This window comes from Lolium perenne, chromosome 4, assembly GCF_019359855.2.
Source record: "Lolium perenne isolate Kyuss_39 chromosome 4, Kyuss_2.0, whole genome shotgun sequence".
Classification (NCBI taxonomy): domain Eukaryota; kingdom Viridiplantae; phylum Streptophyta; class Magnoliopsida; order Poales; family Poaceae; genus Lolium; species Lolium perenne.
In genome coordinates, this window is record NC_067247.2 from 310,517,881 (window position 1) to 310,589,969 (window position 72,089).

The following is a 72,089-nucleotide window of genomic DNA, read 5'->3' on the forward strand; positions in this document are numbered from 1 at the left end:
CGCCCACATCCTGCCGCCGTGATCGTTACCCCGACCCCCGGTGCCCAGCACGCCTCCGACATGGAGATGCCGAGCAGCCATATCCGCAAGGCCGATTCGTCGGCGTGCAGAAGATCAGCCTGCCGCTGCCATCGTTGCCCCGATCCCCGGTGCCCAGCACGCCTCCGGCATGGAGACGTCAAGCAGCCATATCCGCAAGGCTGATTCGTCGGCATGCAGAAGATTAACCTGTCGCGCAACAACCTCTCCTCTTCCGTCCACGCTGGCCGGTGGCGGCGTCGCGTTGCAACTCTGTCAAGATCCACCCGCTTCATTGTTTTGCGACCCCACGCAACGAAAACATATAGTAACACGGCGTGCGGTTAGGATTCGATTTTGTATTGTTGTTGGACAAATAATCGATCCGCTCTCTCAATGCGACGAGCTGATCAGGGACGTGCCGGCCATGCGCACGTGGATGTACTGGATCTCGTGGACGGTGTTCGGCCGCCGTCATCGCGGTCGAGTGCAAGGCAAGATGGCGTCGAGGAAAACAATGTAGCGCGGGGGTGGTGGCACTCGGCGTCAAGTTATACTACAGAGCGGCAGCGGCACAAACGACCGGCAGCGGCACAAACGGCCGGCACCGGTGTGGTGGTGCAGGCACCATCGACCTAGTCCATCGGTCACGTTCCCACGCGCGCCTTGAGGCGGTCGATAAAGTCCGGGCTGGCCGGAGACGCTACTTGTACCAGCAAACTCCGGCCTTCCTGTGTTGAGCCATCGATCTTCCGCTTCCCTTTGTCATGCAGGCACCCGCCGCGGCTTGTCGTCGGCCGCCGGCGAGCTCGACCTTAACGCGGCCGCCTGATTTTCCATCGCTGACACGGCTGAAGATGAATTAATCGATCGTCTGTGTGGCGGACGTCCTGGTATTTATAGGTACATAATGCAGGCCAACCCTGCCTAGCTGGGTTGTTTCTATTCAGATCCAACTCTGCTTTCACGGTACACGGGCTAGCTTGGCTGTTTTGATTTGGATCGAACTCTATTTTGATCTTTCCTTAGTCCTTTGACGTACTTACTTAAGATGGATTGCTAGCTAGCTGTTTTGATTTGATCAAACTCTGTTTTATGAGACGTACATAAGGTGGGCAGTGTGCATGTAGACGGATGAAAGCGCACTTTAAAACGGACGAAAACGCATTTAGACGGACCAAACCAAGGAAACGTTAGCTCCTTTATTATTAGGTATATAGATAGGACAATGCCCGCGCGTTGCTGCGGCGTAGTACATAATATTAAAGATCTTTTCGGTCCAGATGGCTCTTGACACATATTGGGTTTTCTACTGCCCAATCCATGTGATATGCAATATAATGTGGATATTTCTTTGTGGTGCATATACGGCAGTTGGTAAAATATCAGACAATTATGTGCAAAGTGCGGCTTGATAGAAATCAGTGAACACCAATTCTTTTCTCTATACATGTTGGGTTTCATCACATTTTGTGATTGGTATAGATGAGCAGTTGTCAAGGTAAAGATAGTGCATAATTTCCTTCCCTACATCATTTAAAGGTAAATGATACCATATGAAGTGCTAAGTAATGACTGATACATAAGATACACCTGTGTGATATCTGGTGATCTTTAATTTAAGTTTCTAAAATATTTCTTTATATTGAATTGTGAACCTCCAAATAATTTAGAAGATTTGAAACAGAAAAAATAGGTATATAAAGACTGTTTTTTTTTTGCGGGGAAGAGACTCATTGTTACATGTAGGCCCAAAAAGTAGTCGGCGACCTAAATCCATAAAAATCAGGGTAACATTGACACCCGACATGGAGCGCAAGTGCCGCCAGGTTTGAGATCGGTCAATGGCGCCACCACTCGTTATCTCTGTTGTCGCTGTTGTGCTCCTCGTTACCATGTCCGCGTCACCCTCGTACGACCAGCTCGACCTAAGCATGCCCACCGGCATTCGATGAGCTCCGCTTAGGTGTAATAACACCCGAAATTATTATGAAAATACATGAACTGCCATCATATTCAGTGACCGTACGTGCGGGGTGCTTATCAAAAATTCCTACCTGAAACACATAAAAATATGTCTATGAAATATTTTACTACTTTTTTTATTTCTTTAGATAAATGAATATGATGTATTGGCTAAAAGTAATAAAAAAATTGTGGCACTCGGGCGGTATTGTCTTCTTCCGAGCCCTCATCCAATCAATGGTCGGCCAGCCAGATCGAGCACATCAAGAAGAAGTAGTTCTAGCCACAACTATGTCCTTCCCTCCCTCAAGAAGGAGAAGAGCACCGGCCGATCTGCCTGATTTTTACCTACGCAAGTGGCGCATCGGTGGAGCTTGGAGCCTTGGACGCAGACAGGCGTCGGAGGACATCGGCCACGTCTATACCCAATGCTGCAGTTTTGTAGTACGTGACTGAAACTCGATCGAATAATCGAGTCCTTGACCTGGAATTCCTGAAACGACGCGGTGTCGTTGCCGGCCGGCGCGATGAGCACCGGGATGCCGTGCTTGCCGAAGGCGGCGATTGTCATTGTGGCATATAAATTGGATCCGCATGCTCGTAGTGTGGTCTGTGGGAGTAGGGACACCAGACCATCAAACGGGACGATATGGGTGAAAGGCAGAGGCTAGAGGAGAAGCGACGAACAGAGAAGCCAAGATTGGCCACGCCGGAAGCCGGGAACGGTGAGTCGACAGCTTTTTTTTTTTTAAAATAAACATCAATATATTAAGCAAGTAAGCCGCCTCATTAAAAATCTTTCAATCCCCTTCGGTTCCTCCACCTCGCTGCGCGTCGCTCTATCCGTGCACCACGTCGCTCGCGCCGGAGCTCCGCCTCCACGCCGACGAGATGCCGCCCCACTGCCGCTCGAGCTCCGGCTAGCGCGGCGTCCGCGCGCGGCCGAACTGCACGTTCTACGCCGAGATCCGCAGCGGCGACGAGCGCATCGGGCTCGAGACCTTCGAGACGGCGCACGAGGCGGCGCGCGCTTACGACGCGGTCGCTTGGCGCCTCAGCCGCTCCCGGCGGTCGATGAATTTCGACGATGTCTGGACGCGATGGAAAAGCCCACAATGACGGACCAAACAACCGAAACGCTTCTCCCTTCATTATCGAAAACAAATGAGTACGAAAGTTGAGTAGAAAAACATATCCAACTTATGAGATGGAAGCTGTCAAACCAAGAATTTCCATGAAGGTTCTGAATATTAGTGTTGCGGTCTTAAGGATACCATTTTCTTTGTTGTGGTATATTCATAGGTAAATAAAATGATCTATTAGGGTGGCAAGTGGCGCCCGTGTTTGATCCCGCAAATCAGAAAATAGTGTGAATAAATGTTTTGGCAACGAAACATCAATGTAATTCCTAGAATAGGCAAGCCAGATTATTGGAGGACAAAACATGAAGTTAAATCTCAGTTGGTTGAATGACATAAAATCTGCAATTGATCCTGAGATGTACACAACTATCTACGGAGGAACATGCGATGTCCAAAGCTGGTTGGCTTGCTAATCGGCCTAAATCAAGAAACCTGTGGCAGATCCTAGATCATACCGTACCCCAGCCTCCAGTCGGTATGGCTAGCAACTTCCACTCGTGGGTGTTCAATTCCGCCTGCTGCATCTCCTAACTCGATCATACATTCATACCTCAGCCTCCAGTCGTCACCATAGAACTATGGCCAGCTGGACCACGTCTGTTTTCAGCACCATGGGATGAGCGCATCGGCCTCATCTGAATCACGCTTGGAAAAACACACGGTTGTCGAATCTGGAAAATTAATCATTCATGAAGCCATATAATCAGGGCTAACCGGCTAGCGTTCTTTTGCACCAAAAAAAAATCTTGAGCCGCCAGCAAGGTCAGCCCAGAAGGCCCTGCCCCTGATTGTGAATAGAACGTCGCTGTCAAGCCCCTGCCCCTGATTGTGAATAGCACGTTGGTCTCAAGCCCCGATGGCATCTTTGGCGAGGGCCGCTCCTACCCCCAGGTTCCCGACGTCGCGTCAGCGTCGGGAGGCAGAGTACGTCTCGCCATGAGGATGACGGAGTACCCGTGGCCGTTTTCGCCATGGCGCACCAGCAGAGGCTGCCTGCTGTAGAAGCCCCAGCATCACCGGTAAGGTATCATGGCGGCTGGTAGATTTTTTTTTTTTTTTTTTGAGCAAAGTGTACGTGTTCAGACCTGAAGAAGATTACAACACACGCACACACACTGAAGCAAACTGGAGAACCACCACACAGCCTGAGGTCTACGAACAGCAGCGCCGCCCAAACGGCGCCAAAGATGAAGACGACAAGCGTACCACTGATCCAGAGCCAACCGGAGCCCGTCCGCAGCAAAGCTGCCTTGAAGAACCGCAGTAACCATCCGGCGCGACTGCCGGAAACGAGGACGATGAAGGAACATCGGCGGGGAAATACCCCGAGCCACCGTAGGCTCGCCGACGCCAACTCCCGCCGCAGCAGGAGCAGACATCGACGGTGACCACCAACTCCCGCAGCCCCACTCCAGAAGCTTCAGAGAAAGCCACCTCCTACACACTAACCTTGACCACCCCACGCCGGCGTTGGAGGAGACGACGACGCGTCGACAAAGGGCGCAAGGACAGGATCCCCACCGAGCACGGACGGCCTTGTCGCCACACCATCCGCACGGAGGAACTTCCACAGATTCGCCGTCCCTGCACAGAGCAGCGACGAGGAGGAGCTCGAATCGGGAAGACCAAACCGCCGTATGCAGCTCCGCCGCTCCAACCGAAGCATCGCCGCCGGCAACACACGCCCACACCCTATTTACACCCGAAACGCACAGATCCGGGGTTCCCCCACCCTTCCGCCGCCGCAGCGGACGGAGAAGGAGAGGGGAACCCGCGGCGGCGCCGGGGAAACGGTGGAGCAACTGCGACGCCCTCCTCTCTCTTTCTCGATTTACTGTAGCAGAGGATAAGGAACGGGAGCCTGTCTGGACATTCATTATGGCGGCTGGTAGATGGAAAAGACGGCGTCGCGTTTATGTGTATCGATCTAATCTGATCCTCAATCCCTGCGTTTATATGGCTATTTTTTTTGTGTGGTTCTCGTAGACGTCTCTTTCCTGTTTTAGCACCGATCCTTTCCCTTGTGAACGGGTTATCGTAGACGTTTTTTTTCCCTTTTCTAGCACCGGATGGTTTCGTTTACAAACACAAACCGATCGATAGCAAACGGGCGCGGCAAGGACGAAAGCGCCTTATGCGACGGACGAAAGTGCACTTAAACGGATCAAACCAAGGAAACCTTATTTTCTTTATTATTAGGTATAGATTAGGTATAGATATTAGAGGTTTCGGTCCTACATGATTTGGTTCCGGTCCCACACCTTTGGTTCCGTTAGTTTGGTTCCGTCTAATTACTACCGTTGGATGGGGATGGATGAACGGGTATTAAAAATGTCAATCACTGTAAAACTTGTATATGTCTATTTATAGACAAAGATAGTGCTCCGTATCGGTTTAATATGCACACACGTAGTTCAAGAAAATATTTTGACCATTAATTTGGTCAATAAAATATGGAAAATATGACATAAAAATTATATTATTGGAAACCTTATTTAAATATGAATCTAATGGTATAAATTTTATAGACATATAATTTATATTTTGTTAACAAAATCAATGGTCAAACTTTGTCTTAAACGCGCTCCTGTTAAACCGATACGGAGGAAGTAGTATATTTGTATAGCTATTGCAAAGTTTGGATAAGTGTTTGCACGGACGCCACCCCTTTGCACCCAACGGCGGTTCCCAAATTTCGTTCGCACGCTGATTTTTTGGTCTTTTTGTCTACTTTTGCCTATTTCTTGTCCATTTCTCATCAAAACACACACATTTAAATTTCATAAAAACAAACTTTCAACATTAACGTATTTGATGATATAGGTCACACACTAAAATTTAAATTACAAATTAAATATCCAATAATTTAAATATGTAGTACACACAATCAACGACTATGATGACTAGCACAAGGCCCGTGCTTTGCTACGGTGACATATCAAATTTAATTGGGAAAAATAGCGTGAACTTTCTGAGATATGTGTATTAGTGAAAATCACGACATCAATTTAAAAAATGTAATCCCTACATTCATAAAAGGATATCTTAGATTTATCTAAGATTTAAACATATCTAGATATTGTTTAGATATTGTTTAGTACTAGGAAGCATAGGCGGGGCGCCGTGGTGTTAATCTTTTAACATATATACGTAGCAAGTTCTAACTACTTTGGAGCGTACATTTGATAGTCTGCATGGCTTGAGAAGTGTGGACTGTTTTCGAAACTGCTTTGTTAAAAATTTAGTTTAGACAGCATGGTGGACAATAGAGAGATTGCTGCAGCGCTAGAATACTTAGTACAGTAGATTATACATAGTGGACCCGTGGAGACCAACCTGTGGCGATACACGTTTCTACTGGTCAGAGAACCAACATTGATGCCAACGAAAAAGAGTACAAAAGTACCATGCTGAAAACCAGAAAAATGAATAGGTTGAAAAGGAACTAAAGGTTCCGGCCGATGGAAGCGCGATAAAATCTCCATTCATCAGAGACCAAATAACCGACGAACGGAAACGGCCACTTGCCCAGCCAGATCTCTCGCCTTCAAGCATCCACATCTGACAAAACAGAGATAGCCAAACGGGATAGAGTAATGATATAGGGAAAAGGGCTGTTAGAAGTGTAAATAGAACTCTGAAAATCTGTAAGCTACCTAGAAAATTAATTAAAAGGAGCCATGCATTTAACCCCTTTACATCTCTGTTTATCAAGTTCTTAGCTCGTTTTAAATGATTTTTTAATCATTATTCTTACCAAAGCCATTGTGCATTCAACATTTAACTTCACTCTCTGGAAAAGAACAATTGGAAATATAAGGTTGCTGGTGTAATTATTCGAATATGCAAACTGTACATATTGATTAAAATTTAAAGCTTAAACATGAATGGAATAGGATATCTGAAAATTAGCACTCAGAAAAAAAAGTAGCATGCATAGCCTTTTGATTACCATGTCATACTGTAGGACAAAAAAATGGAAGAAGCTTGTTTTCTTGGCATTATCGATTTTTTTATCCTTTTAGCATATATATAGTATCAGTTAAAAGCCGATAAACTTTATCAATGTACACAGAAGAATTTAAAATGCACAATATTATCAAAAGGGGCACAAATCTAAGGATACCTTGCATAATCTGTAGTTACATTAATGTATGGTAACTCGGAAGTCCTTGAAAATCATCTGATCATCAATAATTTTGCAAGGTCTTGTATTTAATAATTATGGCCTTTTGGTCTACCATTGACCCCAACTTTTTCCACATAGCATCCATAATACCGTCCTAAACCACAATATTGCCCCAGATGGATATTAGCACTTTTTATGATTATCATACACTTCATAAATTAAGCCATCAAGAATCAACTCTTGACCTCCAAAAGATGGGACATACACAAATAAAAGAAATGCATGTGGCATTGTAAGTCTCTGTAGCAATTTGTAACATGAAGTGAAATGATAAGAGATAAAGCAAGCAGGCCTTAGGGCATCTCCAACCGGGCGACCCAAACCGCGCCCGCACGTCCGAATGGGTCAAGCCGGACAAAAACGCGGCCCAGCGCGCGGACCCATCCCTAAAACGGATGGCCGCGGCATCCGGGACGACCCAAACCCGGCCCAAATCTGAGACGAGTTTGCGTGGCCGCGGACGCCGAGTGCTGGTCCCTCGCGTCCACCCTTTGTCCGCCCCTGGCCCGCCTGTCTGTGTCCCAAAACAGAAACACTCCACTCCAGTCCCAATACCTAGAGATGGCCGACCTGCCGACTGCCGCCGCCACCGCCAGCACCACCACCATCGGAGACGAGGCACAGCTCGCGGATGTTGCCGCTCCTCTCGTGTCGGCGGCTCCTGAACTGGATGCTCCGGTGGTCGTGGAGCCCGGGCTGGCGACGAAGAAGGCGAAGCTCGACCTCACCGCGGAGTAGAGGAAGATCGAGAGCAAGAAGCGGGGCGACCGCCGCAGGGCGCTCGAGCAACGGAAGAGGGATGTCGCTGCCGCGGAGGAGCGGCAGCGGGCGGCGGAGCAGCTCCTCCAACTCAAGACGGAGGCGAAGGCGAACGTCATGCAAGAGCATGCCATGCTCTTCTACAGCCACGCAGCGCTCTCTCAGCACTTGATCCTCCCGGGCGCCGACACGGCCTCGGGGGGGAGCTCGGCGTCGTCCGTGACCCGGCCCCTTCCTCCAAGGTCGACACCCCTGCCGACTGCCCCGTTTGGGTACACGCCCGGCCCGCAGGAATTGGGGGCGCAGTCGGCGCGGTACGCGTACCCGTCACGGGATGGTTCACCGGAGGTGGGCGAGTCCTTCACGGGGCCGTCTCCTTCGTCCATTGACCTGAACCGTGCACCGGCGAACTCCAAAGGCCCCAAGCACATGGAATCAGCAGCGATGGCCGGAGCACGCAACCTGCTCGACGATTTGTCGTCCGAGCGCGCGCTGCCTCCGATGCAGGCCCCTTCGTCCTACACGCAGGCAATGCCGACCACCATGCCCTATGCTTCAACCGAGCAGGCTCCCCAGCCACCTCCCATTGACACACAGCAGGACCGCACTGCCTGTCCCGGCAGCATTAACATCGACGACGAGCCGTTGTTCGGTCAGGAGCTCACGCAAGCCGCAGTTGCACAAGCTGGAGGTCGCCGCGTAAGCAAAAGAACTAGCAACTACACGGAGAAGGAGGACAAGGTGCTCGTCGATGGATGGTTGACCATCGGGCAAGATGCATTAACGGGTGCCGAGCAGAAGGGGACCGCATTCTGGCGCCGGATCCATGATTACTTCCATGAACATCGCAAATACGGACATGAGCCATTTGAGAGCGACCGCAGCGAGCTATCGCTCCAAAAGAGGTGGGGAGCAATTCAAACGGAATGCAACAAGTTTCAAGCGGCGTATGAACACGTGAAGCGGATCCCCGTTAGTAGCATGGGTGTGAAGGACTTGATATGATTCTTAAACCTCAACTTAGTCATCCAATGTTTGCACATATGTTTATCATTGTTGTCTTGCTTTGCTCTAGGTGTGGCAAGCTTTGGAATGGTACAAAGGCAACAATGGAGACAAGACCTTTGCCTTCCCTCATTGTTGGAAGCAACTCCATGGCACCCCCAAGTTCCAGGAGGGGTTCGAGGGGTACATGGCGACCTTGACTATTTATAAGGATGCGTGGCCAGATGGCCTATTTCTCAAAGAAATATGCCAAATGGCCAAATGGGTGGCCGCTGCGTTGGGCGCAGGGCGCGACCAAACGGACGCGCGGACGCGGGGCTCCGTCCGCGCGTCCGCGCGGCCACCCAAACGGCCCAAAACGGACGGCCCAGCGCGTCCGTTTTGGTCGCCCGGTTGGAGATGCCCTTAGCAACGTACTATAAAATATTTTCACTGCTGGCTGAAAACGGACAACAAATTTATAACTTCCACTTTGAAATTCCAAAGACTTCTTAAAATAAAAAAGTATTTATTTTGCTTGAATTTTACATGATGCTTGAAACATAGCAAACTAATTGGCTCTGCAGTTTTGTGCATCTGGTGATATTAATAGAATTCTAAATTACCACTTAATAAAAATCATAGTAGGCCAACCTCATTAAAATATTGTACAGATGTGCACCAACCAATTCAGGGTTAATATTGTTAGGGCAATATACTTGTTGTATTACCAGGGGGCCAAAGGCCACAATATATAGTACATGTACAGGTGCAAATATACAGGAAGCCCCTTAACATATGGGGAAACTACAATATACAGATATATACATCTAACACCTCCCTCAAACTCATGGTGGATCCACACCACTGAGTTTGGAGAGTAAAAAGTCATGTTGCGCTCGAGTCTGTGCCTTTGTAAAGAAATCCGCCAACTACAAATCTGAAGGCACATAATGAACCGCAACAACCTCATCCTGCATCTGAGCACGTGTATAAAAAGCATCAACACCAATATGCTTGGTCAGCTCATGCTTGATTGGATCACGTGCAATACTGATAGCACCTGTACTGTCAGATAAAAGTGGAGTGGGTGTCGTAATAGAGACCCGAAAATCTGCAAGCAACCATCGTAACCAGGTCACCTCAGCAATCAACAAAGCCATAGCCCGCAACTCAGCCTCAACACTCGAACGGGAAACTGCTACCTGTTTCTTCGTCTTCCAAGCAACAAGCGAACCACCAAGAAACACACAGTAAGCAGAAAGTGAACGACGATCCGTAGGATCACTCGCCCAGGTAGCATCCGAGTAGCACTGGAACTGGAGAGAGCTAGAACGGGGAAAGAAAAGGCGACGAGTGATCGTGCCACGAAGGTAACGAAGAACACGGAGGAGATGACTGTAGTGAACAGTGCTAGGAGCTGAGACAAACTGACTCGGAATATGAACAGGATAAGAAATATCAGGACGAGTGACAGTAAGATAAACAAGACTCCCAACAAGATGGCGATAACGGGTGGGATCAGGAAGAGGATCACCATCAGTAGGACGAAGCTTAACATTAAGCTCCATAGGAGTATCAACAGTGCGCTCATCCCCAAGAGCAGCACGAGCAAGAAGATCATGAATGTACTTTTCCTGAGATATAGAAAAACCCTCAGAAGTGAAGGAAACCTCAATGCCAAGAAAATAGCGAAGAGGACCAAGATCGGTCATAAGAAACAGATCTCGAAGACGAGCCTTGACAAAGGCAATATACTCAGGATCATCACCAGTAATTATCATATCATCAACATAGAGAAGAAGAAGAGTGCGTCCACGAGGAGAAGAGTGAACGAAAAGTGCTGGATCATGAAAACTAGGAGAGAAGCCAGCAGCAATCACCACAGAGGCAAAGCGCTCAAACCAGGCACGAGGGGCCTGTTTCAGACCATAGAGAGAACATCGAAGACAACAAACCATCCCATCGGGAACAAAATACCCAGGAGGAGTGTCAACACCCGGATTTTTAAGTCCATATGCCTATTATGCCATACATCGCAATCCCAGGAATATTGTTGTTGCGAGACATAACAGTCGAATATCATAAGTCATCATTCATTACAAACCATACTTGTCTTACAGATTCAGATCACATGATCCATATTACATAAATAGTTGATCTAATGATCAACGAACACAGTTCATAGTGGAAGCGTAATAAAAGGGGACTATCTAGTCCACAGGCCAACGCTTGACGTCAGAAGATTCCTAGTTGTCGTAGGCGTCCTGCTGGTCATCACCTTGGTAGTTCTGCTCCTCTTCATAGTCTGGCCATTTGAATAGCCAGGGACACAGCCATGAGTACTTTAAGTACTCGCAAACTAATACTAATGTAAGTACTATCAAGTCTAGTAAGGGGGTGCTAAGCTCTAGTTTATTTTGCATAAAGCCAATTTTAGTTCACAAGTATTTGGTAAAAGACTCTTTCATGTGCTAACTAACTCAAGTGGGAACATTAGTGTCATTCCCACAACTCAGTTGTGATTCAAGTCAAGTCACCATTCACTTCATCAACACTTTCAAGAATTATCTGACACCGGTAACAGTATGGCCTTTCCAACCGTCTGTAACCGTGGACACGGCTATTCGAATAGGTTTACACTCTGCAGAGGTTGCACACTTGTGCAACAACATTTGATTACATCCGTCAGGGATAGCCCTGAATCATCGTAACTCAGTACGCGGATCATCAACCATAACCTTTCACTTACATACCCTAGTATAGGTACCTCTCCCCATGAGCTTGGCCTCCCAGTGAAGACCAACTGTCAACCTGAGAACTGCACAGGGCTTGGCCGTACATTCACCTCATTTCACATCATTTCACATTCTACGGAGGCAGCCTCGGCATAACCCCTATGATGCTTGTTCAGAGGGAACCCATACTAAGATGTATAAACTTCCACTTAAGCCCTACCCATAATCAGGTATTGTGGGGGTGCTCAAAAATTGGAAAGGTATCGCATCCAAACCAATATCAGTTTTAGTCAAAATCGACCATATCATTCAAGTCATATTCACTTTTAAAGATCTTTCAATGGAATGACTCATCATTCCAAAGTTTTCAAATTCATTTCAAATCACAAATTCCCATCTAGAGTAGTCAATTTTAGTTGTTAGCACTAGCACTTATCATGAGGGGTGCTATCTTGCTTGACCATCTTTGAGGCTAACTTTGCTACTATAGTACACTCTAAACTTAGACCAAAGTTAACTGTAAAAGTAACTTCTTAATAAACCAAGTAAAAACTTGTAGGGTAAAAACTTGGGATGGGATTGTTGCACATAAGGTAAAAGTAATGTTGCCTTGCTCAAATAAAGCTTTGCACTTGCAAGAATATCAGCTTGCCTTGGTGGGGGTAGTGATCACAGTTCTCTTCTTCCTCTTCTTGGCAGAAGCCTTCCTCCTCTTGGTATTCTCCGGTACTAGCGTCTAAAAACGAATACGAGATACAATCACCCAACAAGGTTCAAGAGCTACTCTAAGCACACCATGGCTTCACACAAACTATTCTAATCTCATGACACACATAACATATTATTTGAGTTTGGTTTCTTTCTTTAAGAAAAATAATTTCCTCTCATTACATATGTAGATTAAAGTTTCTATTTAGTTCTTGGAGAAAATAATTTCCTCTCATTGAATCTTTTTAAGATTTAATCTCCTCCAATAATCATGCATGAATCCATGTTGACCAAAGTCAACCATTCATCATCATTATTTGGGAAAATAATTTAAATGAGGTAGAATACCTCATACCATTTAACAATACCACTTATCATTTAATATCACCAAGTAATTCCATGTGAGAGTAATAAGACCAGGGTCACAACTTCATATGAAAGTACTTGGGACAAGATTTAAATGAGAGCAAGCCTCTCATACAATTTACATAATAGTTTTGGACAATATCATTTGACTAAAATAGCCATATAGTCCGTTATTTACTTTAGGCCATGATCACTCAAAGTAACCCTGCCATATTTTTACATATTCAATTAGATTATGTGAAATGTGATCCATGAGAGTTGAAATCAACTCAATAGCATTTTTGGTTGATTTTTAATAATTGTTTGAATGTGCAAAAGTCCCTGACTTGTTCTTTTTGTCACATTAATTCCACAATGAATCTCAAGATGAGACCAGTGTAGTTGTGTAGATAATTTTACTACATTTCCAACGGTATGTAATTCATTAAATTTGGTCGAGCCAATTTGAATCTATTCAAATTTGAAAACAGGGCCAGTATTGAAATTTGAATTAAACTGGAATTTCGAATTTTAACTAAAAGGGCCGGCGGGAAACTAAATGGGCCCATTTCATTTAAACGGCGCAAGGCCAGCCCACCACGCATCCACGCACGCGTGGGCTGCCTGACGGGTGGGCTCCACCCGTCAGCGTCTATTCTAACGCGAATCGGTACGGGGGATTCTGAGACGCAGGATTAGATCCAGATCCAACGGTGCAGGGTCGTCGTCGTCGCCAGTGCGAAGAACTCACTGGCGCGGCGGAGCTAGGGGGTCGGAGGTCTCACCGTGGCTCCAGCGGTGGTTGGCAGTGTGCTCGACGAAGGAGTAGACGATGGCGAAGCTCCAGGTACCGGCGGCAGCTCCGGGGAAGGCTCCAATCGACGGCGAGCTTCCGCGGCGGTGCACGGCAGTGATGATGAAATTGCGTGGCTCCAGTGGCTAATCGAGGCAGTGAGGTGGTCGAGGAGATCGAGGGAAGAGAGGTGAGTGCTGCGGTGTGAAGAAAACATCGAGGGGAGGCCTCCTTTTATAGGCGCGGAGGTGGCCGTGGGTGCTGCGGCAATGTCGACCGCGGCGCGTGTTCTCCAGCGATCTATCGAGCTAGGCGAGGGCCGCGTCCTGTTCCACGTATCCAGGCGATCCTCTGGGCGGCGCTAGCTAGCTTAGGCGGTGCGTAACGCGGTCGGGACGTTGCGAGATGCTGTGCGCCCGAGGCGGGGTTTGGTCGCCGTCTCCGGCAACGGCGGGCGTGGGTCAGCATCGAGCGCGTGTCTGGCGGCATCGTGGTGTCACGACGAGGCTCAAGGAAGAGAGAGGGGGTCCAGGCGTGGCGCAGAACATCGAGGCGGCGCGTGTCCAGTGTGTGCCCGTGGGCGTGCCCACGCCATGATCGGCATGCGCAGGACGTCGTGGGCGCGTCCGCGTCTGGCGCATGCAGGGCACCTCCTCGACCAGGGCTAGGGTAGGCAAGTGCAGTAGAGTGTGGCGGCAGTATTGGGCAAGGTGGCCAGGGTTGGGGAAGGAAGGAGAGAGGAGAGGGGCATGCATGGTGCTCATGGCCGGCATGGCCATGGCTATGCCATGTGTGGCCCTTCTCTTAGGGTTGCTATGTCATGTGTAGGTGGAGAGGGAACCAGGGGACATGTAGGAGCCAAGTGGTGGCATAGGGTTGGGCAACACTATTCCAAATAGTGATTTTGAGATGTGTGCATATTTGAATTTTCAAGTTTTTGCCAAATTTGACCTATGCAAAGCAATTCCAAAATTTGAAATTGAGTTGGTTGGATTGGTTGCAAATGACCAGAGACCCACAATGGTGGTGGCGGAATTTTAAAAATAAAAGAAATGCAAAATTTGCAAAGTGGGGTGATGTTGGAGTTGTTAAAAAGTCCCAACTTTGCTTGAGCATAGTTTTTGATCCAAGATGAATTTGATATGGTGGTCTTTACAAAAGTTGTTCACCTTGATGTGTACTTCGATGAGGTGCAAAGAATTGGAATTGTTTGGTTTGAAAATCTCAAAATACAGTGGCTCAAAGTAGTGACCAGACTGAAATTGGCAGATTTGACCAATATTGCATGTGATCACAATTTGAGTTCAAATTTGATTTGATTTGAGTTTATTTGATTCCAAAAGTGGTAATAAGTGTTTAGTAACATAACTAATGGTGAAAGCCAAATTGGTCTAGGGTAAAGATTTGCAGAAATGGCATAAGCCATATGTGAGGGTTTTAGGGTTTTTCCATTTTATTTATTTTCTTTGTCTTGGATTTGATTTGTGATCTCCTCATGATCAATTTAGGGTTTTAGGGTGTAGTACAAAAGCACTCAAGCAATCATCATGGCATATCACACAATAATGCACAAGTCCTATGCATAGCACTATATGCAAATTTAAAGTTTTTGTTGGTTCCAAATTTTGGGTAATTGGAATTCATCTTCTTCATTTGATTGAAATTTGGGATGTTACAAACCCTTCCCCCTTACGAAAGATCTCGTCCCGAGATCTTAAAGAAAATTAGGTACTAAAGAGATCTGGGTATTCCTTCTTCATGTAGTCTTCGCGTTCCCAGGTGGCTTCATCTTCGGTATGATTGCTCCATTGAATCTTCAGAAACTTGATACTCCTGGTGCGAGTGGTCCTGAAAGCTTCCTCCAGTATGCGAATCGGCACTTCGTGATTCAAGTCCTTGTTGATATCCACCGATCGGTGATCGATGTTCTTGAAAACTTCGGTCTTCTCGGGCACTTCTAGACACTTCCGGAGTAGTGAAATGTGAAACACATCGTGCACAGCCGACATTTATTCTGGTAGCTCCAGTTGATAGGATACTTCTCCTCGGCGACTCATAACTTTGAAGGGTCCGACATATCGGGGTGCAAGCTTTCCTTTCAGCTGGAATCTCTGCAGTCCTTTCAGGGGGGATACTTTGAGATAGACAAAATCTCCAATCTCGAAGGTCATCTCTCGGCGTCTTTTTTCGGCGTAACTCTTCTGTCTTGACTGAGCAGTCTTGAGGTACTCGCGGATCTTGTGTACCTTCTCTTTGGCCTCTCTAAGAACATCTGGTCCAAAGACTTGGCTCTCTCCGACTTCTGACCAATTTAGAGGGGTACGGCACTTCCTTCCGTACAGGGCTTCAAAAGGGGCCATCTGTAAGCTGGCTTGGTAGCTTTTGTTGTATGAGAATTCTGCGTAAGGCAGGCAGTCTTCCCACTTGGATCCATATTCTAGTACACATGCTCTCAACATGTCTTCTAGTATCCGGTTGACTCTTTCCGTCTGTCCATCGGTCTGCGGATGATATGCGGTGCTGAAATTCAGCCGGGTTCCTAGTCCTTCATGCACTCTCTGCCAGAATCTTGAGGTAAATTGAGATCCTCTATCTGACACAATCGACTTCGAGGTTCCGTGCAGGACGACTATTCTGGAGATGTACAGCTCGGCTAACTTTGTACCTTGGTATGTGGTCTTGACGGGGATGAAATGGGCTACCTTGGTTAATCTATCGACAACTACCCAGATTGAATCGTTTCCTTTGCTGGATTTGGGCAAACCAGTGATAAAGTCCATTCCTACCGAGTCCCACTTCCATTCTAGAATCTGCAGTGGCTGCAGCAATCCTGCGGGTCGCTGATGTTCCGCCTTGACTCTCTGACAGATATCACACTTGGCGATGTAGCTTCCGATTTCTCTCTTCATTCCATGCCACAAGAATTGTTCCTTCAAGTCTTGATACATCTTGGTACCTCCGGGATGAATTGAGTAAAGGGTGTCATGGGCTTCTTTCAGGATGACTTGCTTCAGTTCAGAATTTGCTGGTACACATAGGCGTCCTTTGTACCAAAGAACTCCGGCTTCGTCTTCGGTAAATCCCGGTGCTTTCCCTGCAGCTATTTGGTTCTTGATTCCATCGATGCTAGTGTTTCCCTTCTGGGCTTCTTTGATCTGGCTCATCAAGGTGGGTTGAAGCTCTATGCTGGCTAGGAATCCTTCACTAACTAGTTCAAGTCTAAACTGTTCAAACTCATGAAATAGGCTGGGTTGCTCGATTGCGATCATGGAGTTCAACTGACACGGCAGTCGACTCAGGGCATCCGCTACCACATTGGCCTTGCCGGGGTGGTAGTGAATTTCCATGTCGTAATCCTTGATCAATTCTATCCATCTGCGTTGCCTCATATTCAGCTCCTTCTGGGTGAAAATGTACTTCAAACTCTTGTGGTCGGAGTAGATCTCGCATCGATTACCCATGAGGTAATGACGCCAAACTTTCAAGGCTAGGACTACGGCTGCAAGCTCTAAGTCATGGGTTGGGTAATTCTTCTCATGTTGCTTCAGCTGTCTTGACAGATATGATATCACTTTGCCTTCTTGCATAAGCACACATCCAAGACCAATCTTGGAGGCATCGCAATAGACGTCAAATGGCTTGGCGATGTTTGGCATGATCAGAATTGGGGCTGAGGTCAATCTACTCTTGAGTTGCTGGAAACTTTCTTCACATTTATCAGTCCATTCAAACTTCCTGTCCTTCTTCAACAGTTGGGTCATTGGTCTTGCGATGCTTGAAAAGCCTTCTACAAATCTACGGTAATATCCGGCTAATCCAAGAAAAGCGCGGACCTCGGTCTGGGTGGTTGGGGCTTGCCATTCTGTAACGGTTTTGATCTTGGCGGGATCTACGACAATTCCTCCTGCAGACAAGATATGTCCCAGGAATCCTACTTCCTTCAACCAAAACTCACATTGCTGAACTTGGCATACAACTTGTGTTGTCTAAGGGTTTCTAGGATGATCTCCAAATGTTGCTCATGTTCTTCTTCGGATTTGGAATAGATAAGGATGTCGTCGATGAAGACAACGACAAACTTATCCAAAAAGTTCATGAAGATTTTATTCATGAGGTTCATGAAATAAGCAGGGGCATTGGTTAATCCAAAGGACATGACGTTGTACTCATACAACCCGTATCTAGTGGTAAAGGCGGTCTTTGGAATATCAGTGGCACGAATCTTCAGCTGATGATAACCAGTCCTAAGATCAATCTTAGAAAACACTTTGTCACCAGTCAACTGGTCAAACAGGTCTTCTATCTTGGGTAAGGGGTATTTGTTCTTGACGGCGACATCGTTAAGCTTACGGTAATCAGTACATAAACGAGTGGCACTATCCTTCTTGTCCACGAACAAAACAGGTGATCTCCAGGGTGATACACTAGGTCGAATCAAACCTTTGGCTAACATATCATCAAGTTGTTTCTTCAGCTCCACTAGCTCTATTGGGTTCATACTATAGGCTCTCTGGGCTATAGGTCCGGTTCCGGGGATTAACTCGATGATGAACTCGATATCCCGATCAGGGGGCATACCGGGTAGATAATCCGGAAACACATCAGGGTATCGACGGACGACCCTGATCTGATCCAGAGTTGGCTTGGCTAAACTTTGGTTGCAGGTAAACTTTCTGGGTAGTCTTTCAGATACATGCTCTACTAGGATACCAGTGCTACTAGTCATGGTGATGGGTTTCTTGGCACAGTCAATCAGTCCATGGTGTTTTGACATCCAGTCCATTCCTAGCACCACTTCCAAACCTTTGGTTCCCAGAACAATTAGATTGGCATAAAAATCTATTTCATGGATTCTGATAGGCACATCTTTGCAAAATTTTCTAGCTTTGGTGGTTTATCCAGGTATTTGAACTATCATGACATGCTTCAGACTGATGGGTTGGATTTTACTTGTGCATGCAAAGTCTTCAGTGACAAATGAATGCGATGCTCCAGAATCAAACAACACTCTGGCAGGTACGGAGTTAACAGAAAACATACCCAGTACAACATCTGGTGCTTCCTGGGCTTCTTCAGCGTTCATGTGGAAGAGACGGCCGTTGCGGTTATTGGGGTTGTTGGGGGCGAACTTTTTGCCGGTGGAGACGCGGCGTTGCTGCTGAGCAGGTGCAGCGGTGTTGGCGGCATTCTTGGCTAACCTCTTGGGGCACTCGTTGGAGTAGTGTCCCACCACTCCACACTCATAACAAGTGATGGTGGCCTTGTCCTTGGTGGCGACGGGGATGTCGTTGCTCCCAGTCCTTGGAGCGGTGCTGGTGTTGTTGTTGTTGTTGTTGTTGTTGTTGTTGTTGGGGGCTCTGGGTGGAGCGTAGTTGAAGTTGTTGTTGTTGTAGTTGCTGTTGTAGTTGCTGTTGTTGTGGTGGCCTCCTGGTCTGGAGTTTCCTCCACTCCGGTTCTGATAACCCGGACGTGAAGTCTGCATCTGGGGCTTGTTGTTTCTTGGGGCCAAACCTCCGCTTGAGCTGGGGCGATACTTTGGAGTATTGCTGGGCCCACTCTGGTGCATCATGCGGCGTTTGCGGTTCTCGTTGGCTTGGTTGAGCTTGCCCTCCATCTGGATGGCGGAGTCCACTAAGGCTTCCAGGTCGGCAAATGGGATGTTGACTAGCACCGTCTGCATCTCGTCATGCAGTCCGTTTAGGAATCTCTCCTGCCTCTTCTCGGTGGTGTCGGTCTCGTCGGGGGCGTACCTTGACAGTGTAAGGAACCTGTCGCGGTATTCTACCACCGTCATCCGGCCTTGCTTGAGTTCTCGGAACTCGTCCCTCATCTTCTTGATTAAACCCGGGGGCACGTGGTACTTGCTGAACTTGAGCTTGAAATCTGCCCAAGTCATGACTTGTCCTGCGTTCATGGCACGGGTGCTGGTCCACCAGGCTCGGGCTGGTCCTGCAAGGTAATGGGTTGCAAACAAGACCTTCTCGGCGGCTTCAACTCCTGCTACTTCTAAGTTGTTCTCCATGGTCTAGAGCGAGTCATCGGCATCGAGGGGTTCCTCGGTCTTGCTAAACACCGGAGGGTTGGTGTTCTGGAAGTTCTTGAGCTTTGATCCGGGGTGGTCATGATTTCCATGGCCTTGGTTGGAAAGGTGTTGCAGTGCAGCTATGTTGGCTTGGCGTTAAGCTCTTTCAGTCTCTCGATCTGCCATCAAAGTCTGCAGCAGTTGCATCATGGCATCTTGGTTGTTGTTGCGATTGGGAGGGGCCATCTGAACATAGAGAAGATCATGAGATAAGAGGGAATTTTCTATGGCTTATTTTGGGTAAGTTCATAAATTTAAAACTTGAATTCTTTTGATTCAAACATTCATTCATTCAAACATCACATATTACATGCTAACACACCCATGGTTTTAAGAACCATGTTCCTTGCTACGATACAACGGGCGGGATACAAACTCACACCTACTCAGTGATCAAGTGCAACTACTCCTCATCATCTACATCGATCGGGACGAAGTCGTCTGCTCCGGCCTCCAGGAACTCGTAGTCCTCCTCTTCGCTGAACTCGTCCTCCTCAAAGTCATCGTCATCACTCAGGAAGGCTCCTCCTCCCTGAAGGTCTTCACCTTCATCTTCCTCCATCTCTCTCAGCTGGTCCTCTTGGGCCTTGACAGTGGCCTCCAAAGATGCTATCTTCGCGCGAAGACGCGCGATGGTAGCGTCCTTCTTGGCACGCTGCTGGCGGAGTGACTTGCGGTCCCTTGCAAGTAGCTTGATCGCCTCTCCTTGCTCAGTGATGTGAGCGTGGGTCTGGTTGGCGTACACGCGGGTGGCGTCCAGATCCTTCTGAGTCTGGTACAGCATGAAGTCCAGATACTCAGCATGGTGCCTCATCTCGGGGTGGGGCTGCAGTTCCATGGGCACTCCCATAGAATCGCGCCTCACGAGGTGCGCAAAGCGGGATGCTAAGATCGCCACAACGTTCTGCCCGCACAGACGAGCAAGTGCCTCCTGAAGAGCACGAGCAAGTCCGTCCAGCCAGTTGCTCTCCCTGAAAGAGAAGATGATCCTCTCAGAAGTAGGAGGCTCCATCTTGCCTCTCAGATCAGCGATGATGATCCACTGAAGCTCCCCTCCGGGCTGGTCGTTCACCTCGATTCCGTGGAACTCGGGGTGAGGGCGTCCAAGAAAGTCCGAGAGGGCGTTGAGGTCATGCTCGAAGATCAGGCTACCTCCATTCCCAAGCTGGTAGAACTTGGTGTTGATGGGTTCATTCGGCTCCATCTGAAAGTGAAATGGATGAGTAAGTTAGAGAAGTGAACAAGTGTGTCAAAATTTTAGGTAGATTCATAAGGAAGAACATGATTCATCAATTTGAAAAGATCTCAAAGACAAGAGTGTGAATAATTTTTCATAAATATTCCCTTCATTTGGTTTCAAAACTAAGTTTTTCTGAACGTCCATTCTAACTAGGGTCTTCTAAGGTCAAACAATGGCTCTGATACCAACTTGTCAACACCCGGATTTTTAAGTCCAGATGCCTATTATGCCATACATCGCAATCCCAGGAATATTGTTGTTGCGAGACATAACAGTCGAATATCATAAGTCATCATTCATTACAAACCATACTTGTCTTACAGATTCAGATCACATGATCCATATTACACAAATAGTTGATCTAATGATCAACGAACACAGTTCATAGCGGAAGCGTACTAAAAGGGGACTATCTAGTCCACAGGCCAACGCTTGACGTCAGAAGATTCCTATTTGTCGTAGGCGTCCTGCTGGTCGTCACCTTAGTAGTTCTGCTCCTCTTCATAGTCTGGCCATTTGAATAGCCAGGGACACAGCCGTGAGTACTTTAAGTACTCGCAAACTAATACTAATGTAAGTACTATCAAGTTTAGTAAGGGGGTGCTAAGCTCTAGTTTATTTTGCATAAAGCCAATTTTAGTTCACAAGTATTTGGTAAAAGACTATTTCATGTGCTAACTAACTCAAGTGGGAACATTAGTGTCATTCCCACAACTCAGTTGTGATTCAAGTCAAGTCACCATTCACTTCATCAACACTTTCAAGAATTATCTGACACCGGTAACAGTATGGCCTTTCCAACCGTCCGTAACCGTGGACACGGCTATTCGAATAGGTTTACACTCTGCAGAGGTTGCACACTTGTGCCACAACATTTGATTACATCCGTCAGGGATAGCCCAGAATCATCGTAACTCAGTACGCGGATCATCAACCATAACCTTTCACTTACATACCCTAGTATAGGTACCTCTCCCCATGAGCTTGGCCTCCCAGTGAAGACCAACTGTCAACCTGGGAACTGCACAGGGCTTGGCCGTACATTCACCTCATTTCACATCATTTCACATTCTACGGAGGGAGCCTCGGCATAACCCCTATGATGCTTGTTTAGAGGGAACCCATACTAAGATGTATAAACTTCCAGTTAAGCCCTACCCATAATCAGGTATTGTGGGGGTACTCAAAAATTGGAAAGGTATCGCATCCAAACCAATATCAGTTTTAGTCAAAATCGACCATATCATTCAAGTCATATTCACTTTTAAAGATCTTTCAATGGAATGACTCATCATTCCAAAGTTTTCAAATTCATTTCAAATCACAAATTCCCATCTAGAGTAGTCAATTTTAGTTGTTAGCACTAGCACTTATCATGAGGGGTGCTATCTTTCTTCGCTATCTTTGAGGCTAACTTTGCTACTGTAGTACACTCTAAACTTAGACCAAAGTTAACTATAAAAGTAACTTCTTAATAAACCAAGTAAAAACTTGTAGGGTAAAAACTTGGGATGGGATTGTTGCACATAAGGTAAAAGTAATTTTGCCTTGCTCAAATAGAGCTTTGCACTTGCAAGAATATCAGCTTGCCTTGGTGGGGGTAGTGATCACAGTTCTCTTCTTCCTCTTCTTGGTAGAAGCCTTCCTCCTGTTGGTATTCTCCGGTACTAGCGTCTAAAAAAGAATACGAGATACAATCACCCAACAAGGTTCAAGAGCTACTCTAAGCACAACATGGCTTCACACAAACTATTCTAATCTCATGACACACATAACATATTATTTGAGTTTGGTTTCTTTCTTTAAGAAAAATAATTTCTTCTCATTACATATGTAGATTAAAGTTTCTATTTAGTTCTTTGAGGAAATAATTTCCTCTCATTGAATCTTGTTAAGATTTAATCTCCTCCAATAATCATGCATGAATCCATGTTGACCAAAGTCAACCATTCATCATCATTATTTGGGAAAATAATTTAAATGAGGTAGAATACCTCATACCATTTAACAATACCACTTATTATTTAATATCACCAAGTAATTCCATGTGAGAGTAATTAGACCAGGGTCACAACTTCATATGAAAGTACTTGGGACAAGATTTAAATGAGAGCAAGCCTCTCATACAATTTACATAATAGTTTTGGACAGTATCATTTGAATAAAATAGCCATATAGTCCTTTATTTACTTTAGGCCATGATCACTGATACATCTCCAACGTATCGATAATTTCTTATGTTCCATGCTTGTTTTATGATGATACACACATGTTTTATACATACTTTATGTCATATTTATGCATTTTCCGGTACCAACCTATTAACGAGATGCCGAAGAGCCAGTTGCTGTTTTCTGCTGTTTTTGGTTTCAGAAATCCTAGTAAGGAAATATTCTCGGAATTGGACGAAATCAACGCCTAGGGGCCTCTTTTTCCACGAAGCTTCCAGAACACCGAAAGGGAACCGAAGTGGGGCGACGAGGCGCCGCCACACTAGGGCGGCACGGCCCAGGAGGGGCCCGCGCGGCCCTAGCGTGTGGGGTCCCCGTCAGCCCTCCGACTCCGCCCTTCCGCCTACTTAAAGTCTTTGTCGCGAATACCCTAGTACCGAGAGCCACGATACAGAAAACCTTCCAGAGACGCTGCCGCCGCCAATCCCATCTCGGGGGATTCAGGAGATCGCCTCCGGCACCCTGCCGGAGAGGGGAATCATCTCCCGGAGGACTCTTCACCGCCATGGTCGCCTCCAGAGTGATGTGTGAGTAGTTCACCCCTGGACTATGGTTCCATAGCAGTAGCTAGATGGTTGTCTTCTCCTAATTGTGCTATCATTGTTAGATCTTGTGAGCTGCCTAACATGATCAAGATCATCTATTTGTAATGCTACATGTTGCGTTTGTTGGGATCCGATGAATATGGAATACTATGATATGTTGATTATCAATCTATTATCTATGTGTTGTTTATGATCTTGCATGCTCTCCGTTGCTAGTAGAGGCTCTGGCCAAGTTGATACTTGTAACTCCAAGAGGGAGTATTTATGCTCGATAGTGGGTTCATGTCTCCATTAAATCTGGGGGAGTGATAGCAACCCCTAAGGTTGTGGATGTGCTGTTGCCACTAGGGATAAAACATCAATGCTATGTCTAAGGATGTATTTGTTGATTACATTACGCACCATACTTAATGCAATCGTCTGTTGTTTGCAACTTAATACTGGAGGGGGTTCGGATGATAACCTGAAGGTGGACCTTTTAGGCATAGATGCATGCTGGATAGCGGTCTATGTACTTTGTCGTAATGCCCAATTGAATTTCACAATACTCATCATAACATGTATGTGCATGGTCATGCCCTCTTTATTTGTCAATTGCCCAACTGTAATTTGTTCACCCAACATGCTATTTATGTTACGGAGAGACACCTCTAGTGAACTGTGGACCCCGGTCCATTCTTTTACATCGAATACAATCTACTGCAATACTCGTTCTACTGTTCTCTGCAAACATCATCATCCACACTATACATCTAATCCTTTGTTACAGCAAGCCGGTGAGATTGACAACCTCACTGTCACGTTGGGGCAAAGTAATTTGGTTGTGTTGTGCAGGTTCCACGTTGGCGCCGGAATCCCTGGTGTTGCGCCGCACTACACTCCGCCGCCATCAACCTTCAACGTGCTTCTTGGCTCCTACTGGTTCGATAAACCTTGGTTTCTTACTGAGGGAAACTTACTGCTGTACGCATCACACCTTCCACTTGGGGTTCCCAACGGTCGCGTGCTGAATGGAGAGACACACGTCAACTGCACGACAGCAATCACTCAAAGTAACCCTGCCATATTTTTACATAATCAATTAGAGTATGTGAAATGTGATCCATGAGAGTTGAAATCAACTCAATAGCATTTTTGGTTGATTTTTAATAATTGTTTGAATGTGAAAAAGTCCCTGACTTGTTCTTTTTGTCACATTAATTCCACAATGAATCTCAAGATGAGACCAGTGTAGTTGTGTAGATAATTTTACTAGATTTCCAATGGTATGTAATTCATTAAATTTAGTTGAGCCAATTTGAATCTATTCAAATTTGAAAACAGGGCCAGTATTGAAATTTGAATTAAACTGGAATTTCGAATTTTAACTAAAAGGGCCGGCGGGAAACTAAATGGGCCCATTTCATTTAAACGGCGCAAGGCTAGCCCACCACGCATCCACGCACGCGTGGGCTGCCTGACGGGTGGACTCCACCCGTCAGCGTCTATTCTAACGCGAATCGGTACGGGGGATTCTGAGACGCAGGATTAGATCCAGATCCAACGGTGTAGGGTCATCGTCATCGCCGGCGCGAAGAACTCACTGGCGCGGCGGAGCTAGGGGTCGGAGGGCTCACCGTGGCTCCAGCGGTGGTTGGCAGTGTGCTCGACGAAGGTGTAGACGACGGTGAAGCTCCAGGTACCGACGGCAGCTCCGTGGACGGCTCCAATCGACGGCGAGCTTTCGCGGCGGCGCACGGCAGTGATGATGAAATTGGGTGGCTCCAGTGGCTAATCGAGGCAGTGAGGCGGTTGATACGTCTCCGACGTATCGATAATTTCTTATGTTCCATGCCACATTATTGATGTTATCTACATGTTTTATGCACACTTTATGTCATATTCGTGCATTTTCTGGAACTAACCTATTAACAAGATGCCGAAGTGCCAGTTCCTGTTTTCTGTTGTTTTTGGTTCCAGAAAGGCTGTTCGGGCAATATTCTCGGAATTGGACGAAATCAACGCCAAACCTCCTATTTTTCCCGGAAGGCTCCAGAACACCGAAGAAGAGTCGGAGAGGGGCCAGGGGGCCACCACACCACATGGCGGCACGGGCCAGACCCTGGCCGCGCCGGCCTAGGGTGTGGCGCCCCCAGGTGCCCCCCTGCGCCGCCTCTTCGCCTATAAAATCCCTTTCGACCTAAAAACGCAGTACCAATTGACGAAACTCCAGAAAGACTCCAGGGGCGCCGCCGCCATCGCGAAACTCCAATTCGGGGGACAGAACTCTGTTTCGGCACCCTGCCGGGATGGGGAATTGCCCCCGGAGCCATCTCCACCGCCGTCTTCACCGCCATCTTCACCGCCATCGCTGCCTCCATGATGAGGAGGGAGTAATCCATCCCCGAGGCTGAGGGCTCCGCTGTAGCTATGTGGTTCATCTCTCTCCCATGTACCTCAATACAATAATCTCATGAGCTGCTTTACATGATTGAGATTCATATGAGTTTTGTATCACTACTATTCTATGTGCTACTCTAGTGATGTTATTAAAGTAGTTTATTCCTCCTACACGGTGTAATGGTGACAGTGTGTGCATCCGTGTTAGTACTTGGTTTATGCTATGATCATGATCTCTTGTAGATTGCGAAGTTAACTATTGCTATGATAGTATTGATGTGATCTATGCCTCCTACATATGCATGAAGGTGACAGTGTGCATGCTATGTTAGTACTTGGTTTAGTCTTTTGATCTATCTTACACTCTAAGGTTACTTAAATATGAACATTTAATTGTGGAGCTTGTTAACTCCGGCATTGAGGGTTCGTGTAATCCTACGCAATGTGTTCATCATCCAACAAAAGTGTAGAGTATGCATTTATCTATTCTGTTATGTGATCAATGTTGAGAGTGTCCACTAGTGAAAGTGTAATCCCTAGGCCTTGTTCCTAAATACTGCTGCGTTACTACTGCTTGTTTACTGTTTCACTGTGTTACTACTGCTGCAATACTACCACCATCAACTACACGCCAGCAAGCTATTTTCTGGCACCGTTGCTACTGCTCATATATATATTCATACCACCTGTATTTCACTATCTCTTCGCCGAACTAGTGCACCTATTAGGTGTGTTGGGGACACAAGAGACTTCTTGCTTTGTGGTTGCAGGGTTGCATGAGAGGGATATCTTTGACCTCTTCCTCCCTGAGTTCGATAAACCTTGGGTGATCCACTTAAGGGAAAACTTGCTGCTGTTCTACAAACCTCTGCTCTTGGAGGCCCAACACTGTCTACAGGAAAAGGAGGGGGAAGTAGACATCAAGCTATTTTCTGGCGCCGTTGCCGGGGAGGAAAGGTAAAAGGTACTCACACTCCGGACCTCGGCTACCAAGCTATTTTCCGCCGTTGTAAGTACTCGAAGCTATTTCCTTTAGATTCTGCAATTGCATCTTTTTGTTTCTTGTTTACACTAGTTAGGCATAATGGAAAACAACAAAAAAATTGGTGAGCTTTTTAATCTTTTTCCTGATTTAGAATTGTTTGATGCGAAAATTAAAAAACCTATGGAACCTTATTTGCATGCTAGTAGCGATGTTATTAGTATGAATGCAATTACTGCTAATACTATGGAAAAGTCTAAGCTTGGGGAAGCTAGTTTATATAAAAATAATCTTTTTTGCTCCTCAGCTTTGGAAGAAATATTTTGCTCTGATAATGCTTTATCTCCCATATGCGATAACTCTAATGATGCTTCTGATATTTTAAATCCACCTGCTGAAAGTATTCCGTATAAAATACCTATGAAAATTATTGAACGTGTTATGGACAACCACTATAAAGGGGATGGAACTGTCCATCCTAGAGATCATTTACTGTTTTTGCACGAATTATGCGGGTTATTCAAGTGTGCAGGTATCTCTATGGATGAAGTGAGGAAGAAGCTATTCTCTGTTTCGCTGTCTGGTAAAGCGGCGCATTGGTATAAATTGTTGGAGAATAGACATTTTCTTGGTTGGGAGGAAATTGCATCTCTCTTTTATTCTAAATTTTATCCTCCTCATGAAGTGCATATTGATAGGAATTATATTTATAACTTTTATCCTCGTGATGGAGAGAGTATTTCTCAAGCGTGGGGGAGACTGAAGTCACTAATGCTCAAATGTCCCATTCATGAGCTCCCCCGTAATGTTATTGTTAACAATTTTTATGCGAGGCTTTCAGGACAACACAAGGACTCTCTGGACGCGAGGTCGGAGGGATCTTTCACAAGCAAGGAGGTTGAAGCTAGGTGGGATCTTCTTGATCGGATTAAGGAGAAACGCTATTTGAAGGATGGGAGAACAATGAAGGTAAAGAGTCAGGTATAAATTATGATTATGAATGCATTGAAGCTTTTATGGATACCGATAAATTTCGAAATATGAGTGCTACTTATGGTCTTGACTCTCAAGTTGCTGCAAATCTTTATAAAGCCTTTGCTTCTCATTTTGAATTGCCTAAGAAGAATTTTGATAAGTATCATGAACCTTTTAAAGAGGCTTGCATGAAGAATGAAATTGTTGTTAATTATTGCAATAAGCATGCTCAAACTCCTAAGAATGCTATTTCCTATAAGCATGTTAATTTTTGTGGAATGCATAGACCTTGTGGAATTAATCAAGTCAAAGATGAATATTGCATCCATCATATTAATGAAAAAACTAGAAAGTGGCTTAGGGCTTTAGATGATCTTGGTAAAAAAGTTTGTGCCCTCTATCCTTTTATTTGTGAAGTTTGCCATGAAGTGGGTCATTTTAATTTTCAATGCTCCTCCAATGATAATTTGAACCCAATGAGTGCTGCAAATTTGTATTGTGATGATGAAATTACTCCTAATCAACATGATGAACTTACTTTATTTTTGGGGTATGAAGAACTGTCGAGAAAAATCTCTTTGTTACATATGAGTGATCTTGATATTGATGATGTCCTGCATGGGTGTTTTTCTTATTGCATTGATAATAGCCATACAAATACTTACATACAAAATATTTTAGAAGATGACACCTTGCCAAAATATAATAGGACCGCTGTGTGTTTTCAACTAATTAATGAAAAGGAGGGATCCTCCCAAGTTTCTTCTATTGTTTCTGAAAGTAAATCAGGTTATGCGGACAAGCCATCCTTCAAGCCTCTTCCTCCTAAAGAAGGGAACGAGGAGAAGGAAGATAAGAAGAAGAATAAGAAGAAGGGAACGAAGACGAAGAAGAAGAAGAAGAAGAAGAAGAAGAAGAAGAAGAAGAAGAAAAAGAAAGAGGTAACGGCGTATCCCCGCGTGAATGAGATAACGCTAGGTAACCGTAAGTATGTTGCTCCTAATGATTATTGTGATAATGAATCTGAATACGATGATCTTCCTATGCCCTTTACATACATTAGCGATCATGATTTGAATGAGCACACTACTGTTGATATTACAAATCTCTGGGAAACTAATTCTGAAAATGATAATAATTGCCATAGTGTCAGTGCTATCCATGCTTCCTCCCATAATGATATAGAAAGCTCTAAGCTTGGGGAAGAGGTGTTTGAAAATCCTTTTGCTACTGATCATTATGTGTTTGATACATCTCCTTCTAATAACAATGATGGTATGGACACAGATAAACCAACTGTGAAAGATAACTATTCTATTTCTTATGATGACACTGTGCCTCTGACCTTTGATGATTATTATAAAGAATGCTATGATATAGGTTATAACTACCCTTATGAAACTTGTCATAGTCATGATTGGATTACCAAAAACAATTCTTTTAATATGCAACTTGTTTACCATGTTCAAATTCTTGATAATAATCTTGCTCCAATTACTATTAATGAGAATAACTCTTCTTATGCCAAAATTAATGATACTTCTATGCATATGAACCATGATAAGAATGTTTTAAGTGATGGGTATATTGTGGATTTCATCAATGATGCTACTGAAAGTTATTATGAGAGAGGGAAATATGGTTATATGCATCTTAATAATATTAAGTTTCCCCTCTTTATGTTGAGAATCTTGAAGTTACTCGTGTTTTATCCTCTTATGCTTGTCACTTTGTTCTTCATGAATTCATTTGTGTACAAGATTCCTCTGCATAGGAAGCATGTTAGGCTTAAATGTGTTTTGAATTTGCCTCTTGAAGCTCTCTTTTGCTTCAAATACTATTTCTTGCGGGTGCATCACCAAAACTGTTGAGCCCATCTTAATGGCTATAAAGAAAGAACTTCTTGGGAGATAACCCATGTGTTATTTTGCTACAGTATTTTGTTTTATATTTGTGTCTTGGAAGTTGTTTACTACTGTAGCAACCTCTCCTTATCTTAGTTTTGTGTTTTGTTGTGCCAAGTGAAGCCTCTAATCGAAGGTTGATACTAGATTTGGATTTCTGCGCAGAAACAGATTTCTATCTGTCACGAATCTGGGCTGTTTTCTCTGTAGAAAAATCAGAAAAATATGCCAATTTACGTGCGTGTTCCTCAGATATGTACGCAACTTTCATTAGTTTTGAGTTTTCTGATCTGAGCAACGGAAGTATTTATTAAAAATTCGTCTTTACGGACTGTTCTGTTTTGACAGATTCTGCCTTTTATTTCGCATTGCTTCTCTCGCTGTGTTGGGTGGATTTCTTTGTTCCATTACCTTCCAGTAGCTTTGAGCAATGTCCAGAAGTGTTAAGAATGATTGTGTCACCTCTGAACATGTGAGTTTTTGATTATGTACTAACCCCTCTAATGAAGTTTATGAGAAGTTTGGTGTGAAGGAAGTTTTCAAGGGTCAAGAGAGGAGGATGATATACTATGATCAAGAAGAGTGAAAGCTCTAAGCTTGGGGATGCCCCGGTGGTTCACCCCTGCATATATCAAGAAGACTCAAGCGTCTAAGCTTGGGGATGCCCAAGGCATCCCCTTCTTCATCGACAACTTATCAGGTTCCTCCCCTGAAACTATATTTTTATTTCGTCACATCTTATGTGCTTTGCTTGGAGCGTCTGTGTGCTTTTGTTTTTGTTTTTGTTTGAATAAATGCTTTTGTGGGAGAGAGACACGCTCCGCTGGTTCATATGAACACATGTGTTCTTAGCTTTTAATTTTCATGGCGAAGTTTCTTCTTCGATAAATTGTTATATGGTTGGAATTGGAAAATGATACATGTAGTAATTGCTATTAATGTCTTGGGTAATGTGATACTTGGCAATTGTTGTGCTCATGTTTAAGCTCTTGCATCATATACTTTGCACCCATTAATGAAGAAATACATAGAGCATGCTAAAATTTGGTTTGCATATTTGGTTTCTCTAAGGTCTAGATAATTTCTAGTATTGAGTTTGAACAACAAGGAAGACGGTGTAGAGTCTTATAATGTTTTCAATATGTCTTTTATGTGAGTTTTGCTGCACCGGTTCATCCTTGTGTTTGTTTCAAATAAGCCTTGCTAGCCTAAACCTTGTATCGAGAGGGAATACTTCTCATGCATCCAAAATACTTGAGCCAACCACTATGCCATTTGTGTCCACCATACCTACCTACTACATGGTATTTTCCGCCATTCCAAAGTAAATTGCTTGAGTGCTACCTTTAAAATTCCATCATTCACCTTTGCAATATATAGCTCATGGGACAAATAGCTTAAAAACTATTGTGGTATTGAATATGTAATTATGCACTTTATCTCTTATTAAGTTGCTTGTTGTGCGATAACCATGTTCACAGGGACGCCATCAACTACTCTTTGTTGAATTTCATGTGAGTTGCTATGCATGTTCGTCTTGTCTGAAGTAAGAGAGATCTACCACCTTATGGTTAAGCATGCATATTGTTAGAGAAGAACATTGGGCCGCTAACTAAAGCCATGATCCATGGTGGAAGTTTCAGTTTTGGACATATATCCTCAATCTCATATGAGAAAATTATTAATTGTTGTTACATGCTTATGCATAAAAGAGGAGTCCATTATCTGTTGTCTATGTTGTCCCGGTATGGATGTCTAAGTTGAGAATAATCAATAGCGAGAAATCCAATGCGAGCTTTCTCCTTAGACCTTTGTACAAAGCGGCATAGAAGTACCCCTTTGTGACACTTGGTTAAAACATGTGCATTGTGATGATCCGGTAGTCCAAGCTAATTAGGACAAGGTGCGGGCACTATTAGTATACTATGCATGAGGCTTGCAACTTATAAGATATAATTTACATGATATATATGCTTTATTACTACCGTTGACAAAATTGTTTCATGTTTTCAAAATCAAAGCTCTAGCACAAATATAGCAATCGATGCTTTTCCTCTATGGAGGACCATTCTTTTACTTTCAATGTTGAGTCAGTTCACCTATTTCTCTCCACCTCAAGAAGCAAACACTTGTGTGAACTGTGCATTGATTCCTACATATTTGCATATTGCATTTGTTATATTGCTTTACATTGACAATTATCCATGAGATATACATGTTATAAGTTGAAAGCAACAGCTGAAACTTCATCTTCCTTTATGTTGCTTCAATACCTCTACTTTGAATTATTGCTTTATGAGTTAACTCTTATGCAAGACTTATTGATGCTTGTCTTGAAGTGCTATTCATGAAAAGTCTTTGCTTTATGATTCACTTGTTTACTCATGTCATATACATTGTTTTGATCGCTGCATTCACTACATATGCTTTACAAATAGTATGATCAAGGTTATGATGGCATGTCACTCCAGAAATTATCTGTGTTATCGTTTTACCTGCTCGGGACGAGCAGAACTAAGCTTGGGGATGCTGATACGTCTCCGACGTATCGATAATTTCTTATGTTCCATGCCACATTATTGATGTTATCTACATGTTTTATGCACACTTTATGTCATATTCGTGCATTTTCTGGAACTAACCTATTAACAAGATGCCGAAGTGCTAGTTCCTGTTTTCTGTTGTTTTTGGTTCCAGAAAGGCTGTTCGGGCAATATTCTCGGAATTGGACGAAATCAACGCCAAACCTCCTATTTTTCCCGGAAGGCTCCAGAACACCGAAGAAGAGTCGGAGAGGGGCCAGGGGGCCACCACACCACATGGCGGCGCGGGCTAGACCCTGGCCGCGCCGGCCTAGGGTGTGGCGCCCCCAGGTGCCCCCCTGCGCCGCCTCTTCGCCTATAAAATCCCTTTCGACCTAAAAACGCAGTACCAATTGACGAAACTCCAGAAAGACTCCGGGGGCGCCGCCGCCATCGCGAAACTCCAATTCGGGGGACAGAACTCTGTTTCGGCACCCTGCCGGGACGGGGAAGTGCCCCCGGAGCCATCTCCACCGCCGTCTTCACCGCCATCTTCACCGCCATCGCTGCCTCCATGATGAGGAGGGAGTAATCCATCCCCGAGGCTGAGGGCTCCGCTGTAGCTATGTGGTTCATCTCTCTCCCATGTACCTCAATACAATAATCTCATGAGCTGCTTTACATGATTGAGATTCATATGAGTTTTGTATCACTACTATTCTATGTGCTACTCTAGTGATGTTATTAAAGTAGTTTATTCCTCCTACACGGTGTAATGGTGACAGTGTGTGCATCCGTGTTAGTACTTGGTTTATGCTATGATCATGATCTCTTGTAGATTGCGAAGTTAACTATTGCTATGATAGTATTGATGTGATCTATGCCTCCTACATATGCATGAAGGTGACAGTGTGCATGCTATGTTAGTACTTGGTTTAGTCTTTTGATCTATCTTACACTCTAAGGTTACTTAAATATGAACATTTAATTGTGGAGCTTGTTAACTCCGGCATTGAGGGTTCGTGTAATCCTACGCAATGTGTTCATCATCCAACAAAAGTGTAGAGTATGCATTTATCTATTCTGTTATGTGATCAATGTTGAGAGTGTCCACTAGTGAAAGTGTAATCCCTAGGCCTTGTTCCTAAATACTGCTGCGTTACTACTGCTTGTTTCTTGTTTCCTTTGTGTTACTACTGCTGCAATACTACCACCATCAACTACACGCCAGCAAGCTATTTTCTGGCACCGTTGCTACTGCTCATATATATTCATACCACCTGTATTTCACTATCTCTTCGCCGAACTAGTGCACCTATTAGGTGTGTTGGGGACACAAGAGACTTCTTGCTTTGTGGTTGCAGGGTTGCATGAGAGGGATATCTTTGACCTCTTCCTCCCTGAGTTCGATAAACCTTGGGTGATCCACTTAAGGGAAAACTTGCTGCTGTTCTACAAACCTCTGCTCTTGGAGGCCCAACACTGTCTACAGGAAAAGGAGGGGGAAGTAGACATCAGCGGTCGAGGAGATCGAGGGAAGAGAGATGAGTGCTGCGGTGTGAAGAAAACGTCGAGGGGAGGCCTCCTTTTATAGGCGCGGAGGTGGCCGTGGGTGCTGCGGCAATGTCGATCGCGGCGCGGGTTCTCCGGCGATCTATCGAGCTAGGCGAGGGTGGCGTCCTGTTCCGCGTATCCAGGCGATCCTCTGGGCGGCGCTAGCTAGCTTAGGCGGTGCCTAACGCGGTCGGGACGTTGCGAGATGCTATGCGCCCGAGGAGGGGTTTGGTCACCGTCTCCGGCAACGGCGGGCATGGGTCGGCGTCGAGCACGTGTCTGGCGGTGTCGCGGTGTCACGGCGAGGCTCAAGGAAGAGAGAGGGGGTCCAGGCGTGGCGCAGAACGTCGAGGCGGCGCGTGTCCAGTGTGTGCCCGTGGGCGTGCCCACGCCATGATCAGCAAGCGCAGGACGTCGTGGGCGCGTCCATGTCTGGCGCATGCAGGGCACCTCCTCGACCAGGGCTAGGGTAGGCAAGTGCAGTAGAGTGTGGTGGCAATATTGGGCAAGGTGGCCAGGGTTGGGGAAGGAAGGAGAGATGAGAGGGGCATGTATGGTGCTCATGGCCGGCATGGCCATGGCTATGCCAATGTGTGGCCCTTCTCTTAGGGTTCCTATGTCATGTGTAGGTGGAGAGGGAACCAGGGGACATGTAGGAGCCAAGTGGTGGCATAGGGTTGGGCAACACTATTCCAAATAGTGATTTTGAGATGTGTGCATATTTGAATTTTCAAGTTTTTGCCAAATTTGACCTATGCAAAGCAATTCCAAAATTTTAAATTGAGTTGGTTTGATTGGTTGCAAATGCCCAGAGACACACAATGGTGGTGGTGGAATTTTAAAAATAAAAGAAATGCAAAATTTGCAAAGTGGGGTGATGTTGGAGTTGTTAAAAAGTCCCAACTTTGCTTGAGCATAGTTTTTGATCCAATATGAATTTGATATGGTGGTATTTACAAAAGTTGTTCACCTTGATGTGTAATTTGATGAGGTGCAAAGAATTGGAATTGTTTGGTTTGAAAATCTCAAAATACAGTGGCTCAAAGTAGTGACCAGACTGAAATTGGCAGATTTGACCAATATTGCATGTGATCACAATTTGAGTTCAAATTTGATTTGATTTGAGTTTCTTTGATTCCAAAAGTGGTAATAAGTGTTTATTAACATAATAAAACTAATGGTGAAAGCTAAATTGGTCTAGGGTAAAGATTTGCAGAAATGGCATAAGCCATATGTGAGGGTTTTAGGGTTTTCCATTTTATTTCTTTTCTTTGTCTTGGATTTGATTTGTGATCTCCTCATGATCAATTTAGGGTTTTAGGGTGTAGTACATAAGCACTCAAGCAATCATCATGGCATATCACACAATAATGCACAAGTCCTATGCATAGCACTATATGCAAATTTAAATTTTTTGTTGGTTCCAAATTTTGGGTAATTGGAATTCATCTTCTTCATTTGATTGAAATTTGGGATGTTACAAGGAGGCTGCATGTAAACCTCCTCACTCAACTCGCCATTAAGAAAAGCGTTCTGAACATCAAGCTGGGACACAGACCAGCGTCGAACAGAAGCAACAGCAAGAAGGGTACGCACAGTGGTCATATGAGCCACAGGGGCAAAAGTCTCATCATAGTCACGGCCGTGCTCCTACTGAAAGACACGAGCCACAAGACACGCTTTATAGCGCTCAAGAGATCCATCAGAGCGAGTCTTAATTTTATAGACCCACTTACACGTGATAGGACGAACACCAGAAGCGGGAGAAACAAGATCCCAATTGCTAGTGCGCTTAAAGCGCAGCGATCTCCTCAGCCATGGCAAGCTGCCATTCAGGATGACGCTCGGCATCCCGATAAGAAGTCGGCTCGGAAACAAAAGAGAGACCATACTGACTAGCTAGGAGAGTAACGGGCTGGAGCGCGACGCTGACGAACAGGCCGTGAAGGGGGAAGCTCATCGGCGGAGGACAACTCATCAGAAGAAGAGGAAGAAGGGACAACATCAGAAGGATACGAAGCCGGAGAACGAGGAGTACTAGGGGGACTAGATGGAGGAGAGGATGGCGCCGAAGTCGAAGTGGGCGCATCAGAACTAGGAGGGGGAGGAGAAGGGACAGCAGGGGTGCATCCGGAAAAAGAAGAAAATAGAGATCATCCACCGGGTAAGTACCCGAGGTGGGGCGAGGATAGAAGGGACGCGTCTCATCAAACGTGACGTCACGAGAGATGCGCATCCGACGACCAACAGGGTGCCAACAGCGATAGCCCTTATGCGCATCACTGTATCCGAGAAAAACACACTCAACGGACTGAGCGGTCAGCTTGGTGCGTTCACGAGGAGGGAGAAGGACATAGCAAACGCAACCAAATAAACGAAGAGTCGAGTAATCGTGACCAGAAAGACACTCGAGAGGAATGCTACCTTGAAGGGCAGCAGAAGGCTGAATGTTATGAGGTAATTCGACGTAGCGACAGCCTTAGCCCAGAAATGCGGCGGAAGAGAGGAAGCAATCATCATAGCACGAGTAGTTTCAAGAATGTGATGATGCTTATGCTCGGTGACACCATTTTGAGCATGGGCGCCGGGACACGAGAACTGAGCAAGGGTGCCCTGCTTAGCAAGAACACCACGCTGGTGCTGGGATATATACTCTCCTGCAGAATCAACACGAAATACAAGAATAGGCGTGGAATGCTGAGTACAAACCATGGCTGCAAAGCGCTGATAAATAGAGAGGACCTCACTGCGAGAGCGCATAAGAAACAAACAGGTGTACCGCGAAAAATCATCAATAAACAAAATATAGTATCGATGACCCCCTTTCGAAGGAAAGGGAGCCGGACCCCAAACATCTGAATGAACTAAATCAAAAGGTCGCTGAGATACATACACACTAGTAGGACGGGGAAGCTGAATCTATTTGCCTAACCTACAACCCTGACACGAATGCAAAGACATGTCTCCTGAGACAGACCCCAGAAGACCACTACGAACTAATGACGATAAACGGGAGCCACAGTGGTGACCCAGCCAATGATGCCACTGCTGAAAAGATCCAGTGAAAGAAGCAGCAACCGCAGGAGAACTGGCAGATGAAGTGTCAGCAGGAGGAACACGAAGCCAGTCTAACTCCCAGAGCCCCCGGGACTCAAGGCTGCGAGGGCCAGCTCCAACCAGGGCCTATGTATGGCGGTCCTGAACAGCACAAGAATCAGTGTCAAGAATGATGCGACAACCATAATCAGTAAGCTGACTAGCAGAAAATAGGTTCATCTTAAGACTAGGAACATGAGAAACATCAGGAACAGAGAAAGAGGAAGTAGAGAGGGTGCCTCGACTGGAAACAGGAAGAGAGGTACCATCGGCCGTGACAACACGGACAGGAGAAACAAGAGAGCGAAGAGCAGAAAGAATAGAAGACACAGAAGTCATATGAAAAGAAGCTCCGGAATCCAGATACCACGGGGATGACACACCTGACTGTGTAGAAGGTGGTGGTCGCGAGGTGCCAGAAGGGCCAGGCACAGAACCAGCAGTACCCGTCGAGGAAGAGCCTGTAGCTGCGAGCAAACCACGAAGACCACGGAGAATGTCCTGATCAGATAGCGCAACAGCAAAAGATCCTGAAGAACCAGCCCGCCAACGAGAATAGTGCCGCTGACGTAAGCTGGGATCCCTCTACCAGCAAGTAGAGACAGTGTGGCCAGACGTGCCACAGTAGGTGCAGGGAGGTGCTATCATACCACTAGGCTGCTGCGGTTGACTCTGGCCCTGGACTGGAGGAGTAGAGAGTATCAGCGGTGCTGGAGACCGCAACGAAGCCGACGGTGTAGGAGGTCCACGAGCAGACGACATAGGAGGGCCACGAGCAACAAATACAGAGGGAACCTCAAGAAGACCAGCACCACGAACACGAATCTCCTCACCACGAATCTCAGCCAGTACCTCAGAAAGCGGAACACGACCACGGGCAAGCAGCTGTGCACGGCGCGGCTCAAACTCCTTAAGGAGCCGCGAGAAGAACTCAAAAACGCGCTGAAACTCCAGATCCGCGCGCACAGTCAGACAGCAGAGACATGTGGCACACACAGCTGTACGAAGAGAATCAAGCTGACGCCAAATAGCAGCACTCTGAGTGTAGAACTCATAAATAGTAGAATCACCATGCTGAAGGGCATGCTCCTGGCGGACCACAGATAGGTAAAAAGCATCCCCAAACGACTGATAGCGCTGACGAAGACAAGCCCACTGAGTAGCAGCAGTGGGAAGACCCATGAACTCAACAGCATAATGAGGCAGAACACTGGAGGTGAGAACAGCTGCAGCACGAGCATCCTCATCGATCCACTGAGTGTAGTCAGTCAGATCCAGCCGGTAATTAAGTCGCAACGGCAGTAGAGTGGTCCTGGACCTTTCGGTCATAATTAGCCAGAGCAATATCATCAGCATGTGTGGCTGCATCCTTATCCGCCTGAGTAGCATTAGGGGCAAGGGCAACGAGCGTCGGTGCAACAGGCGCCGTAGGAGCAACGGGGCGCGGCAGATACGAGACCTCGCCAGAAAGCACACCCCAAAGACGAAGACCGCGCATGCGGACACGCATGAAAGCAGCGAAATCAGGATAATTCACGCCATCAAAGATCACCGGGCAGCGAGGAATCGCAACATAGCCCGAAGAGGAAGACATATCTCTCTCTATTTTTTTCTTTTTTTTCTCTATCAGATCAGATCACGCACGGGAGAACAGACCACGCGCGCACGCGACTGGAGGCAGACGGAGGGGCGAAATCGGCCAGGGTGGGCCGCCTGTTGGCAGCAGGCAGGCGGGCCAGACGGTGGCGACAGTGGGCCGGACGGGGGGCGGCGAACCGGAGCGGGGCGGAATCGGGCGGCGGCCGGGGTGAATTGGGCGGCGGCCGGAGGTAGATGTGGAGAAGCCGGCGGGAGGAAGATGGCCGGGAGAGACGAGGCGGTCGGACGAGGTGACGACGAGCCGGGACGGACGACAGCGATGTAGAAGCAGCGGCGGCGGCCGGGCACGGGACGGCAGGGTGCCAGGGCGGGTGGCGGCTGCGGCTGCAATGGAGGAGGAGCAAACCTAAAGCTCTGATACCATGTTAGGGCAATATACTTGTTGTATTACCAGGGGGCCAAAGGACACAATATATAGTACATGTACAGGTGCATAAATATGCAGAAAGCCCCTAACATGTGGGGAAACTACAATATAATGATATATACATCTAACAAATATTAGGAACCAAAATCAGAAATTATCAAAATCTTCCAAAGGATCTTCTCATTCAAGCCCAGCAAAAAACAATAAAATATCATATAAGATAAGAGAAAAATAGCAGATGAGTGAAAATGTACTGAACCATCAGCATCCAAACAGTGGCAAGCAAATTGTATGGACTAACAATGAAATGAAGAATAGTACCTGATGCAAACTAATGAACAGCAAGGGTGGTGAGTGCGACGTCCAGAAGGAAGAACCGAAGGGAGGGAAAACGTGGATGGCTCAAACTTTGTCTTCCTTGCTCCATGTGCATCACCAGACCACCAAACAGGACTGATCTGCAAAACAACAAAGAACCACAACTAAAACAACCATGGTTACGACTCACAACTGACAGGAAAAAGAGAAACGGAATAAACAACCGACTACCGAGCGAGAGAGCATAGTAGAGGATGGAGTTCAACGGCGAGAGGATGGAGAAGCGCAGCCAATCTTCGCCCACTGAATCCTCCAAGCCCAAATGAGATTCATGGTTTATTCAGGGTACAAACGGGAGATATATCATCCAGACTAAAACACGCCAATGGCCTGAAGCTGGTTACATCACCATAGTACAATCATCTTATGGAATTGATTGGAGTCTCATGGTAGTGGAAATAAAAGTCGCAATATTTGTTTAACTTTAGGTTGGTTTCAGCCTTTCAGCTAGAACTAAGTATACTATTCACGTAAATAGGATAAGGGAAATTGAAGTTTAACAGTTAAATACCTATGTTGATATATACGAAGTTTGAAAACTACAGCACTTGTACACCTCTAAAGAGAATATCAAATTATAGAGAAGTAAAAACTGCAACCAGTGATTCTTTGTATTTTCGTTATTTCGTTACTGTTGATGACTGGTAATCTGACAGGTTCAGTGAATCAGGTGAATTGATGTTTTACGGGTTCTTCAAATTTACATAATCCACTGGTCTAACGTGCAATGTGATGACACTAAAAATCAGTGGGTCAAATTACCCTACTCGAGGATCCCTCACAATTTTGCATCAACTTTTCACAGTCTCAGTGTTATGGGCAGAGACATCTAGACCAGAATCTGCGAAAGAGGAAACAACCTCCAGATCACCTTGGAAGTCGGAGGTTAAGCATCTCACCAATATCCCACGTTTGAGTTCCTGAATAGGAAGTCCACAAATCATTAGCCCAGTATTTTGAACAAAGTTAAAGTTAATAGAAAAACACATCAAAACAGCATAGACGTATACCTTCAAAGCTCCAAATGTCTGAGAAAAATGGCCACTTCCACAATCAGGTAAGTCATCTCTGTCGACACTGGTCAGAACAACAGTCTACTCTGCAAAGAAAAACTCGTGCCAGAAATTATGTGTAATCATGTTAGGTGAAAAGCAAGTCTCCAGCACTGTGAGTCTACCTTAGGTACCTGCATCACTCGAACTGAGGTGTTGCGGCGGCGGCCATGGAGGGTCTCTGTGTTGAGTGACACTGTTTTGGAGCCTCTCCCTGGCAAGTCGCAATCCAGCCGAGCCACTGATGCCGATCATGACAAACAGCTCGCCCCCTTTCTCCATTAGGCATAAACACAAACAGCTGCAAGGCACATGTGCTACTCCTACACAGAACATGACCGTAAAAAACATAACATAGAGAGATAGATAGGGATAAATTCCGTATCTCCTTTGGGGAAATTTCCCCAATCGGTTTTGCTGCTGGCCGCAAGATGAAGATGCATCGGGCACAAATGAGGCACGGCAGCAAACCCATGGAAAGGAGGGACATGAGCACATGAATCGTTCCAAGAAGAGCAAGGCTCCTGTAACATCCCAAGTTTTCATTTCAATAAAGACAAAGAAATCAATTACTCAAAATTTGGAACTAACAAAAACTTTTCTTACATATAGTGCTATGCATAAGTGTTCATGCATTCTTGTATGCCATTTGCCATGATGAGTGTTGATGTGTGATTATAATGTGCTTAAACCCTAGTACATGATCATAGCACCCCAATTTGAGAGATATAAAAGAAATAGAAAAGGAGACAAATTTCACTCACATACACATTTAACCATATATGCAACTCCTCAACCAAGGCCACCATTGCTTGTGCCATTGCTTGTGAAACACTAATATATCTATAACAAACACTTTTGCATCAAAGAAACACCAATCAAAACAAAGGAAAAATCAAATCTTTGTTACATATGATAATGGTCACTTTGCCCCTTTTTAACATCATGCCTACTTTGAGCCCCTGGTTTGGCATATTCTTAAACTAAACCTTGCCAACTCTTTCCACCTCATCCAAGATCATATCAAGGTGAACATTTTTGGTGTTGACCACCATGGTTGACTCTGCCTAGTTTGACCAGTATAAAGGTGACAAGTGGCAACATTTAATCAAAGAGAAGATCATCCACTTTTTGAAACTTTGCAAACCAGCACCAAATTGCACACCACCACCACCATTCTACTCCAAATAATATTCAAATCAACTCCACCAAAAAGATTTGAAAATTTCAAACAAAATGTTCATGCGGCCATTGTGTCGAACACTTGGCAGGCAACATTCTGGTTTGAGCAAACATGCTATTACTCATTGGATTTTTGCCTAAATCACTTTTGTTCTGAGATGATTATGGTCCCTCTGCATCTCCTGCCTCAAGCCAAGGACAAGCCATTGATTATTAAAGCAAGGAGAGAGCACTTTCATCACCATGTCGTGCTCATGCCGGCCAGCATGCCACCCCTTTCTCTGATCCTCTCGTTTCCCTTTTACCATGTCCAGTACACTCCCTTTGCATCCCTGATTAGCACCGTGCACGGCCCTGGCACGCGAGAGGCTGGCATTGGCCAGGCCAGCACGCGCCCAGACGCCCAGAACCATGCCAGCGTGCGCGCTCACCGCGTACTGGACGCGCCAGAGCGGTAGCTCGTCCAGTCGCCTCCGTCCTCCCCTACCTCTCTCTTTCTGCATCAAGCGACACCACTACATCCTCTAGCCCGTAGACATGCTTGAGCCCCTGCGCGTGCACCGTCGCCGTCGTCCTCATCGTTTTTCCGCCGCCAGTACCGTGGCAGTCACTGCACGCTCCCGATCGATCACGTCGTGCTTTTGCCGCGCCAGAGAGACGTTAAGCATCGCCATGCTGCTGCCAATCGAGTGCCATCCTCACCTTGCCCCTTCGCGCACTAGAACCGCCGCGCCTTGCTCGACCTCCCCGGGCACCAGCCAGTCACCTCCTCCGCTATAAATAGAGCATCCCCACACACCATTCACTCACACCAACAGCTTCTCCTCCCTTCCCTTCTTCTCCTCGACTAAGTCCCACACCCAATCGTCGCCGGAGCAGCCCCAATTCGTCGCCGGAGCCCGCCAGTACCCGGAGATCATCGCCGTCGATTGGAGCTTCCCCATGCCATGCCACCAGTACCAGTCGACTCCCCATCCTCGCCAACGTCACCGCGCACCTCGCCGTCGACCGCGGGAACGCCGGTAGGCTCTCCGACCCCCTAGGCTCGCCGCCAGTGCGTCGGGATCTCGTCGGAGACGACGATGATCCACGGCCGCTCGATCCTGTTCTAATCGTGTGATCCAGATTCATCCTTACCGTTTCGCATGTTATGTCTCGCTGACGGGTGGAGCCCGGAGTCAGACGGCGTGCTCGCGCTGGATGCGAAGTGGGCTGGCCCAACTCATCTTCCCTGCTGCGGCCCAGTTCTTTCCCGCCTAAGCCCGTTAGTTTGAATTCGAATATTTGGATTAGTTAGAATTTCAATATTGGACCTTTTTTCAAATTTGAATAGTTTCAAATCTGCTAAACCAAATTCAGCAAATTTTATATCTTTAGAAAGCTTAGGAAATTATCTAAACAACCCCACTGGTCTCACCCTCAGTTTCATTGTAGAATTAAAATAGTAAAAATAACAAGGCAGGGTCTTTTAAAACTTCAAACTTCATTTAAATTTCAACCATAATTGATTTTGAGTTGATTCCAACTCTAATAAATCACATTTGTCATACTCTAATTGTTTATGCAAAAAAGATAGCCTAGTTGTTTGCATGATCATGGACTAGAGCAAAATAATGGCTATGGAGCAATTTCTAGTCCATTTAAATCCTCTAAATTATATTGTTTAAATGGTATGAGAGCTACTCTCTCATTTAAATCTTGATCCTAAGTAATTCAATAAGAGGTAATGACCTTAGTCTAATGAACCTCATATTTTATTACTTAGTGATAGTAAATCATTACCATGCTATTATTAAAATGCATGAGGGTAGCACATCATTTAAATCATACTCCCAAATAATAGATATGAAGTGTTGACCTTGGTCAACATATATCCATACCCTATTATTATTTGAGGAGATTAAATCTTAATAAGATTCAATGAGAGGAAATTATTTTCTCCAAAGAATTAAATAGCAAACCAAATCAATAATGGTAATGAGAGGAAATTATTTTTCTTTAAAAGAAAACAAAGTCAATCACCATGCTATAAATGATGTGAGGCTAGAATAAGCTTGTGTGAACCATTGGTGTGTCTAGTCTAGCATATAAGTTTTGTTTGGTGATTGTATACCTCGTATTCGTGTATAGACGCTAGTACCGAGGAGTATCAGGAGGAGGAGGGCTACTCCCAGGAGGAGGAAGAGAACTTTGATCACTACCACGCTCAAGGCAAGCTAACACTCTTGCAAAGTCCCAAGTGCAAAGCTCTACAAGAGCAAGGCACCATCACTCTTTACTTTATGTCTAATCAACCTATCCCATGTTTTTACCTTGCCATTATTTTGCTTATTGTATTTCAAAGTTTATTTTTGATTTATGATTCACTTGGTCTAGAGTAGAATAAGAGCATCAAAGTTAGCATAGAGCAAATCAAAGCTAGATAGCACCCCTCATGACTAGTGGCTAGTGCTAACTAAATAAAATTGACTACTCTAGATGGGAACATGTGAAATGAAATGACTTTGAAAGGTTTTGAAGGTGAAGGTGACATGAATGACTTGGTGAATTTTGATGAAAACTGATGATTGGGTTTGAATGCGATACCCTTCCAATTATACAAGTACCCCCACAATACCTGATTATGGGTAGGGCTTACCTATAAGTTTGTGTATCTTAGTATGGGTTCCCTCTAAACAAGCATCATAGGGGTTATGCCAAGGCTGCCTCCGTTAAAAGTGAAATGATGTGAATATGAGGTGAATGTACGACCCAAGCCCTGTGCAGTTCCCGGGTTGACGGTTTGTTTTCACCGGGAGGCCAAGCTCATGGGGAGAGGTGCCTATACTAGGGTATATAAGTGAAAGGTTATGGTTGATGATCCGCGTACTGAGTTACGATGATTCGAGGTTATCCTCGACGGATGTAATCAAAAGTTGTGGCACAAGAGTACAACCTCTGCAGAGTGTTAAACCTATTCGAATAGCCGTGTCCACGGTTACGGACGATTATAAAGGCCATACTGTTCCGTTGTCAGAACTTTTGTCTTAAAAAGGAATGGTGAATTGAAAGGTGACTTGACTTAAATCACAATTGATTTGTGAGAATGACACTAATGTTCCCACTTGAGTTAGTTAGCTAAAATGAGGAGTCTTTACTAAATGTTTACGAACTAAACTTGGCTTTATGCAAATAAACCTAGAGCTTAGCACCCCTTATTATAATTGTTAAGTAATTACATTAGTATTAGTTTGCGAGTACTTTAAAGTACTCACGGCTATGTCCCTGACTATTCAAATGCCAGACTATGAAGAGGAGCCACAGTATCAAGACGACGGACAACAGGGCGTCTACGATAACTAGGAGCATCTTCTAACGTCAAGTGTTGCATGTGGAATAGATAGTCCACTACTACTACGCTTCCGCTACTTATTGTTGATCATGTAGATCAACTATTTGTGTAATATTGGATCATGTGATCTATTGTTGTAAGACGATTATGTGTTGTAATAAATAATGACTCTATGATATTCAACTGTTATGTCTCGCAAAAACAATCTTCCTGGGATTGCGATGTATGGCATAATAGGCATCTGGACTTAAAAATCCGGGTGTTGACAAGTTGGTATCAAAGCCATTGTTTGACCTTAGGAGACCCTAGTTAGAATGGACGTCTGAAAAACTTAGTTTCAAATTCAATGAAGTGAATAGTTACGAAAACATATTCACACCCTTACCTTTGAGATCTTTTCAAAACAATAAATTCATACTCTTCCTTGTAAGTTACTTAAAATTTTGAACACTTGCACTTCTCTAACATACTCATCTAATTCCTATACAGATGAAGCCGTTCACCCAGACCGAGGTTTACCATCTAGGGAATGGCGGAGACATGATCTTTGAGAGGGACCTTCATGCCCTATCGGAGTTCCTTGGACGCTCGCCTCCGGAGTTCTTCGGGGGTCAAGTCAACGACCAGCCCGGAGGACAGCTGCAGTGGGTCATCATGGCCGACCTCCGAGGGAAGCCTGAGTCTCCCATGTTCGGAAGGATCCAGTTCTCTCTCGGGGAGAACAACTAGGTGAACGGACTCGCTCGTGCTCTTCAGGAAGCACTTGCCCGTCTGTGCGGGCAGAACGCGATGGCCATCCAAGGGGAACGCTTTGCTCACCTCGCAAGGCACAACTCCCTTGGAGTACCCATGAACCTGTCGTTCCGCCCCGAGCTAAGGCATCATGTGGACCACCTCGACTTCATGCTGTGCGAGACTCGCATGGAGCTGGACAACTCCCGCGCCTACGCCAACCACACCTATCTCCAGCTGGCTCAACAGGCCGAGACCATCAAGGTCATCGCCAAGGACCACAGGACTCTTTGCCGCCTGAACTTGAAGAAGGACTACACCATCGCTCGCCTCCGAGCAAAGATAGCCTCACTGAAAGAGACTGTCGAAACCCAGGCGGAACAGCTCCAGTACCTGGAGGGGGAAGGCGAAGGAGAAGACATCCAGGGAGATGGATACTCCTATGTGAGCAATGATGATGACTATGAAGAAGAGGAAGACGAAGACCTGGCCTTCCACCCCTATGTGGATGGCTATGAGCACCTGGAAGCCGGGATGGATAATACCTTCCTGGTCAATATTGATGAAGAGTAGTTTCACATGAGCACTTGAGTAGGCATGAGTTGTATCGGTCCCTTGTATCGTAGAACGGTGAAATGGTTCTTCAAACCATTCGGTGTGTTAGTTTGTAATGTGTGCTCCTTGAATGAATAAAACTGTGTTTAATTTCAACATATCAAGAACTCAAGTTTTAAACTTTAAACTTTACCCAAAATAAGCCATAGAAATTTCCCTCTCGTCTCATGATCTATCTCAATGTTCAGATGGTACCTCCGACTCGCGGCACCAATCAGGATGCGATGATACAGATGTTGCAGATGATGATGGCAGATAGGGAGGCTGAAAGAGCTGAAAGACAAGCCAATATCGCTGCACTGCAACAGATCGCTCAGAACAACCAAGGCCATGGAAACCATGACCATCCAGGGTCAAAGCTGAAGAACTTCCAGAACACTAACCCACCTGTGTTCAGCAAGACTGAAGAGCCCCTTGATGCGGATGATTGGCTCCAAACCATGGAGAACAATCTTGAAGTTGCCGGAGTGGAAGCCAATGATAAGGTGCTGTTTGCCACCCACTACTTGGCAGGACCTGCACGAGCCTGGTGGACGAGTGCCCGCGCATTGAATGCGGGGCAAATGATGACTTGGGCAGATTTCAAGCTCAAGTTCAGCAAGTATCATGTGCCACCGGGTCTGATCAAGAAAATGAGGGACGAGTTCAGGGAACTCAAGCAGGGCAGACTGATCGTGGTAGAATACCGCGACAGATTCCTCACTCTGTCAAGGTACGCCCGGATGAGACGGACACCACCGAGAAGAGGAAGGAGAGATTCCTGAACGGACTGCACGATGAGATGCAGACTGTGCTGGTCAACATCCCTTTTGCTGACCTTGAAGCCCTGATTGACTCAGCCATCCAGATGGAGGGAAAACTCAACCAAGCCAACGAGAACCGCAAGCGCCGCATGATGCACCAGAGTGGGCCCATCAATACCCCAAGAAACAACAAGCCCCAGATGCAGATGTCACGTCCGGGTTTTCAGAACTGGAGTGGAGGAAACCCTAGGCCAGGAGGCCACAATAGCAACAACAACAACAACCCCCACCATGCCAACACCAACCACTTCAACCGCGCCCCGATGAGAGCCCCCAACAACAACAACTCCAACACTGCTCCAAGGACTGGGAGCAACGTTGTTCCTATCACCCCCAAGGACAAGTCCACCATCACTTGTTATGATGGTGGAGTGGTGGGTTAGTACTCCAATGAGTGCCCCAAAAGGCTCGCCAAGACTGCCCCCAACACCTCTGCCCCTGCTCAGCAGCAACGTCGTGTCTCCACCGGCAGAAAGTTCACCCCAACAACCCGAACAACCGCAGCGGCCGCCTCTTTCACATGAGTGCAGAAGAAGCCCAGGAAGCCCCAGATGTCGTGCTGGGTATGTTCTCTGTTAACTCAATACCTGCAAGAGTGTTGTTTGATTCTGGAGCATCGCATTCCTTTGTTACTGAAGATTTTGCATGCACTAGTAAGATTCAACCTATCAGTTTGAAGCATGTCATGATAGTTCAAATACCTAGTTCGACAACTAAAGCTAGAAAAATTTGCAAAGATGTGCCTATCTGAATTCATGAAATAGATTTTTATGCAAATTTGATTGTTCTGGGAACAAAAGGTTTGGAAGTAGTACTAGGTATGGATTGGATGTCGAAACATCATGGACTGATTGATTGTGCCAAAAAGGCCATCACCATGACTAGTAGCACCGGAGTGTTAGTAGAGCACATATCTGAAAGACTGCCCAGAAAGTTTACTTGCAACCAGAGTTTAGCCAAACCCACCTTGGATCAGATCAGGGTTGTCTGTCGATACCCCGATGTGTTTCCTGATGATCTACCCGGTATGCCCCCAGATCGGGATATCGAGTTTATCGTTGAGTTAATCCCTGGAACAGGACCGATAGCCCAGAGAGCCTATAGTATGAACCCGGCAGAGTTAGTGGAACTGAAGAAGCAACTGGATGATATGTTGTTCAAAGGTCTGATTCGACCAAGTGCGTCGCCTCGGAGATCCCCAGTTTTGTTTGTGGATAAGAAGGACGGTGCCACTCGTTTATGTACGGATTACCGTAATCTTAACGATGTCACCATCAAGAACAAGTATCCCTTGCCAAAGATAGAAGACCTGTTTGACCAGCTGACCGGTGCCAAAGTGTTCTCTAAGATTGATCTAAGGACTGGTTACCATCAACTAAAGATTCGTGCCACCGATATCCCCAAAACTGCCTTCACCACCAGATATGGATTGTATGAGTACAATGTCATGTCATTTGGATTGACCAATTCCCCCGCTTACTTCATGAATCTCATGAATAAGATCTTTATGAACTTCCTGGATAAGTTTGTCGTTGTCTTCATCGACGACATCCTTATCTACTCCAAATCCGAAAAAGAACATGAGCAACATTTGGAAGTGGTCCTCGATACCCTTCGGGAGCATCAGTTGTACGCCAAGTTCAGCAAATGTGAGTTTTGGTTGAAGGAAGTAGGGTTCCTGGGACATATCTTGTCTGCAGGAGGAATTGCAGTTGGCCCCTCCAAAATCAAGACCGTTGAAGAATGGAAAGCCCCAACCACTCAGACTGAAGTCCGTGCATTTCTCGGATTGGCGGGATATTACCGCCGGTTTGTTGAAGGATTCTCCAGCATAGCAAGACCAATGACCCAAATATTGAAGAAAGATAAGAAGTTTGAATGGACTGATAAATGTGAAGAAAGTTTTCAACAGCTCAAGAGCAGATTGACCTCAGCCCCAATATTGATCATGCCGGACATCACCAAGCCGTTTGACGTCTACTGTGATGCCTCCAAGATTGGTCTTGGATGTGTGTTGATGCAAGAAGGCAAAGTGATATCATATATGTCAAGGCAACTGAAGCAACACGAGCAGAATTATCCAACCCATGACCTAGAGCTTGCAGCAGTTGTGTTAGCCTTGAAAGTTTGGCGTCATTACCTCATGGGTAATCGATGCGAGATCTATTCGGATCACAAGAGCCTGAAGTATATTTTCACTCAGAAGGAGCTGAATATGAGGCAGAGAAGATGGATAGAGTTAATCAAGGACTATGATATGGAAATTCACTATCACCCCGGCAAGGCCAATGTGGTAGCAGATGCTTTGAGTAGACTACTGTGTCAGTTGAACTCCATGATCGCCGAAGAGCAACCTAGTTTGCATCAAGAACTTGAGCAGTTTAGACTGGAGCTAGTTAGTGAAGGATTTCTAGCAAGCATTGAACTCCAACCTACCTTGATTAGTCAAATAAAGGGGGCCCAGAAAGGAAATGGTAGTATTGAAGGAATCAAGAGCCAAATAGCTGCAGGAAAGGCACCGGGATTCACCGCAGATGAAGAAGGGGTGCTTTGGTACAACGGACGCCTATGTGTGCCGTCAGATTCAGAGTTGAAGCAAGTTATCCTGAAAGAAGCCCACGACACCCTTTACTCCATTCATCCCGGAGGAACCAAGATGTACCAAGATTTGAAGGAACAATTTTGGTGGCATGGAATGAAGAGAGAGATTGGAAGCTACATCGCCAAGTGTGATATCTGTCAACGAGTCAAAGCAGAACATCAACGACCCGCAGGATTGCTGCAACCCCTGCAGATTCCCGAATGGAAGTGGGATTCTGTAGGAATGGACTTCATCACCGGATTGCCCAAATCTAGTAAAGGAAATGATTCTATCTGGGTAGTGGTCGACAGATTGACCAAGGTAGCCCATTTCATCCCCGTCAAGACCACCTATCAAGGACCAAGACTCGCCGAGTTATATATCTCAAGGATAGTCAGCCTGCACAGAACCCCGAAGTCAATAGTATCCGATAGAGGATCCCAATTCACCTCAAGATTCTGGCAGAAAGTACATGAAGGACTAGGAACCCGTCTGAATTTCAGCACCAGCCTATCACCCGCAGACGGATGGACAGACTGAACGAGTCAATCAGATACTGGAAGATATGTTGAGAGCATGTGTGCTTGAGTATGGATCCAAGTGGGAAGACTGTCTTCCTTACGTAGAATTCTCGTACAATAACAGTTATCAAGCCAGTTTGCAAATGGCCCCCTTCGAAGCCTTGTACGGAAGAAAGTGTCGTACCCCTCTGAATTGGTCGGAAGTCGGAGAAAGCCAAGTCTTTGGACCAGATATTCTCCGCGAAGCTGAAGAGAAGGTGCACAAGATCCGCGAATACCTCAAGACAGCTCAATCAAGACAGAAGAGCTACGCTAACAAAAGACGCCGAGAGATGACCTTCGAGATCGGAGATTTTGTGTATCTCAAAGTATCCCCCCTTAAAGGAATGTAGAGATTCCAACTTAGAGGAAAGCTTGCACCCCGATATGTTGGACCCTTCAAAGTCCTGAGTCGCAGAGGAGAAGTATCTTATCAGCTGGAACTACCTGAGGAAATGTCAGCGGTACCCAATGTGTTTCACATCTCGGTACTCCGGAAATGCTTTGAAGTGCTAGAGAAGACCGAGGTTTTCAAGAACATCGATCACCGAGCTGTGGATATCAACTCAGACTTGACCTATCGCGAAGTACCTATTCGCATCTTGGAAGAAGCTTTCAGAACCACCCGCACCCGGAGTATCAAGTTTCTGAAGATCCAATGGAGTAACCATACCGAAGAAGAAGCCACTTGGGAGCGAGAAGACTTCATGAGGACTGAATACCCAGATCTCTTTAGTACCTAGTTTTCTTTACACTATTAGGAAAAGGGCTATAGTTGCACGGAAAAGTGCTGGCGCACCATCATTAACGCGCGCCGGTGGCAAATACCGCCGGCGGGCTAAATTCGGCCGCGCCGGTGAAGAACCTATACTGCCGGCGCACAAAAAAAATTAGTGCGCCGGGGATAAAATTCGAAGAGATCTGGCCGGAAGCAAAAATTCTGGGCAACTTACCCCCGGCGCACCTCTATGGTGGTGCGCCGGTGGTAGACAATTTACCACCAGCGCACCACCATAGAGGTGCGCCGGGGGTAAGTTGCCTAGATTTTTCTCCACCCCCGGAATCGCCTTTTCAGTTTTCGAAAAAGTAATAGAAAATGATAGAAAATTCAAAAAATAAAATCCTTTGAAATGCCCATGTAATATGTGATCTAGTTTTAGTGAAAATTTGAAAATTTGAATTTCGATGTATTATGCAAAATGGTGTCATCTTTCGGTAAAACGGGATTTCTGGTTGCATACGACCTCCGATGAAAAACTTTTTTATATCAAAATCGATCTACTCGAAATTTCCAATTCGAATTCAACCGCCTACGGCCATTTGGAGAAAAAATGGATTCGTCAAATTCAAAACAGAAACAGGACTTTTTTCAGATTTAAGATTTGGGTGAAAAAAGAAAAAAATAGCCCCGGCGCACCACCCTACTTCGTGCACCGGCGGTAAGCAGTGATATATAGCACAACTCAGCCCGCGGTGCTCACTTTCCCCTTCTCTTTTCCTCCTCCTCCTCCTCCTCCATCTCCTGCTCCTCCTTCTCTATACCGAGCTTCTGCGGCGGCGAGCTACTCCGGCGACCTACTCATCCTCTTCCTCCACCGACGACCACGACGTCCTCCGACCTCCTCCGCCACCTCCAGCCTCCTCGACGTCCTCCGGCCTCCTCCAACACCTCCGGCCTCCCCCATCACCGTCGGCCTCCTCCACCACCTCCGGCATCCTCCACCTCCTCCAGCATCCTCCACCTCCTCTGGGCTCCTCCACCTCCGGCCTACTCCTCCTCCTCCGGCCTACTCCTCCTCCTCCTACACTGGCCCGCCAATCTCGGGAGCTTCCAGCATCCTCATGCACCTCATGCACCTCCTACACTGGCGCATAGACGACAACCACGGTTGACTAGCTAGATCTAGATCTAGATCTGGATCTAGATTTGAATTTTTTTTTGTTTTCTTGTATAACTTACCGCCGGCGAACTAGACAGGTGCGTCGGGGATAACGCGAGATACCGCCGGCAAACTAGACAGGTGCGCCGGGGATAACGCGAGATACCGCCGGCGCACCGACTGGTGCGCCGGCAATAAGCTATTATCATCGGCCTGTTCCCACCGGCGGGCTGTAGTGCGCCGGCAATAGCCCATTTTGGTGCGCCGGCAATAAGCCTTTTCCTAGTAGTGTTAAGATCTCGGGACGAGATCTTTTGTAAGGGGGAAGGGTTTGTAACATCCCAAGTTTTCATTTCAATAAAGACAAAGAAATCAATTACTCAAAATATGGAACTAACAAAAACTTTTCTTACATATAGTGCTATGCATAAGTGTTCATGCATTCTTGTATGCCATTTGCCATGATGAGTGTTGATGTGTGATTATAATGTGCTTAAACCCTAGTACATGATCATAGCACCCCAATTTGAGAGATATAAAAGAAATAGAAAAGGAGACAAATTTCACTCACATACACATTTAACCATATATGCAACTCCTCAACCAAGGCCACCATTGCTTGTGCCATTAATTGTGAAACACTAATATATCTATAACAAACACTTTTGCATCAAAGAAACACCAATCAAAACAAAGGAAAAATCAAATCTTTGTTACATAGATAATGGTCACTTTGCCCCTTTTTAACATCATGCCTACTTTGAGCCCCTGGTTTGGCATATTCTTAAACTAAACCTTGCCAACTCTTTCCACCTCATCCAAGACCATATAAAGGTGAACATTTTTGGTGTTGACCACCATGGTTGACTCTGCCTAGTTTGACCAGTATAAAGGTGACAAGTGGCAACATTGAATCAAAGAGAAGATCATCCACTTTTTGAAACTTTGCAAACCAGCACCAAATTGCACACCACCACCACAATTCTACTCCAAATAATATTCAAATCAACTCCACCAAAAAGAGTTGAAAAATTCAAACAAAATGTTCATGCGGCCATTATGTCGAACACCTGGCAGGCAACATTCTGGTTTGAGCAAACATGCTATTACTCACTGGATTTTTGCCTAAATCACTTTTGTTTTGAGATGATTATGGTCCCTCTGCATCTCCTGCCTCAAGCCAAGGACAAGCCATTGATGATTAAAGCAAGGAGAGAGCACTTTCATCACCATGTCGTGCTCATGCCGGCCAGCATGCCACCCCTTTCTCTGAACATCTCCTTTCCCTTTTACCATGTCCAGTACACTCCCTCTGCATCCCTGATCAGCATCGTGCACGGCCCTAGCACGCGAGAGGCTGGCATTGGCCAGGCTAGCACGCGCCCAGACGCCCAGAACCATGCCAGCGTGCGCGCTCACCGCGTACTGGACGCGCCAGAGCGGCAGCTCGTCCAGTCGCCTCCGTCCTCCCCTACCTCAAGCGACACCACTACATCCTCTAGCCCGTAGACATGCTTGAGCCCCTGTGCGTGCACCGTCGCCGTCGTCCTCGTCGTTTTTCCGCCGCCAGTACCGTGGCAGTCACTGCACGCTCCCGATCGATCCCGTCGTGCTTTTGCCGCGCCAGAGAGACGTTAAGCATCGCCATGCTGCTGCCAATCGAGTGCCATCCTCACCTTGCCCCTTCGCGCACTGGAACCGCCGCGCCATGCTCGACCTCCACGGGCACCCGCCAGTCACCTCCTCCGCTATAAATAGAGCAGCCCCGCGCACCATTCACTCACGCCAACAGCTTCTCCTCCCTTCCCTGCTTCTCCTCGACCAAGTCCCACACCCAATTGTCGCCGGAGCAGCCCCAATTCGTCGCTGGAGCCCGCCAGTACCCGGAGATCATCGCCGTCGATTGGAGCTTCCCCACGCCACGCCGCTAGTACCAGTCGACTCCCCATCCTCGCCAATGTCGCCGCGCACCTCGCCGTTGACCACGGGAACTTCGGTAGGCTCTCCGACCCCATAGGCTCGCCGCCAGTGCGTCGGGATCTCGTCGGAGACGACGATGATCCACGGCCGCTCGATCTCGTTCTAATCGTGCGATCCAGATTCATCCTTACCGTTTCGCATGTTATGTCTCGCTGCTGGGTGGAGCCCGCAGTCAGACGGCCTGCTCGCGTTGGACGCAAAGTGGGCTGGCCCAACTCATCTTCCCCGCTGCGGCCCAGTTCTTTCCCGCCTAAGCCCGTTAGTTTGAATTCGAATATTTGGATTAGTTAGTATTTCAATACTGGACCCTTTTTCAAATTTGAATAGTTTCAAATCTGCTGAACCAAATTCAGCAAATTTTATATCTTTAGAAAGCTTAGGAAATTATCTAAACAACCCCACTGGTCCCACCCTCAATTTCATTGTAGAATTAAAATAGTAAAAATAACAAGGAAGGGCCTTTTCAAACTTCAAACTTCATTTAAATTTCAACCATAATTGATTTTGAGTTGATTCCAACTCTCATAAATCACATTTGTCATACTCTAATTTTTTATACAAAAAGATAGCCTAGTTGTTTGCATAATCATGTACTAGAGCAAAATAATGGCTATGGAGCCATTTCTAGTCCATTTAAATCCTCTAAATTAAATTGCTTAAATGGTATGAGAGCTACTCTCTCATTTAAATCTTGATCCTAAGTAATTCAATAAGAGGTAATGACCTTAGTCTAATGAACCTCATATTTTATTACTTAGTGATATTAAATCATTACCATGCTATTATTAAAATGCATGAGGGTAGCACCTCATTTAAATCATACTCCCAAATAATAGATATGAAGTGTTAACCTTGGTCAACATATATCCATACCCTATTATTATTTGAGGAGATTAAATCTTAATAAGATTCAATGATAGGAAATTATTTTCTCCAAAGAATTAAATAGCAAATTAAATCAATAATGGTAATGAGAGGAAATTATTTTTCTTTAAAAGAAAACAAAGTCAATCACCATGCTATAAATGATGTGAGGCTAGAATAAGCTTGTGTGAACCTTTGGTGTGTCTAGTCTAGCATATAAGTTTTGTTTGGTGATTGTATACCTCGTATTCGTGTATAGACGCTAGTACCGAGGAGTATCAGGAGGAGGAGGGCTACTCCCAGGAGGAGGAAGAGAACTTTGATCACTACCACGCTCAAGGCAAGCTAACACTCTTGCAAAGTCCCAAGTGCAAAGCTCTACAAGACCAAGGCACCATCACTCTTTACTTTATGTCTAATCAACCTATCCCATGTTTTTACCTTGCCATTATTTTGCTTATTGTATTTCAAAGTTTATTTTTGATTTATGATTCACTTGGTCTAGAGTAGAATAAGAGCATCAAAGTTAGCATAGAGCAAATCAAAGCTAGATAGCACCCCTCATGACTAGTGGCTAGTGCTAACTAAATAAAATTGACTACTCTAGATGGGAACATGTGAAATGAAATGACTTTGAAAGGTTTTGAAGGTGAAGGTGACATGAATGACTTGGTGAATTTTGATGAAAACTGATGATTGGGTTTGAATGCGATACCCTTCCAATTATACAAGTACCCCCACAATACCTGATTATGGGTAGGGCTTAACTAGAAGTTTGTGTATCTTAGTATGGGTTCCCTCTAAACAAGCATCATAGGGGTTATGCCAAGGCTGACTCCGTTAAAAGTGAAATGATGTGAATATGAGGTGAATGTACGACCCAAGCCCTGTGCAGTTCCCGGGTTGACGGTTTGTTTTCACCGGGAGGCCAAGCTCATGGGGAGAGGTGCCTATACTAGGGTATATAAGTGAAAGGTTATGGTTGATGATCCGCGTACTGAGTTACGATGATTCGAGGTTATCCTCGACGGATGTAATCAAAAGTTGTGGCACAAGAGTACAACCTCTGCAGAGTGTTAAACCTATTCGAATAGCCGTGTCCACGGTTACGGACGATTGGAAAGGCCATACTGTTCCGTTGTCAGAACTTTTGTCTTAAAAAGGAATGGTGAATTGAAAGGTGACTTGACTTAAATCACAATTGATTTGTGGGAATGACACTAATGTTCCCACTTGAGTTAGTTAGCTAAAATGAGGAGTCTTTACTAAATGTTTATGAACTAAACTTGGCTTTATGCAAATAAACCTAGATCTTAGCACCCCTTATTATAATTGTTAAGTAATTACATTAGTATTAGTTTGCGAGTACTTTAAAGTACTCACGGCTGTGTCCCTGGCTATTCAAATGCCAGACTATGAAGAGGAGCCACAGTATCAAGACGACGGACAACAGGACGTCTACGATAACTAGGAGCATCTTCTAACGTCAAGCGTTGCCTGTGGAATAGATAGTCCACTACTACTATGCTTCCGCTACTTGTTGTTGATCATGCAGATCGAGTAATATTGGATCATGTGATCTATTGTTGTAAGACGATTATGTGTTGTAATAAATGATGACTCTATCATTTTCAACTGTTATGTCTCGCAAAAACAATCTTCCTGGGATTGCGATGTATGGCATAATAGGCATCTGGACTTAAAAATCCTGGTGTTGACAGCTCCTCACCATCAAAAGAAATCGACCAGTTCGGCCAGCTCCCAGCAGCAAGACGTCCGCAGACAGACGCCTCCCCGCCTCGTGGCCGGCTGTCGCTACTGGCCGGCCTGGCTGCCGAACGGCCGGCGTGTGCCCTCCTTCGCACCGGACATACAATCCACAACACCAGCGTTGCCCATAGAATGGTCCGCTTGTGGTATCAAATCGCTGTTGTTTAAAAAGAGAATAAGAAGCAACAAAATAAAAGGAAAAAACAGGAAGAAGAACAACGGACACAGGGGGACGGTCTCACCTAGGCGATCGGTGAATGGATCGAGCGGACGTCGGCGTGTGCACCTTCCTCAAGATGGTGTAAGTCGCGTTGCCCGCAAAGTACTCGAAGCAGCGACCGTCAACCACCCAAACGCATCTAGCACACAGATGAGGCTGATATGTCATGTCTATCCGAATAGATTGTTGTTTCACGAGAGAATCAGAGAAGGTAAATTAAAGAGAGAGAGAGAGAGAGAGAGAGAGAGAGAGAGAGAGAGAGAGAGAGAGAGAGAGAGAGAGAGAGAGAGGAAGGATATGGAGGAATTCATGTGTACCGTGAAAAATGGAGATGAGAAGATTTGGGTTGATCTGACCTTTCTCTAAGAGGAGAACTTGAGGACGGGCGCCTGAAAGGACACGGATGTCGCCTAGAGGGGAGGTGAATGGGCGATTTAAATTTTTTACGAGATGGGCTTAACAAATGCGGAATAAAACTAGCGTTTACTTTGTCAAGCCCAAATCCTATATACTATGGTTCACCTATGTGCACCAACAACTTATTCTAAGCAATGGTTCACCTATGTGCACCAACAACTTATGCTAAGCAATGCAAGCAACTTATGTGATAGCAAGATATATATATATATAACTTCAAGCACGATGGCTATCACAAGGTAAAGTGCATAAGTAAAGAGCTCGGGTATAGAGATAACCGAGGCACGCGGGAGACGAAGATTTATCCCGAAGTTCACACTCTTGCGAGTGCTAATCTCCGTTGGAGAGGTGCGGTAGCTTAGTGCTCCCGAACGCCACAAGAGGCTCACCTTGAGGTGTGGTTGCTCGATGCACACCAACGCCACAAAGGCCTCACCTCAAGATGCGGTACTCACACCACACACCGAACGCCACGAAGGCGCCTCACCTAAATCTCCGGTGACCCTCGCCACAAAGGCCTAGGTCACAGTTCCACTAAGGGATTTCCTTCGAGACGGAAACCGGGCCTTACACAAAGCTTGGGGCACACATCCACAACTTAATTGGAGGCTCCCAAGAAATCGCCACAAAGGCCTCAAATCCGTCTAGGGTTCCAAGAACCCAAGAGTAACAACTTTCTTGCTTTCACCTCCACGAATCACCGTGGAGAACTCAAACCGATGCACCAAATGCAATGGCAAGAACACCACAAAGATGATACAATTCTTCACTCTCAAATTCCAACAAAGCTACTAAAGCTATTGGGGGAATAAGAGAGGAAGAACAAAATAAGAGGAACACCAAATTTCTCTCCAAGATCTAGATCTAGTGATTCCCTCACAAAGAGGGGAATTTGTTTGGTGCAAATGTAGATCTAGATCTCCTCTCTCTTTTCCTCAAAAGTGAGCAAGAATCATAGAGGGATTGAGTGAGGGGAAGCTCTCATATATTCAACAATGGAGGAGAGCTAGAGGTAGAAGAAAAAGTGCCAAGAGAGAGAAAGAGAAGCTTAAATAGGGGCACATTTTTCTGCCCGTTGGGGCTGCCTCGACTTGGGGCCGGTAGTACCGGCCAGCTAGGGGCGGTACTACCGCCCGTGGGTGCTGCGCGTGGAAGAGAGAGCGGGGCAAGGAGGCGCGGGCCGGGAGGGGGAGGCCGGAGGCTCCGACCGTGGTGCCGGCCCTAGTACCGCCGAGCCTCCCAAACCCCCTGGAACAACACAGTGTGGAAAGGGCAATAAGCGGTACCGCGAGCGGTACCTCGCCTGGAGGCTCCAGCCGTGGGCTGGGTACCGCGAGCGGTACCTTGCCTGGAGGCTCCAGCCGTGGGCTGGGTGGAGGCTCCGGCTGCTGGCCCCTCCTCACCATTTTTCTTCTTCTTTTAAATTCGAACTTGAAATGCAAATAACTTGAGCTTGGAAAATCCAAATGAGACGAAACCAATTTTGTTGGAAAGAGGACGAAAAAAGCTACCCCCACAATAAACGAAAATATGGAAACTAGTGGGGGATGATTTTATATAATTTTTCGAGTGAAACCTCTCAATACGAGAAACCGGGAAAATCGCCGATATCGAAAACGCAACAAGTGATAAACCCGAAATCCATTTTCAATGAACTAGAGCTTGTCATGAGAATAAGCACAAGCACTAATACATCACATGGATAAGATCCAAATAACAAACAAGAAAGGTGATGCAAGGATGCAAAGGTTTGAGCTCTCTCCGAATGATACGATCGAGTTACTCACTCGAGAGCCCTCTTGATAGTACGGCCAATAAACTATAAACCGGTCTCCAACTACACTATGAGACCGGTGAGAAAGAAACTCTATCAAGAGCAAACCTTATACTTGCGCATTCCACTTGAGCTCGATGATGACGATCTTGACCTCAACAAGATGGAACGCCTTTCTTGATTGTGCTTGCTTGACGAAGTCTTGTGGATTGCTCCCCCATAATCCACCATGGGAGAGCTTCTTCTGCGGCGCATCTTCACATATCCATGATCACCATATGGATGGCAAGACTCAAGCAAAGGATCTCTTCGAGATGGCTCATCTTGAACTTGCACTTCATTTCTTCATTCTTCATCATGTTGATGTCTTGAAGTAACTTGAGGGCTCAGTTCATCTTCATCTTCAAGACATACTTGACACTTGATATCCTTCATCAATTTCTTCTTATTGCAACCTTGAAGCCAACAAATGGTTCAAGCATTGCCTATGGACAACTCCTACAAATATAACTCAATGCAAACATTAGTCCATAGGGATTGTCATTAATTACCAAAACCACACATGGGGGCTCCATGCACTTTCAATCTCCCCCATTTTGGTAATTGATGACAATCTCTTTGAGAGGGTTTATATAAGTAATTTAAGTAACAAACAAGTTGAATATATAGATCAAACTCCCCCATAATATATGCATGTGTGAATGATCTTGACTTTCATTGCATATATTGGCATTCAAAGCCTAGTGGAGTTTCCTCTAAATATTCAACTATGCAAAGCAACAAGATGCAATGCAATAAAGGCACATGCTTAAGCACAAAGCAAAGACATAACCAAATTCCCTTAAACCCTCCAAACTTCTCCCCCATTGGCACCAATTGTCGAAATGGGTGAAAAATTTATAAGGCCAATATAGTGAGAGTTCCTCCATAGCGTGTGCATTTCTCATAATTTGAGTGGAATCAAATGCACGTATCCAATGACGAATATTCGGAAGGAATCACACTATAGATAGGATCAAAGATTGCAAAAAGATAACAAATTCAAGAAGCTTCAACAAATGAAGCAAGCAACCAAATGAACCACAAAGAAGATACCAAAAGAAAGATAGATATTATGATAAGATCAAGAAGATTTCTCTACAAAATATGAGGAAGCTCCCCAAGGTTTGTGCACAAAACTAGACAATTTGCATTGGAGTATAAAGTGCACAAACATGGAATCATCACTCCCATAATATCATTCAAAACAAAAGATACCAAGTGAATCAAACTCTAATGATCACCACAAAATAGTGCCTTAAATAAAATGAGAAAGCTCCCCAAGGTACATGCATAAACTAAAATGTTGCATTTGAATACAATATGCATAACATGGAATCCTCACTCCCTCATTACCATTTAAAAACACAAACATTTGCAATAGATCATAGATAGAAAAATAAGCTTAACACTTGCAATAAACAAATGATTGAGCAACAAGTAACATGCACCATAATAATAGGCTCAACCAAGAGAATATGTGAAAGGCATGACAAAGCATATTATAAGACTATTATATGGATGAGCAAAAAGCATCATCATAGTCTTCAAGGAATTATATTGCTTAGCATGACCAATCAACATGCGACAAATAAATAAGATATCAAATGGAGATGCATCCTCTCTTATGTGTATAAGTTTCTCTAAGTGGACAAAATCACTAAGATATTTATCCACCAAGAAACATGCACACACAAAATAGACACACAAGACATATAGCATGATATCCAAGACGAAGTCATGCAATATACCAATAATAATTTTTGCTTAATAGCATGGCCAAAGGCTCAATTTTATCTTATTGTACATTCATGAACTTCAATCACAAACATCTAAAATACATCACAAATATCAACAAGGGATAGAAGATAGTTGGGATACATTTGAGAAAGGCAACAAGTATCACAAACGAGGATACCAAAAGAAATAACTAAATTTGCACCTTCATCTATATTGCACACGTGAGAGCCTTGAGGAATTGATATGCAATAAAATTGCTAGATAGGCATAGTTGGGATGGATGAATCATGAGCATGATTTAAAATACTTCCCAACAAATGCACTCATCTCAAATTACTCACATTCACAATAAAGAGGTTTCATAGAAACTTTTTCAAGAAGCACAATATTTGAAAATAAATATATTCATGCCAAGATGCAACCATAAGGTTGGATACAAGAAAAGTATGCACGAGAAGATACTTGTTACCAAGATAGCATTGGTGTGGATGTAGTAGATATGTGTTCGTTGACCATCCTAGCTTGCCTCAAGTTACCATTGAGTCACCACTTCTTTCGAAGAGTGAGACAAGCATCCAATGCATATCCATTGTACCTAACACAAAGGTAAGTACAAAATGGTCCCCAAACTAATTGGGTCCGAAGTAGTTAGACACACTACAACATATAGGACAAAATCCATAATTCTATGTGCATATAGATATGAAATTGAATTTCATGCACATCTTAGCCAAATTAGGATTTGATGGAGTTTACCCTATATATTGGATCAAAGAAAGTAACACATGCCATAAGATATACATATATTAAATATGCATGCACAATACTTTCAAGAACCAAAGGAATATACAATTTGGACAAAAAACCAAATAAATGAAGAGACAATGGTTGCCCAAATTATATCAAAGAACCAAATCAATACAAGATTGACTCCAAAGACTTATCTCATTATAAGAAGCTAATTAAGCCTAAGCACAAAGGAATGAGATAACCAACTCCCAAGAGAGCAAGGTTCCAACAAATAAACCAAACCCTCGACACTTCTTATGATGGCACAAAGTACCAAAAAGAAAATTTTATATCTCCCAAAACTAAAAAATTTATAATGATCAAGAGATGTTAAGCATTCTAACAAATATATAAGAGCTCCCCCAAGATTAGTGCATTATCTAGGATTTTTCATATGAATACAAAATGCACAAAACTAGGATCATCACGCTACCTATATGTACTAAAATGCTAAGAAAGTTTGAATAGTCAAATTAGATCCATAAGATGCAAGGAAGACACATGGGAGTCAAAGCAAAACAAATTCATGGCAATAAATAAGGCAATTTGAACACAAGAGCCAATGTAGATATGATCAATAAATATCTACCTCATAATTGATTACCACTTGTCCTAGGACAAGAGGTATTAGGAAATATTTTCCGGTGGTAGTTTGTAAGTATACATAAGGTCATATTTACAACGAATAAAGCATATGGTAAAAGATAAGAGTTAACCATCATGCAAAGATAGTTTCTTGATTGCTTCATTTAGTCATACCAACATGCAAAGCAATTAATAGTATTCATACCAACATGCAAAGCAATTAATAGTATTCATACCAACATGCAAAGCAATTAATAGTATGACTTGAAGCACATGGTTTTCCAAAAATGTATTGAGGGACACGTTGTGAAAACCATGCCAAGAAAAACTTTCACAAATAAGATCCACAAAGATATTAGCAATGAATCCATTTAAGCAAATTGGAGCTTGTTTGAGCAAACATGCCACATAGGAGTAAGATAATTTACGGTATCAATTCTATGTGACACGACCTCAAATGTTCACATTTTCTAGGCTTGTAATATGCACAAAGCTTATTACTCCCCCATAATGTGATAAGGAATTTATTTTCACAAGAGGCAAATAAGATCTAAGTAGAGATATTAATGGACATTAGAATTTGAATTTCTCATGAAGATGACATACCACATAGCGACTAGATAATCTCGCAATATCAATCCTAAGTGATATTCCTCATGTACACACATTGTTTAGGATCATGAAATTCCCAAAGGAATATCACTCCCCCAAAATGGGATTGTCCATTAATCGCTCATAAGAGCCATATAAGAAACAACAAGATGCAAAGAGGCTCCAACACAAACACAAATACATGGTGTGCAACCCAACATGCATAGACTTGATTTCTCAAGCAAAACAATTAGGAATCACAACATATACAAACACATGTTAGGAACAAAACTAACACATGCAAAGGGGCGAGTAACTTTCAATATAAATGAGTTGAGAACATGTTATCGCAAGGAGGAACATTGAATATATGATAGAAGCAAGATAACCAAAAGACTTGGCTTGAGATAATATAAATGATGAAGATCCGTTAATTCTTCATGATGTAGCCAAGTCTCCAATGCCCTCCAACAAGCACCTATTGATCAAGTTTTGGATTGTTGGTCCCCAACTAATTTGGGTCCTAAGAGGTTAGTCACAATAGGCTTGGCAACCCAAATGGTTCTTTTCTTGACACCACTTTGAGCACCAACATATTTAGCAAACACATTGCCACCATCATCCTTACGAAGAGAATAAACATTATCAATGGTGATAGAGTTGGATGAGGTATCAATAGTGCAAAAGGAGGAGATGTGGCCCTTCTCGCGGCATATGTAGCAAGTTCTTTTCTTCTCCTTCTTCTCACTAGATTTCTCCACAATGGGAGCATTGGTTTGATTCTTCTTGGGAAGTGGCATTTCTTCAACTTGAGGTTGAATATGAGTTTGAGCTTGAGGCCGCTTCCCTTTTTGCTTCTTCTTCAAAGGGCAAGATCTAACATGATGCCCTTCAATTTTGCACTTGAAGCAAACAATCTTGGCCGGGTCTTTGACTTGTACTTGGCCCTTCTTCTTCTTGTTGTTCTTGGACTTGTTCTTGTTGTTGGAGTTGAATCCAACTCCACTCTTGTCATTGGGGGATTGTTGCACACTCAACATCTTGTCAAGTTTGCATTTTCCTTCATGACTCTTTACCAAGTCGTTCTTCAAGGAAGTGACTTGGGCCTTGAGCTCTTTGATTTCCTCTACATGGTTAGTAACAACACAAGTACTAGAGGAAGTAGAACCTTCATTGTTAGAGCAACAAGGAAAGGAAGATAATTCATCACAAGATTTAGCAATACTATGAGTGGATGAATTACTAGGACTAACACATGACAATATAGCATTTTGAGTAGTAGTGCTAGTATCCACATGAGGCTCACAAGGTGTTGCCTTTGATATGAAAGCCTCATGAGCTAACTTTAGCCTATCATGAGAAGCTAGAAGATCCTCATAGGAGCTAGAAAGCTTTCCATGATTTTCTTCCAATTTCCCATAATTGCTAGTTAGCAATTTAAGTTGAGCCCTTAGCTCAACATTCTCCTTCAAGATAGATGCTTCACAAGAAGTAGAGTTAGTAGCACAAGCATCATTATTAATAGCAATGGGAGAAGGCAAGTTGACATGCTCTTTTAGATAAGAAGCTTTAAGTTGCTCATGCGACTCGGTGAGTTTGGTGAGCGCACTCTTAATGACCCTTGAGCCCTTTTTGAGTTGCTCAAAATCCTCAAGGAGTTTAGCATTAACAACCACAAGCTTATCATTTTTTAGCTTTAGTTCATTTGCCACCTCAAGAGCTCTATCATGGTTTTCCTTTTCTCTAGACAATTCTAGAGCAAAGGTTTCCTCAAGAGCTTCCTTGGTGGTTTGTTCTTCTTCAAGTTCATCCTTTAGAGATGCCACATCATTGGCGTACTCACGTTCAAGAGCACCCTTTTTATCAATGGTGTTCTCATGCATCCAAATAAGTTTTTGGCTCTCGATAGCGGTAGTCGAGATTTCAAAGAAGTGAGTGCTAGCAATTTTATCTTTGCAAAGAACCTTGAATACACTCTTACCCTTATCGCGTAGAGAGACAACCCAATCCTCTTCTTCATATTCATCCTCATCCTTATCACCACGAGACATATTAGGTTCCATGGTAGGAGGTACCGTGGAACCCTTGGCTATAAGGCATATATGAGGACCGTGAGATAAAGATGAGGAGTTACTTGAGGCTCCTTTCAAGATCTTGTCTTGACCAATAGAATCTTTGGTTTCCTCTACATTGTTAGTCACACAACAACTAGAGGAAATAGAAGCATTTTTATCATGGCCACAAGACAAATCAAGCATATCATCATGAGATTTATTCAAGCAACTTACACATGATATGCAAGGACTATCAACACAAGCATGTAGATGATTTATAGTGCTAGATGTGTTTATGTCCATAGATGAAGCATTGCAATGAGATAGAGATGAAGAATCTTCAATAGTAAGCTCAATATCAATATTGCAATTTTCATCACCACTCACCATATCATTACCTTGTGTCTTACCACACTTTGGTGAAGTGGATGAAGATGAGAACTCATCACAGCTGGAAGTGGAAGTAATACAATCATCCTCAATAATATTGTACACATCATATTTATCTTGAATCTTTGTCCATAACTCATGAGCGCTCCAAAAAGGCAAGTATGGAAAAAGACCTACATCTCTCAAAGCATTCATAAGAACATTAGAAGCTTGAGAATTGAGATATAAATTTTTCTCATCCTCTAAAGATAGATTTTGTGAATCCATAGGAGGAGAAAAACCTATATCTACAATTTTCTCCATATGAGGGTCAATGTCCCGAAAATGACTAAGCATGCAAATTTTCCAAACATCATAATTTGTGCCATCTAATATAAGAGTGTTATCATGCACTAATCATCTAGCCGACATCTTTACTCTCAAGGCGGTGAAGCCTAAGAATGAGAGACCTTGCTCTAATACCAATTGAAAGGACACGGATGTTGCCTAGAGGGGGGTGAATAGGCGATTTAAAACTTTTACGAGATGGGCTTAACAAATGCGGAATAAAACTAGCGTTTACTTTGTCAAGCCCAAAGCCTATATACTATGGTTCACCTATGTGCACCAACAACTTATTCTAAGCAATGGTTCACCTATGTGCACCAACAACTTATGCTAAGCAATTGTAACATACCAAGTTTTCAATAAAAGAAACAAGAGAGAGTTTCCAAGAATCCAAAAATTAGAGCCAACAAAAACTTTTTCTCATCATATAGGACTATGCATATAGCTCACCTTATTAATTATTTGAGTGTGCCTTTGCCATGATGCTTGCTTATGTGTTTACAACTACTCTAAAACCCTAACCATGATCACTTGATCATCCAAAGTCAAAGAAAAATAAAATAGAAAAGAAATTATAAAAATCAATTCCACACACACATATGGCTTATGCCATTTTTACAAATCTTTAATCTAGACCATTTTGGTTTGCACCGTTGGTTGTAAATGGATACTAAACCTTTATTAACACCTTTGGAAACAATCAAACTCAATTCAAATCAAATTTGAATCAAATTTGTGCTCACATGTGATTATGGTCATATGTGACAATTTCAGCATGATACCCACTTTGAGCCCCTGGTTTTTGAGATTTCACTTCTACACTTGACCAACTCTTTGCACCTCTTCCAAGACAACATCAAGTAGAACAACTTTGCTCAAAACCCCAACCCCAAACTCTGCCTCATTTTCAAATTAGAAGCAAGCCAAGTGGAGACTTTGAATCAGATTTAAGATCATATGCAAAATGAGCTTTTGCATTTCAATTCCATTTTGATCACCACCACCACCAATATACTCCAAATATTATATGATTACAACCCACCAAAAAGATTGGCAAAATTCAAAAATATTTTTCTTGCGGGCAATTCATCAAACACTTGTTGGGCCGAGAATCAATTTTTGCCCATACTGAAAATGGTGGAGACTTAGTCCAAGCCTGAGCCTCCACTGCACCACTGGAGCTTCCTCTCACCTCCCTGCACCTCTTCCCTCACCTGCCCAGCACTGGAGCAAGCCCACTTGACCAAAGCATGTCATGTTGTGGCATGTCATGCCACTCTCATGCCATCACCATCTCTGGTCACCTCTGGCCTGCTCCACCATGTCCCTTCTCTTCCTCTCACTCAGTTGACCATGACCAGACCAAGCCATGACTGGAGAAACCCTCGCAACGGGCAGAACACCGCGCGCCCAGTGGCGCCCAGACACGCCCATGCCTCGCCAGAGCGCGCATGGCACACACTCTGGACGCGCCAGAGCGTGAAGACCCCCGCGCCCTCGCATCACTGATACGTCTCCGACGTATCGATAATTTCTTATGTTCCATGCCACATTATTGATGATATCTACATGTTTTATGCATACTTTATGTCATATTTATGCATTTTCCGGAACTAACCTATTGACGAGATGCCGAAGTGCCAGTTCCTGTTTTCTGCTGTTTTTGGTTTCAGAAATCCTAGTAAGGAAATATTCTCGGAATCGGACGAAATCAACGCCCAGAGTCTTAGGATTGCATGAAGCTTCCAGAACACCCGAGAGCCGCCAGAGAGGGGCCACATGGGGCCCACACATGGTGGCGGCGCGGCCCAGGGGGGGGCCGCCCTAGTGTCTGGTGGCCCCAGACCCCTTCTGACGCCGCCTGTTCGCCTATAAGAAGCCCCTGACCTAAGTCTTCGAGACGGAAAAGCCACGGTACGGAAAACCATCCAGAGCCACCGCCATCGCGAAGCCAAGATCTGGGGGACAGGAGTCTCTGTTCCGGCACGCCGCCAGGACGGGGAAGTGCCCCCGGAAGGCTTCTCCATCGACACCGCTGCCATCTCCACCGCCATCTTCATCACCGCTGCTGTCTCCCATGAGGAGGGAGTAGTTCTCCATCGAGGCTAAGGGCTGTACCGGTAGATATGTGGTTAATCTCTCTCCTATGTACTTCAATACAATGATCTCATGAGCTGCCTTACATGATTGAGATTCATATGAGTTTTGTATCACAATTCATCTATGTGCTACTCTAGTGATGTTATTAAAGTACTCTATTCCTCCTGCACGGTGTAATGGTGACAGTGTGTGCATCGTGTAGTACTTGGCGTAGGTTATGATTGTAATCTCTTGTAGATTATGAAGTTAACTATTGCTATGATAGTATTGATGTGATCTATTCCTCCTTTCGTAGCGTGAAGGTGACAGTGTGCATGCTATGTTAGTACTTGGTTTAGTTGTGTTGATCTGTCGTGCACTCTAAGGTTATTTAAATATGAACATCGAATATTGTGGAGCTTGCTAACTCCGGCATTGAGGGTTCGTGTAATCCTACACAGTTAGTGGTGTTCATCACCCAACAAGAGAGTGTAGAGTCTAGCATCTATTTATTTATTCTGTTATGTGATCAATGTTGAGAGTGTCCACTAGTGAAAGTATGATCCCTAGGCCTTGTTCCTAAATACTGCTATCGCTGCTTGTTTACTGTTTTACTGCATCTGTACTGCCCGCAATATTACCACCATCAACCACACGCCAGTCCTGGACAGCAAAGCACTTTTCTGGTGTTGTTACTACTGCTCATACTTATTCATACCACCTGTATTTCACTATCTCTTCGCCGAACTAGTGCACCTATTAGGTGTGTTGGGGACACAAGAGACTTCTTGCTTTGTGGTTGCAGGGTTGCATGAGAGGGATATCTTTGACCTCTTCCTCCCTGAGTTCGATAAACCTTGGGTGATCCACTTAAGGGAAACTTGCTGCTGTTCTACAAACCTCTGCTCTTGGAGGCCCAACACTGTCTACAAGAATAGAAGCACCCGTAGACATCAAGCACTTTTCTGGCGCCGTTGCCGGGGAGGAAAGGTAAAAGGTACTCACACTCCGGATCTCGGCTACTAAGCTATTTTTCGGCGCTGTTGTAAGTACTCGAAGCTATTTCCTTTAGATCCTGCAATTGCATCTTTTTGTTTCTTGTTTACACTAGTTAGGCATAATGGAAAACAACAAAAATATGAGAGATCTTTATGAACTTTATCTTGAATTAGGACATGATGTGTTTGAAGAGAGAATTAAAAAACCCATGGAACTTTATATGCATGCTAATGGGAATGTTATTAATATGAATGCTTTGAACACTATTATTGCTAATGCTATGGAAAATTCTAAGCTTGGGGAAGCTGGCTTTGATGAGCATGATCTTTTTAGTCCCCCAAGCATTGAGGAGAAAATTTACTTTGATGATACTTTGCCTCCTATTTATGATGATTATAATGATAGTAGTCTTTTGTTGCCACCTGTTATGGAGGATAAATTTGATTATGATTACAATATGCCTCCTATATTTGATGATGAGAATAATAATGATAGCTACTTTGTTGAATTTTCTCCTACTATTACTAATAAAATTGATTATGCTTATGTGGAGAGTAATAATTTTATGCATGAGACTCATGATAAGAGTGTTTCATTTGATAGTTATATTGATGAGTTTGCTCATGATACTACTGGACATTATTATGAGAGAGGAAAATATGGTTGTAGAAAATTTCATGTTACTAAAATACCTCTCTTTTTGCTGAAAATCTTGAAGCTGCACTTGTTTTATCTTTCTATGCTTGTTGCATTATGCTTCTTGAATTTATTTATTTACAAGATTCCTATGCATAGGAAGCATGTTAGGCTTAAATGTGTTTTGAATTTGCTTCTTGATGCTCTCTTTTGCTTCAAATACTATTTCTTGCGAGTGCATCATTAAAACTGCTGAGCCCATCTTAATGGCTATAAAGAAAGAACTTCTTGGGAGATAACTCATGTGTTTATTTTACTGCAGTAATTTTGTTTTATATTTATGTTTTGGAAGTTGTTACTACTGTAGCAACCTCTCCTTATCTTATTTTATTGCATTGTTGTGCCGAGTAAAGTCTTTGATAGTAAGGTTCATACTAGATTTGGATTACTGCGCAGAAACAGATTTTTTGCTGTCACGAATCTGGGCCTAATTCTCTGTAGGTAACTCAGAAAATTATGCCAATTTACGTGAGTGACCACAGATATGTACGCAACTTTCATTCAATTTGAGCATTTTCATTTGAGCAAGTCTGGTGCCTCAATAAAATTCGTATTTACGGACTGTTCTGTTTTGACAGATTCTGCCTTTTATTTCGCATTGCCTCTTTTGCTATGTGGGATGGATTTCTTTGTTCCATTGACTTCCAGTAGCTTTGAGCAATGTCCAGAAGTGTTAAGAATGATTGTGTCACCTCTGAACATGTGAATTTTGATTATGCACTAACCCTCTAATGAGTTTGTTTCGAGTTTGGTGTGGAGGAAGTTTTCAAGGGTCAAGAGAGGAGGATGATACAATATGATCAAGAAGATTGAAAGATCTAAGCTTGAGGATGCCCCGGTGGTTCATCCCTGCATATTCCAAGAAGACTCAAGCATCTAAGCTTGGGGATGCCCAAGGCATCCCCTTCTTCATCGACAAATTATCAGGTTCCTTCTCTTGAAACTATATTTTTATTCGGTCACATCTTATGTACTTTACTTGGAGCGTCTGTTTGTTTTTGTTTTTGTTTTTGTTTTTGTTTTTGTTTTTGTTTTTGTTTTTGTTTGAATAAATGCTTGTGTGGGAGAGAGACACGCTCCGCTGGTTCGTATGAACACATGTGTTCTTAGCTCATAATATTCATGGTGAAGGTTGAAACTGCTTCGTTAATTGTTATATGGTTGGAAACGGGAAATGCTACATGTAGTAATTGGTATGATGTCTTGAATAATTTGATACTTGGAAATTGTTGTGCTCATGTTTAAGCTCTTGCATCATATACTTTGCACCTATTAATGAAGAAATACATAGAGCTTTCTAAAATTTGGTTTGCATAATTGGTCTCTCTAAGGTCTAGATAATTTCTAGTAAAAAGTTTGAACAACAAGGAAGACGGTGTAGAGTATTATAATGTTTACAATATGTCTTTTATGTGAGTTTTGCTGTACCGCTTCATACTTGTGTTTGTTTCAAATAAACCTTGCTAGCCTAAACCTTGTATCGAGAGGGAATACTTCTCATGCATCCAAAATTCTTGAGCCAACCACTATGCCACTTGTGTCCACCATACCTACCTACTACATGCTATTTCTCCGCCATTCCAAATTAAGTAAATTTCTTGAGTGCTACCTTTAAACAATTCAAAATTTATCACCTCTGAATTGTTGTCAATGTTTTATAGCTCATGAGGAAGTATGTGGTGTTTATCTTTCAATCTTGTTGGGCAACTTTCACCAATGGACTAGTGGCTTCATCCGCTTATCCAATAATTTTGCAAAAAGAGCTGGCAATAAGATTCCCAGTCCCAAATTAATTAACAAAAATAGACACTCCTCCATGGTATGTGATTGTTGGACGGCACCCGAAGGATTCAGTTAGCCATGGCTTGAGAAAGCAAAGGTGGGGAGGAGTGTCATCTAAATAAAACTAAAATAAAAAGGCACTCCTTCATGGTATGAGATTGTTGGCAGGCACCCGAAGGATTCGGTTAGCCATGGTTTGTGAAAGAAAGGTTGGAAGGAGTGCCACCCAAAAATAAAAATAAAATGGGAGCCGCTCTTTGAAGGTTTCTCTAGCAAGGGGGTTAGAGTGCCCACTACCATTCGTTGACAACAACAAACACCTCTCAAAACTTTACTTTTATGCTCTCTATATGTTTTCAAAACCAAAGCTCTAGCACAAATATAGCAATCAATGCTTCCCTCTGCGAAGGGCCTTTCTTTTACTTTTATTGTTGAGTCAGTTCACCTATCTCTCTCCACCTCAAGAAGCAAACACTTGTGTGAACTGTGCATTGATTCCTACATACTTGCATATTGCACTTGTTATATTACTTTACATTGACAATATCCATGAGATATACATGTTACAAGTTGAAAGCAACCGCTGAAACTTAATCTTCCTTTGTGTTGCTTCAATACCTTTACTTTGATTTATTGCTTTATGAGTTAACTCTTATGCAAGACTTATTGATGCTTGTCTTGAAAGTACTATTCATGAAAAGT

General features: G+C 44.5%; 1 long non-coding RNA gene across 5 annotated transcripts; it reads right to left on the minus strand.

Moving 5' to 3' along the window:
• Positions 1-6,339: 6,339 nt before the first annotated feature.
• LOC127296109 (uncharacterized) lies at positions 6,340-57,193 on the minus strand. Of its 5 annotated transcripts, none has more exons than XR_011743811.1 (5): positions 56,865-57,193; positions 40,260-40,930; positions 39,727-39,891; positions 39,499-39,635; positions 6,340-7,408 (listed from the first exon to the last, which is right to left on the minus strand). It is a non-coding gene; the product is annotated as an uncharacterized lncRNA (long non-coding RNA). The 5 variants fall into 5 exon arrangements; XR_011743812.1 differs by having other exon boundaries at positions 6,340-6,686; positions 7,252-7,408; positions 39,727-40,930; XR_011743813.1 differs by having other exon boundaries at positions 6,340-6,918; positions 7,252-7,408; positions 39,727-40,930.
• Between the last annotated feature and the right edge of the window lie 14,896 nt (positions 57,194-72,089).